Source organism: Anomaloglossus baeobatrachus, chromosome 5 (assembly GCF_048569485.1).
Source record: "Anomaloglossus baeobatrachus isolate aAnoBae1 chromosome 5, aAnoBae1.hap1, whole genome shotgun sequence".
In the NCBI taxonomy this organism is placed as follows: domain Eukaryota; kingdom Metazoa; phylum Chordata; class Amphibia; order Anura; family Aromobatidae; genus Anomaloglossus; species Anomaloglossus baeobatrachus.
In genome coordinates this window covers 29,673,017-29,744,333 of record NC_134357.1, presented here as the reverse complement: position 1 = coordinate 29,744,333, position 71,317 = coordinate 29,673,017, and the positions used below count along the sequence as shown (strand labels likewise).

The following is a 71,317-nucleotide window of genomic DNA, read 5'->3' as shown; positions in this document are numbered from 1 at the left end:
ATCCTTCTCCCTTGGGACAAGGCGATCGCTCTTCAACGGGCGGTACGCTGCCTTCTACGTCCTCCGTCTCGCTCCATTCGATTCAGCATGAAAGTGCTCGGCAGGATGGTGGCAGCTATGGAAGCAGTACCCTTTCCTCAACTGCACCTCCGCCAACTGCAGCTAGCCCTTCTAGCAGCCTGGGACAAGAGTTCCTTCTCCCTGGACAGACATCTTCACCTAACGCCTTCAGTCAGGTACGCACTCCGCTGGTGGCTTCGGTCATCATCCCTATCGAAGGGGAGATCTTTTCTCCCAGTGAACTGGCTGGTCTTGACCACGGACACCAACCTCTTAGGCTGGGGAGCAGTGTACCGGCACCACAATGCTCAAGGAAGTTGGACGCCCCAGGAGTCTTTCCTACCCATAAACATCCTGGAAATCCGAGCGATCTTCCTCGCGCTCAGAGCGTTCTGCCCTCTGCTAGCGGGTCATCAGATTCGAGTCCAATCGGACAATGCGACAGCTGTAGCCTATATCAATCGGCAGGGGGGCACCCGCAGCAAAGCGGCTTATCTCGAGGCCCACAAGATCCTCAGCTGGGTCGAATCGTCGGGATCAGTGATATCAGCGGTACACATACCGGGGGTAGAGAACTGGGCAGCAGACTTTCTAAGTCGCCAAGGCCTGGCCGCTGGAGAATGGTCTCCACCCAGATGTGTTTCTACACATCTGCACTCGCTGGGGCATACCAGACGTGGACCTAATGGCCTCAAGGTTGAATGCAAAGGTACCCGCGTTCATAGCCAGGTCACGCGACCCGCAGTCCATCGACGCGGATGCTCTAGTCTGCTCCTGGCACCACTTCCGCCTGCCTTACATATTTCCACCTCTACCCCTGCTGCCGCGGGTAATCAGGAAGATCAAGGGAGAGGGAGTCCTGGTGATACTGATAGCACCGGACTGGCCCAGGTGCGCCTGGTACGCCGAATTAGTACAAATGCTCACAGACGCACCGTGGCGCCTTCCAGACATCCCAGACTTGCTGACCCAAGGGCCCATTTCCCATCAGAACTCCAGAGCCCTAAAGCTGACGCCATGGCCATTGAGACCTGGGTATTAACAAGAGCGGGATTCTCCCCCGTGGTTATTTCCACCATGATCAGCGCCCAAAAGCCTGCTTCATCCCGCATTTACCACCGTACGTGGAAAATCTTCCTTTCATGGTGCAGGGAAACTAATGTCCAACCTATGCCTTTGGCCATCCCCAGAATTCTCGACTTTCTACAGTCTGGCTTGCAAGCGGGGTTGGCTCTCAGTTCCATTAAAGGGCAGGTCTCAGCACTCTCAATCTTCTACCAATGCCACCTGGCTCAAAAAACGCAAGTCAAGACCTTCCTCCAGGGCGTTTCCCATCTAGTTCCCCCGTACAAATGGCCGCTGGAACCATGGGACCTCAACCTCGTTCTGGACGGTCTCCAGAGGTCTCCCTTTGAACCCCTCAAGGAATCCTCCCTTGCTCTTCTGTCCTGGAAGGTAACATTCCTGGTGGCAATTACGTCCATCAGACGGGTTTCGGAGATAGCAGCACTCTCTTGCCGCGAGCCTTTTCTGATCTTTTACCAGGACAAGGTGGTTCTGCGCCCCCTTCCGGATTTCCTTCCAAAAGGTCCTTACCCCGTTTCATTTGAACGAGGACATTGTTCTGCCTTCCTTTTGTCCACACCCGGTTCATAGGGTGGAAAGGTCTCTGCATTCGTTAGACCTCGTCAGAGCTCTCAGATACTACATATCCAAGACAGCCCCCTTTAGGAAAACGGATTCTTTGTTCGTCGTTCCTGAGGGGCCTAAGAAGGGACAGGCAACTTCAAAGGCGACTCTGGCTCGCTGGATTCGCTCTGCGACCCAGGAAGTCTACCGCTTGCAACTCAAGCCCATTCCTAGTGGGCTGCGGGCTCATTCCACACGAGCAGTTGGCGCTTTGTGGGCCATTCGGCATCAGGCTTCAGTGGAACAGGTGTGTAAGGCTGCGACCTGGTCTAGCCTACATACATTTTCAAAGCATTATAGAGTCCATACCCAGATTTCAACTGAGGCAAATCTGGGTAGGAAAATTCTGTCTGCAAACTGCAGTAGAGCACCTCTCTCAGTAGGTGCTCCAGGCTGTCTGGGATTGGTTCCTAGTCCTTGGGTTGTGTTGTCTTCTTTTATTTTTCCCACCCATGGACTGCTTTAGGACGTCCCATGGTCCTGTGTCCCCCAATGAGGCGTCAGAGAAAAACGGACTTTTGTGTACTCACCGTAAAATCGTTTTCTCTTAGCCATCATTGGGGGACACAGCACCCACCCTGTTGCCCTGTTGGGCCTTGGTTCTCTCAGTACCTTATTTGGTTATGACTCTTCTTTTCTCATGGTCCTCTGTTGAGAAGTTTTTACTGTTTGTTTTTTTTCTCCTACTGCTTGTGTACTAAAACTGAGGTTGCCTGGCCCGGCCAGGGGGTGTATACTGCAGAGGAGGAGCTATGCTTTTGCATCTGCTTAGTGTCCTCCTCTGGATAGGCAGCATAACACCCATGGTCCTGTGTCCCCCAATGATGGCTAAGAGAAAACGATTTTACGGTGAGTACAGAAAAATTTGTTTTTTCAAGGCCAAACGGGGAAAAATTATGGAATCATGAAAAACAAGCAAACAAAAGAACCCACCTCTGGCTTTTATAACAGCTTGCAGTCTCTGAGGCATGGACTCTTCAGTACTCATCATCAGTCTGGCTCCAACTTTCTCTGATTGCTGTTGACAGATCAGCTTTGCAGGTTGGAGCCTTGTCATGGACCATTTTCTTCAACTTCCACCAAAGATTTTCAATTGGATTGCGATCTGGACTATTTGCAGGCCATGTCATTGACCTTATGTGTCGTCCTTCAAGGAACGTTTTCACAGTTTTTGCTCTATGGCAGGATGCATTATCATCTTGAGAAATGATTTCATCATCAACAAACATCCTTTCAATTGATGGGATAAGAAAAGTGTCCAAAATTTCAATGTAAACTTGGGCATTTATTCAAGATGTAATGACAGCCATCTCCCCAGTGCCTTTACCTGACATGCAGCCCCATATCATCAATGACTGGAAATTTACATATTCTCTTCAGGCAGTCATCTTTTTATTGTTTAGCTTTTCTGTATGTAAATCCCATTTCCTTTAGGCGGTTTCTTACAGTTCGGTCACAGACATTAACTCCAGTTTCCTCCCATTCGTTCCTCATTTGTTTTGTTGTGCATTTCCTGTTTTGGAGACATATTGCTTTAAGTTTCCTGTTATTGACGTTTTGATGTCTTGCTTGGTCTACCAGTGTTCTGTCCCCACTTAAAGGCGATGGAAGGTGCGTAGTTGTGAGAGGTTGTGAGAATCTTACCTTCGTTTTTCCTATAGGTGGGGCAGACAGGACCAGAGCACTCCAGAGTGAAACATGCACATGCTGAGATGAAACAATGGTGGGTTTTTTTCTCCAAAGGTTAGGACATGCAGAGTGCAGTAATCCAAGTACTTGGCATTGTAATTCTCCAGTGATGCTTGCCTCTGAAGCTACTACATGGTCAGAAGACTTTGCTCCTAGTAGCTCCAATAAGGGATGTTGTTCTCACAAACTCTGGTTTGGAATGCATATACCAGGATGTGATGCAAGAGGGTCATCAGACACTCCCATGGGCTGGACAAAAGAAACAGAGGAGCCAAAAGGTCTGACCAGTAGATGGCAGCAGAGACCAGCATGAAAAACATTAAATAACAGTTTTAACTAAGACAAATAGAAACCGCACACTCCCCGTCTGAAATTCACTTTGGGGATTTCACTATTGAGTCCATAATACAACCTGAAACGAAAGGCATGTTAAATGCAAAAACAAGATCAATTGAGTCCAAACAAGAAGGATGGCTCAAAGTTCAGGTCCGGTAGCGTTCATCCTGTAGGGACGCTCTCTATGGGCAAAAGCAGAACAAGTTCATGGATTGGCCTTGCAAAGGTCTTCGTCTCACCTTTCCTGATGACCTTTAGCTCCACCTTCCGAACATTGCCGTCCTGGCTAGGCAGTATCCTAGTAATCAGTCCCATAGGCCAGTCAGTCCTTTCTGTGGTCTGATCTTTCAGGAGGACTAGGTCTCCTTCTTTGAGGTTTGGCTTGGGATGTCGCCACTTCTTTCTTCCTTTGAAGAATGGTGAGGTATTCCTTACTCCATCGGTTCCAGAAGTAGTCAGCCAAGTATTGAACCCGTTTCCAGTGTTTTTGATAAGTGTTCGCGTGGGTGAACTCTCCGCTGGGCATTACCGCATTGTCAGTTTTTTGGGTAATAAGAATAGTAGGAGTCAATATGGTTGGTGTTTCTGGATCCATGGTCACCGGCACAAGGGGTCTTGAATTGATAATGGCTGAGACTTCAGCTAAAAGAGTGACTAGAGTCTCATGTGTGAGTCTTGAGAAATTGACGTCCATTAGCATGCAGTTCAAGATGTTGCGTGAAATCCCGATCATCCTCTCCCAGGAGCCTTCCATGTGAGAACTGTGAGGGGGATTGAAGATCCAGGTGCAACCTTTCTCTGCCAGCTGATCTTGGATAGGTTTGGTGTCGATGTTCAGTTCTCTACATGCACCGACGAAGTTGCTTCCACAGTCAGACCTCAGCTGTTTCACTGGTCCTCTGATGGCAAGGAACCTTCTCAAGGCGTTGATTAGGCTGGAGGTATCCATGGACTCTAACACCTCAATGTGAACGGCTCGAACACTCATGCAGGTGAATAACACAGCCCACCGCTTGCTGTTTGCTTGGCCTCCGCGAGTTCTGCGTGTGGACACCATCCATGGTCCGAAAACGTCTAGGCCCACGTAGGTGAAAGATGGCTCTGTAGAAAGTCTGTCTGTAGGCAAGTCAGCCATTTGCTGGTGCAGTTGTTTTCCTCTCGCTTTACGACAGTGCACACAATCGTGTAGTATTTGTGCTACACGTCTCTTCATTCCAATAATCCAGAGGCCTGCAGACCGTAAAGCACCTTCTGTAATTTGCCTGCCTTGGTGTTCAGTCTTTTCATGGTGGTGTCGGATCAGCAAGACTGTAACATGGTGTTTGTTGGGAATGATGAGAGGATTTTGTTCTGCAACTCCAAGATGAGCCTGGTTCAAATGACCGCCAACTTCCAGTAAGCCGAAACTGTCGATGACTGGGTTTAAATTGGCGAGAGGACTTCTTAATGGAATCTGCTGTTTGTTGTATAAACACTTCCATTCTATGGCGAATTCAGTCTGTTGGAGGTGGCGTATTATGAGGGACTCGCTATGGGATATGTCCTCAGCAGAAAGGGGTTTGTGGCAGACATGCCAGTGATGACAGTCTTTGTTTTTAAGGTCCGTATGATAGCATCTGGCGATGTGCACTAACCTAGCGACAGTCCTGACGAGCCTCATCCAGCTGGAGAAACGTTCAAAACGTTGGCAACCGAGGTTGGAAGTTTTTTCTGCACTGGTGGCCAGGGTATTGACTTCAGCTCGGACATCTGGATCGTTGTCCGGATCTAGGATGCTGAAGGCTTCCTGGACACCTTCTTCTGACTGTCTCAGCAGGAACTCTGGACCTGTAAGCCAAGAATAGTTAGCAAAAGAACTTATAAACATAGGTCTAGTTGTGTGATCTGCTGGATTCAGTTCAGTTGGTACAGGTTCTGCTAGGTTGTTGCAGACTTCTTTGTCTATAAAGGCGACGCTGTGTTCTCTCATTTCAGGCTTGCTGTTCATGGAACGCTGAAGAGAGTTAAATCTGGTCTGCGCTTGATCTCGGTTGTTTGGGAGTCTTACCCTGGTAGATCGGAAGGGTAATGGAGAGACCCAGTGGTTGGTTTTGTCTTTAGAAAACTCACAGTCCATTATTCCGATGAAGTCTCTGTCCTCTACTGACAAGGCTACTTTATCGTCGTCCTTGGTTGTGAGAGAGACTGATCTTCCCAAGTTGTCGATATGCAGAGAAGAAGCGATGTCAGGTAGCTGTATTGTGTCTGGAGACTTCTCTTTCACTCCATAGTGATGAGGACATGGCTTTAAGCAGGTTGTGCGCCCATCTCCATGCACATAAGTCTTGAAGGAGTCCATTTCTGATCGATCAACGCACGCATTTCCTATGACTACCCATCCCAAGTCCAGTCTCTGGGCGTATGGTGAATAGTCAGGCCCATTACACTGTTGTCGCAGCTTGTGTACCCTTAGATTGTCTCTGCCGAGCAGGAGTAGAATCTCTGCATTATTGTCCATAGGTGGGATAACACTAGCGAGGTGTCTTAGGTGTGGTTGATGAAATGCAGCTTCTGGGGTAGGAATTTCATTCCTGTGGCTGGGTATTTGGTCACATTCAACGAGCGTTGGTAGAGGTATTTCAGTCTTCCCATTGATAGGAGAAGCAATGAATCCCTGGGCTCTTCTGCCGCTAGTCTCTATGCGACCTGAGCAGGTGTTCAAGGTGTAGGGTTCTGATGGTCCATTAAATCCAAAGGCTTCAAAGAATTTGGTTCCTGCCAGGGACCGGTTGCTTTGGTCGTCTATGATGGCATACACCTTCATTGCCTTTTCTGGATGTCCCTCGGGATAAACCTTGATGAGGCATATTTGGGCACAACATTTCTGTGTTTGGCCCTCTCCACATACCTCTGAGCATAAGCAGGAGAGGGCTGTGGTGGTTTCAGTCTGATTCTTGGGCTCCCCGCCATGACTTGGAGTGGGAGTGGTGGTGACTGCAGCCGGTGTGTCTCTAGCTAGCTGGGTTGGGTGCATGGCTGAAACGTGTTTTTCATTATGACACTCCTCACACTTGACGATGGATTTACAGTCCTTGGCCATGTGCTCAAGTGATGCGCAGCATTTGAAACAGATCCCAAGCTCTGTGAGGACTTTCTTGCGCTTCTGTAGGGTTTTGGATCTAAACCCCCTGCACTTGTTCAGTGAGTGCGTTTTTTCATGGATGGGACATTCTTGATTGAAAGACTTATCTCGTGATGAGATGGTGTACTGTTTATCTGTGCGTGCTGCAGGTGGTGGTAGCTCAGTCTTCCTGACACTCACAGTGTTCTTAATGTCTCTGCGTTTGTGTATGACGCCTTCATACCTTGATGATGAGGATGATGTTGCAGCTGCCGAAGTGTTGAACTCTAGGAAGTCGAGGCTGGGGTCGTTCCTCATCTGGGCCTGCTCGTCGATGAACTTTCAGAACTGAATAAATGGGGGAAAAGTGACGTCATGCACTCTTTTGTACCTTGAGACTGACGTTGCCCATTTCTCCTGCAGACAGTATGGCAGCTTCACAATGATTGGGTTCACTCCATGGGCTGTATCCAGGTAGCACAGCCCAGACAGACGAGGATCTCTTTTGGCGAGCTCCAGCTCCATGAGCAGATCACATAGGTCTTGAAGCTTGTGGACTTCTTTAAGGTTGATCTTTGGGATGTCCTGCAGTCTCTTGAATAGGGCTTTCTCTATTGCTTCTGCGCTGCCAAAGGTGCGTTCCAGTCTCTGCCATGCAGCAGCGAGACCTGCTTCTGCTTGTCCCACATAGACGATTCTGAGGCTCTTGATACGGTTTGTAGAGCCTGGCCCAACCACTTGATCAGGAGGTCGAGCTCCTGTTCTGCAGTGAAGTTGAGATTGGCGATGGCTGCCTTGAAAGTTGCTTTCCAGGCCCTGTAGCTCTCTGCACGATCATCAAATTTCGTGAGACTAGTGTTGATTAGCTCTCTGCTCACTATGAACCTGGCAAACTCAGACATATCTGATTTCTCACCACTTGTTGCCACGACGACTCGTGATGCCCCTGGGGCGTATGGGCTGCCTGGCGTGAATGGATGAGATGTTCCCGGGTAAAATGACGTTGCTGCAGGGTTGAGCTGTGGTTTAGCCTCTGTAGATTCTGATGACCGCTGCTTGAGCTGTGGAAGTGGGTCAGGAAACACTTGGTTGCCATCTTGCCGTGGTGACTGTGTTTGAGAGGGTACCTCTTGGTGACTGTTATTAATTTGCTCGGGTGCTTTAGGTGGCAGTGGCACTGGTAGAGGTAAGTTGGAGGTTTCGGTGTTGTCGGCTTGGACGGTACTGCAAACCGGGGTTGCTACAGGTAACTGATTCAGTACATAGTCTCTTGTGCGATCAACTGGATTGTCTGCTTCCAGTGGTGGCGAGTGAGCTGGATCAGGACCTTGGATCAATGCTTGCTCAAGTAGTCTCACTTTAGCTAGCGCAACTTCCTCTTCCATCTATGACCGAAAAATCTTTATCCGAGCCTCCGCTTCTGCCCTTTTGGCTTCCGCTTTAGCATCTTCTGCTTTTGCAAGGGCTTCTGCTTCTGCCCTTTTGGCTTCCGCTTTAGCAGCTTCTGCTTTTGCAAGGGCTTCTGCTTTAGCGACTTCTGCTTTAGCGGCTTCTGCTTTTGCAAAGGCTTCTGCTTCTGTCCTTTTGGCTTCTGCTTCTGCCCTTTTGGCTTCTTCCTCTACTTCTCTTTCTGTGAAGGAACATCTCACCTTGGATTCTTCCGCTCTTATGCGGGCCTCTAGTATCCTGTCGCTCAGGGCTGAGCTTCTTGAGGATGATGACCCGGATGACCGAGAGGAACGTCTAGATGAGGTTGATCGGTGTGATCTAGTTTCTTGCTGGTGAGAGATACGGTGTTCGGCCTTGTCTATGGCATCTTGCACCTTGGCATCTCTTTCCTTGTAGCCTCTGTAGATTCTGATGACCGCTGCTTGAGCTGTGGAAGTGGGTCAGGAAACACTTGGTTGCCATCTTGCCGTGGTGACTGTGTTTGAGAGGGTACCTCTTGGTGACTGTTATTAATTTGCTCGGGTGCTTTAGGTGGCAGTGGCACTGGTAGAGGTAAGTTGGAGGTTTCGGTGTTGTCGGCTTGGACGGTACTGCAAACCGGGGTTGCTACAGGTAACTGATTCAGTACATAGTCTCTTGTGCGATCAACTGGATTGTCTGCTTCCAGTGGTGGCGAGTGAGCTGGATCAGGACCTTGGATCAATGCTTGCTCAAGTAGTCTCACTTTAGCTAGCGCAACTTCCTCTTCCATCTATGACCGAAGAATCTTTATCCGAGCCTCCGCTTCTGCCCTTTTGGCTTCCGCTTTAGCATCTTCTGCTTTTGCAAGGGCTTCTGCTTCTGCCCTTTTGGCTTCCGCTTTAGCAGCTTCTGCTTTTGCAAGGGCTTCTGCTTTAGCGACTTCTGCTTTAGCGGCTTCTGCTTTTGCAAGGGCTTCTGCTTCTGTCCTTTTGGCTTCTGCTTCTGCCCTTTTGGCTTCTTCCTCTACTTCTCTTTCTGTGAAGGAACGTCTCACCTTGGATTCTTCCGCTCTTATGCGGGCCTCTAGTATCCTGTCGCTCAGGGCTGAGCTTCTTGAGGATGATGACCTGGATGACCGAGAGGAACGTCTAGATGAGGTTGATCGGTGTGATCTAGTTTCTTGCTGGTGAGAGATACGGTGTTCGGCCTTGTCTATGGCATCTTGCACCTTGGCATCTCTTTCCTTGTTTACCTCTTCTGCCTTGCTCAGGTCTGAAAGAGCTTCATCAATTTTAGAGTCTTTTAGAAAGGTAATGCACCTTGTTGACAGTCTCTTGTATCTTTCATGAGCTGTGTTCAGCCGTTCCATAGCGGCTTGTAAGCATGCGGCATCACCTGATGAGGATTCAAGTCTTGACATGTAATAGGTGACTCGTTCCCACTGTTCCTCCAGGTGTTTATATAGCTCATCTTTCATAGTGTGATAGTTTTCAGTGGCCTTTATCGTGGGTTTGGAAGAGCGCTTCGGTCAGACAACTTGGTCTGCTGGAAGCGTGGGATCTGCCTCCTGGGCTTCATAATGGACAGTATCAGATTGTATTTGCTCTGTTTCAGCAGTGGGGAACTGTCCAAGGTCTTTTTCGGCCATTTTGATTTAAGGTGTACTGTCTCTTTAAGAAACTTGACTTTTGAATAGGGGTCCGAAAATCGTTGTGCAGCTCTGCAAGGACTCCCTGATGAGATTCCCAAGGTGTCTTTAGCAAAACTTGGGGTTCGCAGTCCAGCAATGTGCAGTAATGAGGTATAATGTACTGCAAGTCTATAGAAGGAGTATAGCAAGAGAGAAACAGCAGGTGCATAAACTGTCCCTTTACAATGCAAGCAGAGGTGACACAGGACGTGGCAGATGGGAGAGCTTCCCCTTAGGCTTGTCCAGGCATGCACTGTGCAGGCAGACTAGTGCACAAGGCTTGTTGCTAGGCAGATTACATGGGAAGTTACAGGACTCTTAGGGATCTGTAGCCAGGGTATTGAGCTCTTAAGCAGTCTTCTGACTGTTCTGTCCCCACTTAAAGGCGATGGAAGGTGCGTAGTTGTGAGAGGTTGTGAGAATCTTACCTTCGTTTTTCCTATAGGTGGAGCAGACAGGACCAGAGCACTCCAGAGTGAAACATGCACATGCTGAGATGAAACAATGGTGGTTTATTTTCTCCAAAGGTTAGGACATGCAGAGTGCAGTAATCCAAGTACCTGGCATTGAAATCTTCCAGTGATGCTTGCCTCTGTAGCTACTACGTGGTCAGAAGACTTTGCTTCTAGTAGCTCCAATAAGGGATGTTGTTCTCACAAACTCTGGTTTGGAATGCACACACCAGGATGTGATGCAAGAGGGTCATCAGACACTCCCATGGGCTGGACAAAAGAAACAGAGGAGCCGAAAGGTCTGACCAGTAGCTGGCAGCAGAGACAAGCATGAAAAACATTAAATAACAGTTTTAACTAAGACAAATAGAAACAGCACAACCAGTATGTTTGCCTTTAACAACCTTCCCATGTTGTTTGTATTTGGTCCAGATTTTAGACACAGCTGACTGAACAACCAACATCTTTTGTAACATTGCGTGATGATTTACCCCCTTTTAAGAGTTTGATAATCCTCTCCTTTGTTTCAATAAACATCTTGTGTTGGAGCCATAATTCATGTCAGTCCATTTGGTGCAACAGCTCTCCAAGGTGTGATCACTCTTTATTAGATGCAGACTAACGAGCAGATCTTATTTGATGCTGGTGTTAGTTTTGGGAATGAAAATTTACAGGGTGATTCCATCATTTCTACCTCATTAGTGATTCCATAATTTTCCCCTGTTTTGTCTTGAAAAGTAACCGTTACTGGCTGCACATTATGTTTTCATGATTTTTTTTAGTGTTTCTTAAAGCCAGAAAGTTTCCATCTGAAATTACTTCAGTTTTGTGCCATGTCTGTGATCTGCTTTTTTAAAACAAAAGTAAACAACTGAATGAACATCCTCAGAGCCAGGGGAGGCCAGAATTTTTGCCAGGGGTTGTATTCTCTAGCTCACATAACAAAGTTAGAGCAACCAGAGGAGAAAAAAAAAAATGGTGACAGGATGAAAGTACTGGCCAGAAATAGTGTTATCATTATAGAACGTCACCAGAAATTCCATGATTGCTTTAGGGTTCTTAAACAGGTGATCAGCTCTTTTGATATACCGTACTTTTCGTTTTATAAGACAAACTGGATTATTAGACACACGTCAAATTAAGAGGGGAAAAAAAAAAATATGGGGTCAGTCTCCTAATCCTGTGCTGTCTTACCGGAGGAGAGGGCGACAGCGGTAGCGGTGTGGAGTGGGGTCACAGGAGGCAGGCGCGGTCTTGGAACATATGATCACAGGAGGCAGGCGCGGTGGTGGAGTAGGGTGATGCTGCGGGCGGTGCGGTGGGTGTCCCAGACGCTCGCTGGCGGGCACTGTAAGGCAGGAGGAGTATCCAGAAGTTGTTGATGGTGCGGGCTTCAAAGTAATGGTGCCCGGAGGCGACGTGTGCACAGGTTGAGCTCGCGGCTCAATGACAAACCAAGATCTCATCTATGCACGCGCCACCTCCGGGCGCCATTTTCCTTGAGTCTGCTGCAGGGAATCAATGGGCCAGAGCAGATGCATGTAGAGATGAGATCTTGAGAAGAGAGCTCCATCTGCGCACGCGCCGACTCTAGGTGCCATTATTTGAAGCCGGCACCTCCGACAGTGGCCCCTGCCTCACCACCTGCAGCAAAGCCTGCTGCCCGTAGCACAGCGCCCGTAGCAAAGCCTGATGCCTGCAGCACAGTGCCCGCAGCAAAGCCTGCCGCCCCCAGCACAGCGCCCGCAGCATCTCCCTTACCTCCTGTGACCCTTCACCAACCCCCGAAAGCTACATTCGAATTACAACATGCACCCCTCATTTTCCTATCAAGTTTTTGGGAGGAAGAGTGCGCCTTATATTCCGAAAAATACGATAAATCTGCACCCAGTCTCTATGACTGAACTCCAGAATCCTTGCAGTGCGCGCCTCAGTGTCAGGTTTCTCTAGTATTGACAGCAGGATCGGGCGGTCATGTGACCGCAAGTATTTGATTTGCATACATCTGACCACATTTCAACCAAACGTGGTCCTCGAGCAATAGAAGTGAAGCGAGACCACGCACTGTATACTTGCATTTACTGCATCACATAGAGTGACTGCAGACTTTTATCAGAAGACATAATGTCCCCTTCCATGCAGAGAACTCCTACCTGAGACATTCCTAGTAAGGCCGTGTGATCTCCAAAGCCTCAAGAATGGGGGTGCATGGTCCCCAAGGTCATCTGTGTAGAAATGGTTTGCAAAGTTTGGGGTTATAAAAGCCTTTTAGCTGTGCAGCCTATCTGATAGAACTTAAATACTAAGCAGAAAGTGAAATTGGATTTCCTATGGTCAACTCAATATTGATGAAAGAGCTCAAAAACTCCATGTCAGGATCAGCTGACTAATGCATAGGGGTGGGGGAAAGAAGGGGGGAACATTTTGGTATTTAGTATGCCTAATCCCATGTTCTATAAGAGCTGAGCCTCCTTCATTGGTGTCAGACTCCATTAAGGGATTCTTAGCACGGAATGACTGTTCAAACCAAGCACAAGCGCTCTGTGCGTTAGGGAGGGGGCCACACATTTAAGTGCACCTTCCGACCTGCTTGTTTACCATCTATAACTACCCTTCATTGGCTCTATTAAGCCAGAGCTGTCAGTCAAAGAAGAGCCAGAGGGTGGAGATGGAGGGGAAAACCAGCTGCACTTAAACGTTTGGCCGCTCCATGATGTATCGAGTGCCTGTACTTGGTTTGAACAGTCATCCTGTGATGACAATCTGTTTAAAAACTCAGGCATGTTTTTTTGTGACTCAAGTCTATAGGGGAGTGAGTAGGGAGAGTTGTCCGTTGTACAAACATGCATCTGACTGTTAATATGTATGACCATCCTAAAAGAATGACTACTACTGAAATTCGTTATTTTCTCAATTAATAAAAAATACTGTATATACTCGAGTATAAGCTGAGTTTTTCAACCAATTTTTAAATGCTGAAAACGCCCCCCTCGGCTTATATCCCACAAAAAATGTTCACCTGTCCTCCGTTCCCGCGGTGTCCTCTTGCTTCTTGCGGAGTGCAGGCACATACACCCCTCGGTGATTGCGGCCGGTGCAGGGGCCGCCGCTGTTTATCAGTGCTATATTTACTTCACTTGAATGATTTGCAGCGCTACAAAGCATTCAACTGAAGTAAAGCATTGACAACAACTGCGGCAGCCCCTGCATCGGCCGTGGTCATAGAATGGGTCTGTGTGCCTGCGCTTCACAAGAAGCAGGTAAGAGGACACTGCGGGAACGAAGGACAGGTTAGAATAAATGTGTGTGTATATATGAACCACGGCATAATAGGGTGCTGGAATGAGGACATTACTAAAGGATGGGGCACATTACTACAGGGCACATTACTACCTGCTGCTGCATTTCCCACCCTAGGCTTATACTCGAGTCAATAAGCCATCCTATTTTTGTGTGGTAAAATTTCGGTGCCTCGGCGTATACTTGGGTATATAAGTATTTTTTTTTCAATATTGTTCGTTATAGTAGAACCTGTAACTCGAGTATGTAGCCACACATTACTCCTGGCCATTTTGGGCCCGATTCATCACATATTATATATATATATATATATATATATATATATATATATATATATATATATTTATATTTATTATATATATTATACAGTTAGGTCCAGAAATATTTGGACAGTGACACAAGTTTTGTTATTTTAGCTGTTTACAAAAACATGTTCAGAAATACAATTATATTTATAATATGGGCTGAAAGTGCACACTCCCAGCTGCAATATGAGAGTTTTCACATCCAAATCGGAGAAAGGGTTTAGGAATCATAGCTCTGTAATGCATAGCCTCCTCTTTTTCAAGGGACCAAAAGTAATTGGACAAGGGACTCTAAGGGCTGCAATTAACTCTGAAGGCGTCTCCCTCGTTAACCTCTAATCAATGAAGTAGTTAAAAGGTCTGGGGTTGATTACAGGTGTGTGGTTTTGCATTTGGAAGCTGTTGCTGTGACCAGACAACATGCGGTCTAAGGAAATCTCAATTGAGGTGAAGCATCCTGAGGCTGAAAAAAAAGAAAAAATCCATCAGAGAGATAGCAGACATGCTTGGAGTAGCAAAATCAACAGTCGGGTACATTCTGAGAAAAAAGGAATTGACTGGTGAGCTTTGGAACTCAAAAAGGCCTGGGCGTCCACGGATGACAACAGTGGTGGATGATCGCCGCATACTTTCTTTGGTGAAGAAGAACCCGTTCACAACATCAACTGAAGTCCAGAACACTCTCAGTGAAGTAGGTGTATCTGTCTCTAAGTCAACAGTAAAGAGAAGACTCCATGAAAGTAAATACAAAGGGTTCACATCTAGATGCAAACCATTCATCAATTCCAAAAATAGACAGGCCAGAGTTAAATTTGCTGAAAAACACCTCATGAAGCCAGCTCAGTTCTGGAAAAGTATTCTATGGACAGATGAGACAAAGATCAACCTGTACCAGAATGATGGGAAGAAAAAAGTTTGGAGAAGAAAGGGAACGGCACATGATCCAAGGTACACCACATCCTCTGTAAAACATGGTGGAGGCAACGTGATGGCATGGGCATGCATGGCTTTCAATGGCACTGGGTCACTTGTGTTTATTGATGACATAACAGCAGATAAGTGTAGCCGGATGAATTCTGAAGTGTACCGGGATATACTTTCAGCCCAGATTCAGCCAAATGCCGCAAAGTTGATCGGACGGCGCTTCATAGTACAGATGGACAATGACCCCAAGCATACAGCCAAAGCTACCCAGGAGTTCATGAGTGCAAAAAAGTGGAACATTCTGCAATGGCCAAGTCAATCACCAGATCTTAACCCAATTGAGCATGCATTTCATTTGCTCAAATCCAGACTTAAGACGGAAAGACCCACAAACAAGCAAGATCTGAAGGCTGAGGCTGTAAAGGCCTGGCAAAGCATTAAGAAGGAGGAAACCCAGCGTTTGGTGATGTCCATGGGTTCCAGACTTAAGGCAGTGATTGCCTCCAAAGGATTCGCAACAAAATATTGAAAATAAAAATATTTTGTTTGGGTTTGGTTTATTTGTCCAATTACTTTTGACCTCCTAAAATGTGGAGTGTTTGTAAAGAAATGTGTACAATTCCTACAATTTCTATCAGATATTTTTGTTCAAACCTTCAAATTAAACGTTACAATCTGCACTTGAATTCTGTTGTAGAGGTTTCATTTCAAATCCAATGTGGTGGCATGCAGAGCCCAACTCGCGAAAATTGTGTCACTGTCCAAATATTTCTGGACCTAACTGTATATATATATATATATATATATATATATATATATATATACACACACACACACATACACACTGTGTGCAGAATTATTAGGCAAATGAGTATTTCTTCAGCGCTCTATTGGGAGACCCAGACGATTGGGGTATAGCTACTGCCCTCCGGAGGCCACACAAAGCACTACACTAAAAAGTGCAAGGCCCCTCCCCTTCTGGCTATACCCCCCCGTGGTATCACGGGTACTCCAGTTTTCAAGCTTTGTGCGAAGGAGGTCAGACATTCCATGCATAGCTCCACAGATTTTAGTCAGCAGTAGCTGCTGACTATTTCGGATGGAAGAAAAGAGGGCCCATATAGGGCTCCCAGCATGCTCCCTTCTCACCCCTGGATGGTGTTGTAAGGTTGAGGTACCTATTGCTGGTACAGAGGCTGGAGCCCCACATGCTGTTTTCCTTCCACATCCCCTTGTAGGGCTCTGTGGAAGTGGGATCCTGCCGGCCTCAAAGCTCTGACGCCGGGCTCGGGCTCCATCCACAGACCCATAGCACCTGGTGGATGCCGAGCAGGAGTACCATCAGGGACAAGGCCCTGCATCATACAGGTACTCTGTGTCCCCGGCAGGCACAGACACACTCCGGGCTGGCTGGGTGTTGTAGTGCGCCGGGGACCGTAACGCTAGAGCTAGTGTTCCTACAGTTTAACTGGGGGACTTTTTTCTGTGTTGTGGGAACGCAGCGCCGACCCCCGCTGGACCGGCGGCGCTGCTGTAACTTTTAGTTCGCCGGGGACACGCCGACCGCGCTTTTACGGCGGCGGCGTTTATAAATCCAGTCCCCGGCTTTTGCGGCCTAGCTCCGCTTCGTTCCCGCCCCCACCCTGTCAATCAGGGTAGGGGAGAGACGCTGTTTCACAGCAGCGACGAGGGCTGGAGCCTGATTTACATGCTCCAGCCCTCTCACTAGGCACAGAGGGAAGCAGGCTTCCCGCTCTTAGCCAGGAACGCCCAGGGCCCGCCCCCCCTCCTCTCTCAGGACGCCGGCAGCCATTACATGCATGTCTGGCTGGAGGAAGGACGCAAGGCTCTGGGAGACCTGGACTAGGGGGCTTTGGGAGACCACACACCCGCTCTTAAGCGGGCGGTAAGCGGCTTTTCAGCTGGCCCCTCTAGTGCCTCAGTGTGTATTAGTGTACTTTGTCACTGGATATATATATATATATTTCCTTATTTCTTGCACTGTGAGGTCGCTTCCTGGCTGTATACCCAGATCGCTCTGAGGAGGCAGCAACATGTCATCCACAAAACGCAAGGCTGCCAAGGCTAGGGCTGTGTACACTGCGTGTGCTGCATGTGGGGCTGCTCTACCAGCAGGCTCCAAGGACCCCCATTGTGTGCAATGCTCAGATCCGGTGCTGCTTCGCCAGCCGGAGTCAGGAGAGATAGTGACCCAGGCTGAGACGCCTGTAAGTCCTGCCCCGGTGTCAGGGACAGACTTTGCAGTTTTTGCTGATAATATGTCTGTGACTATGGCAAAAATCCTTGAAACTTTGCAATCCATGCCTGGGGCTCAGTCTATGGACACGGCGAGGTCTATGTCCTCTAATCCCCCTCAGTTGGAACTTATCCAGACTGTAAGGGGGTCCCCGGCTTCACAGGCTGAGTATTATGACTCAGATGATAGCCCCAGCCACCCTAAGCGAGCTCGCTGGGAAAGACCCTCAACGTCATCACACTGCTCAGGGTCTCAGCGCAATCAGTCTCCCTGTGATGCGTCTGAAGAGAGTGATCAGGAGTTTTCTCCTGGAACCCCTCTCAATCTGGATACCCCGGATGGGGACGCCATGGTTAACGATCTTATCTCAGCCATCAATAGTCTGTTAGATATTTCTCCCCCAGCCCCTTCAGCAGAAGAGGCAGCGGCTGAGCAGGAGAAGTTTCGTTTCCTCTACCCTAAGCGCAAATTGAGTGCCTTGTTGGATCACTCTGACTTCAGAGAATCAATCCAGAAACACGACGCTCATCCAGAAAGGCGTTTCTCTAAACGTTCTAGGGATACACGTTATCCTTTTCCCCCTGATGTGGTCAAGCGCTGGACACAGTGTCCAAAAGTAGACCCCCCGATTTCCAAACTTGCAGCTAGATCCATAGTTGCAGTGGAGGATGGCGCTTCACTTAAGGATGCCAATGACAGACAGATGGACCTTTGGTTAAAATCTGTCTATGAAGCTATCGGCGCGTCGTTTGCTCCAGCATTCGCAGCCGTATGGGCACTCCAAGCTATTTCAGCTGGTTTAGCAAAAGTGGATGCGATCATACATCCAGCGGTGCCGCAAGTGGCGTCCCTTACCTCACAGATGTCTGCATTTGCGTCTTACGCTATCAATGCGGTCCTAGAATCTACCAGCCGCACCTCAATGGCGTCCGCCAATTCGGTAGTTTTGCGCAGAGCCTTGTGGTTAAAGGACTGGAAAGCAGATGCTGGTTCCAAAAAATGTTTAACCAACTTGCCTTTATCTAGAGATAGACTGTTTGGCGAGCCATTGGCTGACATCATTAAGCAGTCCAAGGGTAAAGACTCTTCCTTACCCCAGCCCAGACCAAGCAAACCTCAGCAAAAAAAGTGGCAGCAGAGGTTTCAGTCCTTTCGAGGTTCGAGCAAGGCACAATTCTCCTCGTCCAAAGGGACTCAGAGGACGCAAAGAAACTCAGATTCCTGGCATGCTCACTCACGCCCCAAGAAAACAGCCGGAGGAACCGCTTCCAAAGCGGCTACCTCATGACTTTCGGCCTCCTCCCTCCGCATCTCCGGTCGGGGGCAGGCTCTCCCGCTTTTGCGACATTTGGCTGTCACAGGTCAAGGACCGGTGGGTGACAGACATTTTGTCTCGCGGGTACAGAATCGAGTTCAGTTCTCGTCCTCCAGCTCGGTTCTTCAGAACCTCCCCACATCCAGACCGAGCAGATGCCCTGCGGCAGGCTGTGGATTCCCTAAGAGCGGAAGGGGTAGTGGTTCCCGTACCGCCTCAGGAACAAGGGCGAGGGTTTTACTCCAACCTCTTTGTGGTTCCAAAAAAGGACGGCTCGTTCCGTCCTGTTCTGGACCTAAAACTGCTCAACAGACATGTGCACGCCAGGCGGTTCCGGATGGAAACCCTCCGCTCTGTCATTGCCTCAATGTCTCAAGGAGACTTCCTTGCATCCATAGACATCAAAGATGCTTATCTCCACGTGCCAATTGCTACAGAACATCAACGTTTTCTACGTTTTGTGATAGGAAACGACCATCTTCAGTTCGTAGCTCTGCCATTCGGTCTGGCGACAGCCCCACGGGTCTTCACCAAGGTCATGGCGGCGGTGGTAGCAGTCTTGCACTCTCAGGGACACTCGGTGATCCCTTACCTAGACGATCTACTTGTCAAGGCACCCTCTCAAGAGGCATGCCAACTCAGTCTCCATGCTACGCTGGAGACTCTACAGACTTTCGGATGGATCATCAACTTTCCAAAGTCCACTCTGTCACCGACACAGTCACTAACGTATCTTGGCATGGAGTTCCATACTCAAGCAGCGAGAGTGAAGCTTCCGCTGAACAAGCAGCGGTCACTACAGACTGGGGTGCAGGCTCTCCTTCAGGGACAGTCGCACCCCTTACGGCGCCTCATGCACTTCCTCGGGAAGATGGTGGCAGCCATGGAAGCAGTTCCCTTTGCGCAGTTTCATCTGCGTCCACTTCAATGGGACATTCTCCGCCAATGGGACGGGAAGTCAACGTCCCTGGACAGGAAAGTCTCCCTTTCCCAGACGGCCAAGGACTCTCTGCAATGGTGGCTCCTCCCCACCTCATTGTCTCAAGGAAGATCCTTTCTGCCCCCATCTTGGGCAGTGGTCACGACAGATGCGAGTCTGTCAGGGTGGGGAGCAGTGTTTCTCCACCACAGGGCTCAGGGGACGTGGACTCCGCAGGAGTCCACCCTTCAGATCAATGTTCTGGAAATCAGGGCAGTGTATCTTGCCCTACTAGCCTTCCGACAGTGGCTGGAAGGAAAGCAGATCCGAATCCAGTCGGACAACTCCACAGCGGTGGCATACATCAACCACCAAGGAGGGACGCGCAGTCGGCAAGCCTTCCAGGAAGTCCGGCGCATTCTGAAGTGGGTGGAGGACACAGCATCCACCATCTCCGCGGTTCACATCCCAGGCGTAGAAAACTGGGAAGCAGACTTCCTCAGTCGCCAGGGTATGGACGCAGGGGAGTGGTCCCTTCACCCGGACGTGTTTCAGGAAATATGTCGCCGCTGGGGAGTGCCGGACGTCGACCTAATGGCGTCTCGGCACAACAACAAGGTCCCGGCATTCATGGCGCGGTCGCGCGATCAAAGAGCTCTGGCGGCAGACGCCTTAGTGCAAGATTGGTCGCAGTTCCGGCTCCCGTATGTATTCCCGCCTCTGGCACTCTTGCCCAGAGTACTTCGCAAGATCAGATCCGATTGCAGCCGCGTCATACTCGTCGCCCCGGATTGGCCGAGGAGATCGTGGTATCCGGATCTGTGGCATCTCACGGTCGGCCGACCGTGGTCTCTTCCAGACCGTCCAGACTTACTGTCTCAAGGGCCGTTTTTCCATCAGAATTCTGCGGCCCTGAACCTGACTGTGTGGCCATTGAGTCCTGGATCCTAGCGTCCACAGGATTATCCCAAGGAGTTGTAGCCACAATGAGACAAGCTAGAAAGTCGACTTCGGCTAAGATCTACCACAGAACGTGGAAGATTTTCCTAGCATGGTGCTCTGCTCAGGGAGTGTCTCCCTGGCCATTTGCATTGCCCACTGTTCTCTCTTTCCTGCAATCGGGGTTAGAAAAGGGCTTGTCGCTCAGCTCCCTTAAAGGACAAGTCTCGGCACTATCCGTGTTTTTTCAGAAGCGTCTAGCACGTCTTCCTAAGGTGCGCACGTTCCTGCAGGGGGTCTGTCATATTGTGCCCCCGTACAAGCGGCCGTTAGATCCATGGGATCTGAACAGGGTACTAGTTACTCTCCAGAAGCCGCCCTTCGAGCCTCTGAAGGAAGTTTCCTTTTCTCGCCTGTCACAGAAAGTGGCGTTTCTTGTCGCGATCACATCGCTTCGGCGAGTGTCTGAGCTGGCAGCTTTGTCATCCAAGGCTCCTTTCCTGGTGTTCCACCAGGACAAGGTAGTGCTGCGCCCCATTCCGGAGTTTCTCCCTAAGGTCGTATCCTCGTTTCATCTTAATCAGGATATATCCTTGCCTTCCTTTTACCCTCATCCGGTTCACCGGTGTGAAAAGGACTTACGTTTGCTAGATCTGGTGAGAGCACTCAGAATCTACATTTCACGCACGGCGCCCATGCGCCGTTCCGATGCACTTTTTGTCCTTGTCGCTGGTCCGCGCAAGGGATTGCAGGCTTCTAGAGCCACCCTGGCTCGATGGATCAAAGAACCAATTCTAGAGGCCTACCGCTCTGCGGGGCTTCCGGTTCCTTCAGGGCTAAAAGCCCACTCAACCAGAGCCGTGGGTGCGTCCTGGGCATTACGACACCAGGCTTCGGCTCAACAGGTGTGCCAGGCAGCAACCTGGTCCAGTCTGCACACTTTCACCAAGCATTATCAGGTGCATACCTATGCTTCGGCGGATGCCAGCTTAGGTAGAAGAGTCCTGCAGGCAGCAGTGACACCCCCGTAGGGGAGGGCTGTTTTTGCAGCTCTAACATGAGGTATTTCTTTACCCACCCAGGGACAGCTTTTGGACGTCCCAATCGTCTGGGTCTCCCAATAGAGCGCTGAAGAAGAAGGGAATTTTGTTACTTACCGTAAATTCCTTTTCTTCTAGCTCTTATTGGGAGACCCAGCACCCGCCCTGTTGTCCTTCGGGATTTTTTTTGTTGTTTGCGGGTACACATGTTGTTCATGTTGAACGGTTTTTCGGTTCTCCGATGTTTCTCGGAGTTAATTTGCTTAAACCAGTTATTGGCTTCCTCCTTCTTGCTTTGGCACTAAAACTGGAGTACCCGTGATACCACGGGGGGGTATAGCCAGAAGGGGAGGGGCCTTGCACTTTTTAGTGTAGTGCTTTGTGTGGCCTCCGGAGGGCAGTAGCTATACCCCAATCGTCTGGGTCTCCCAATAAGAGCTAGAAGAAAAGGAATTTACGGTAAGTAACAAAATTCCCTTCTTTGATCACATGATACTTTTTATACATGTTGTCCTACTCCAGGCTGTATAGGCTGAGAGCCAACTACCAATTAAGTAAATCAGGTGATGTGCGTCTCTGTAATGAGGAGGGGTGTGGTGTAATGACATCAACATCCTATATAAGGGGTGCAGAAGAGAGATTTGACGGGCTCTGAAAAGTCCAAAATTGTGAGATGTCTTGCAGAGGGATTATTATTACAGTGCCATCAATTCCATGGCGCTTTACATGTTAAAGGGGTATACATAATAGGGACAAGTACAATAATCATAAGCACAACACATAAATACAAGAGACAGACAGGTCCAGGAGGAGAGAGGTCCCTGCCTGCGAGGGCTCACAGTCTACAAGGGACAGGTGAGGATACAGTAGGTGAGGGTAGAGCTGATTGTGCGGCGCTGTATCAGACTGAGGGTTACGGCAGGTCGTAGGCTTGTTGGAAGAGGAGGGTCTTCAGGTTCCTTTTGAAGCTTGTCAAGGTAGGTGAGAATCTGATATGCTGAGGCAGAGCATTCCAGAGTACGGGGGAGGTGCGGGAGAAATCTTGGATGTGATGGTGGGAAGAGGAGATGAGAGGGGAGCAGAGAAGATCTTGTGAGGATCAAAGGTTACGTGCAGGTAAGTACCGGGAGACTAGGTCAGAGATGTAGGGAGGAGACAGGTTGTAGATGGCTTTGTATGTCATGGTTAGGGTTTTGAACTGGAGTCGTTGGGCAATGGGAAGCCAGTGAAGGGATTGGCAGAGAGGAGAGGTCGGGGAGTAGCGGGGGGGATAAGTGGATTGCAGCAAACTTGAAATTGCCAAACTTTTGAAGCGTGATCACCGAACAATCAAACGTTTCATGGCAAATAGCCAACAGGGTCGCAAGAAGCGTGTTGGGGGGAAAAAAGGTGCAAAATAACTGCCCATGAATTGAGGAAAATCAAGCGTGAAGCTGCCAAGATGCCATTTGCCACCAGTTTGGCCATATTTCAGAGCTGCAACGTTACTGGAGTATCAAAAAGCATAAGGTGTGCCATACTCAGGGACATGGCCAAGGTAAGGAAGGCTGAAAAACCACCACCTCTGAACAAGAAACAGAAGATAAAACGTCAAGACTGGGCCAAGAAATATCTGAAGACTGATTTTTCACAGGTTTTATGGACTGATGAAATGAGAGTGAGTCTTGATGGGTCAGATGGATGGGCCAGAGGCTGGATCAGTAAAGGGCAGAGAGCTCCACTCCGACTCAGACGCCAGAAAGGTGGAGGTGGGGACTGGTATGGGCTGGTATCATCAAAGATGAACTTGTGGGACCTTTTCGGGTTGAGGATGGAGCGAAGCTCAACTCCCAGACCTACTGCCAGTTTCTGGAAGACAACTTCTTCCAGCAGTGGTAAAGGAAGAAGTCGGTATCGTTCAAGAAAAACATGATTTTCATGCAGGACAATGCTCCATCACATGCATCCAACTACTCCACAGCGTGGCTGGCCAGTAAAGGTCTAAAAGATGAAAAAATAATGACATGGTCCCCTTGTTCCCCTGATCTGAACCCCATAGAGAACCTGTGGTCCCTCATAAAATGTCACATCTACAGGGAGGGAAAAAAGTACAGCTCTCGGAACAGTGTCTGGAGGCCGTGGTGGCTGCTGCACGCAATGTTGATCGTAAACAGATCAAGCAACTGACAGAATCTATGGATGGTAGGCTGTTGAGGGTCATCATAAAGAAAGGTGGCTATATTGGTCACTAATTTTTTGGGGGGGGTTGTTTTTGCATGTCAGAAATGTTTATTTCTTTATCGTTCCTTTGGGAGACCCAGACATTGGGTGTATAGCTTCTGCCTCCGGAGGACACACAAAGTACTACACTCAAAAGTGTAGCTCCTCCCTCTGAGCTTATACACCCCCTGGAGATCCAGATCTAACCAGTTTATCGCTTTGTGTTCAGGATGTCACATCCACACATGCATTCTCATCTGATTTTTCATTTTTGGAAAGAGTTTGAAGAAAAGCGGGTCCAAGCCTGGACCCCCGGCATGTCCCTTCTCACCCCACTGTGTCGGCTGTGCTGTTAAGGTTGATTCCCAGGCTGGAGCCTTACATGCCGTGCTCCTTCACCATCCCTCCGGGGCTCTGGCTTGAAGTGGGAGCCAGCACGGTTCTCCATGCTTGGCAGGAGACCGGTCTCCATCCACAGCCCTTCAGGACCCTGCTGGACCGGAGCACTCATCCCTCAGGGACTTGGAACCCTGCGTCTCAGCAAGCTAAGAACCTGAGACGGTTATATATGCGGGTCCCTTGTACTTTATTGTGGTGGGAGAGTGTGCTGAGTGATTGTTCTGACATTTCCGACGGGTTCTCTGGCTGTCGCCTGAGAACCGCGCCGATGGTGCCTGCGCGTCGGCCACATCGCTCAAATTTAGGCCTTCGCCGGAGGCCTACTTTCGGTTTCACTGCCCTCGCATGTCATTCATGCAGAGGGACAGCGTGGCTCCGCCCAGCGGCCGTTCCACAAAGGAGAGAGACACTCCTCACTGAGTACATGTCTCCTCCCCTGTGAATCTCTTTGGCCCTCCAGATCCCGCTCTCAGAGTGAGTCCCGCCCCCTCTCTTCACTCCGGTAGCCATTTTCTCAGAGTTTTTCCCTGCGATCACCACTGGTCTGTAGCATCCCTGCTGAGGTGCTTGGGAGTCCGGGCTTCGGGATCTGGAGGGCACACAAACCGCTCCAGCGGTCTGGTAAGCCACAACCTCTGGTTGTGGACCTTCTGTATATACTCTCTGGGGGTCACTCTGGCAGAGCCCTCACTCCAGCAGCATGTCACACACGAGGAGCAAGGCTCCAAAGCTGTTTTCAGTATGCACTGCATGTAGGCTCCTACTGCCGGAACCGAGCACCTATCCACATTGTGATGCCTGCTCTAACCTGACGTTGCCTCAGCCTGAAATCGCACCCCCAGGGGTCTCTCAGGCTGCTCCGGCTCCTGTGACTGAACCCCCGGCTTGGGTAGAATCCTTAACCAGGTCTATCTCCCAGTCTTTTGCTGACTCCATGGGACATCTGTCCAGGACTTTGCTGAGCATGCATCAGCCCCCTTCACAGGGTGCCTCTGCTGCTAGGTCTCTCTCAGGACCGGAGCTCACAGAGGATTCATCATCTGGTCCCAGGCCCCGTCCTTCTAAAAAGAGACGCAGGGCTCCCTCTCCTTCGTCCTGCGGCTCGGTTTCAGAAGCTGACTCGCAGGATGAGGAGGATGCCTTTACTGGGGGCTCGGAGACTGCCTCCATGTGCCCCATTGGTCTGTCCGAAAGTGACTCAGATGTTAGTGATTTGATTGCGTCCATTAATTCTGTACTGGATCTCAATCCGCCAGTATCAGAGGAGCAACCCTCTCTGGCAGAAAAGCACCAGTTTACCTCGCCTAAGAGGACAAAGAGTGTGTTCTTTAACCACTCCAGTTTTCAGGCCGCTGTGACCAAGCCCAGGGCCTGCCCTGACAAACGCTTCCCTAAGTGTGGTTCTGATGACCGTTTTCCCTTTCCACCTGAGGTGGTCAAGGAGTGGGCTCATTCGCCAAAGGTAGACCCCCCGGTGTCTAGACTCTCAGCCCGGACTGTTGTATCAGTGGCTGATGGCACCTCGCTTAAGGATTCCACTGACTGCCAGGTTGACCTTCTGGCCAAATCCGTATATGAGGCGGCAGGGGCCTCGTTCGCCCCGACTTTTGCAGCAGTGTGGGCTCTCAAAGCCATCTCTGCTTCCCTAGAGGAGATGCATTCCCTCACTAAGGAATCTATGCCTGAGATGGTTGCCTTAACTTCCCAAGCTTCGGCTTTTTCATCCTATGCCATATCTGCTATGCTGGAGGCTTCTCACCGCACTGCGGTAGCTTCGGCTAATTCCCTCGCTATCCGCAGGATCTTGTGGCTTCGAGAGTGGAAGGCAGATGCTTCTTCTAAGAAGTACCTTGCGGGGCTCCCTTTTGCTGGGTCCCGGCTGTTCGGAGAACAGCTGGATGAAATTATTAAGGAAGCTACTGGCGGGAAGAGTACTTCCATGCCACAAACCAAAACCAAGAAACCTGTCCAGGGTAGGAATCAGTCGAGGTTTCGTTCCTTTCGTTCCTCCAACTGGTCGTCCTCTAAGCCCTCGGCCTCGTCCACTAACTCTGCCAAGGACCAAAAATCCAGCTGGCGCACAAAAGCGCGTCCACAGAAGACCGCAGGTGCTGCTGCCACTAAGGCAGCCTCCTCTTGACTGTCTGTCTGCGCCAGCAACGTCCTTAGTCGGTGGCAGGCTCTCCCACTTTGGCGACGTGTGGTTTCAACACGTCTCCGATCAGTGGGTGCGGGATATCATCTCCCACGGCTACAGGATAGAATTCTCTTCCAGCCCGCCAAACAGATTTTTTCTGTCAACTCCCCCCTGCTCCAAGGCTGCCGCCTTCTCTCAGGCCGTGGCATCCTTGCAGGCCAACGGAGTAATTGTACCGGTTCCCGCACGGGAACGGTTTAGAGGTTTCTACTCAAATCTCTTCCTAGTCCCCAAAAAGGACGGTTCCTTCCAGCCCATCCTGGATCTCAAGCTTCTCAACAAGCATGTTCAGGTGCGGCATTTTCGCATGGAGTCTCTGCGGTCAGTCATTGCAGCAATGACGCAAGGGGATTTCCTGGCATCCATCAACATCAGAGATGCCTATTTGCATGTGCCAATTGCAGTTTCACACCAGCGTTGGCTACGTTTTGCAATCAGAGAGGAACATTTCCAATTCGTGGCTCTCCCCTTCGGGTTAGCCACGGCCCCTCGAGTATTCACCAAGGTCATGGCAGCAGTGGTTGCGGTTCTGTACCTACAGGGGTTGGTAGTGATTCCTTACCTGGACGACCTTCTAATCAAGGCTTCATCCAGCGCAGACTGTCAGCGGAGTGTCTTGCTCACTCATGCCACTCTAGCCCAATTCGGGTGGATTGTCAATCTTCCCAAATCCACTCTGACTCCGACCCAGAGTCTCACGTACCTAGGGATGCAGTTCGAGACTCTGCCGGCACTTGTGAAGTTGCCATTAGTCAAACAGCAGTCCCTCCAACTGGCGGTCCGCGCTCTGCTGAGGCCCCGCCGTTATTCCATCAGGCACCTGATGCAGGTGCTGGGTCAGATGGTGGCGTCAATAGAGGCTGTTCCCTTTGCCCAGTTCCATCTGCGGTCACTGCAGCTGGACATTTTCCGCTGTTGGGACAAGCGGCCTTCCTCCTTGCACAGGTTAGTGGCTCTGTCGCCACAGACCAGGAGCTCTCTTCAGTGGTGGCTTCGGCCCCTCTCTCTGTCTCAGGGGCGCTCCTTCCTGACCCCGTCCTGGGTGATTCTCACCACGGATGCCAGTCTGTCCGGCTGGGGAGCGGTATGTCTCCACCACCAAGCGCAGGGCACTTGGACTCCGTTCGAGTCAGCCCTCTCGATCAATGTGCTGGAAACCAGAGCTGTGCTTCTAGCTCTCCTAGCCTTTCACCACCTGTTGGCGGGCAAGCACATCCGAGTCCAGTCAGACAACGCGACAGCAGTTGCCTACATCAATCACCAAGGCGGGACACGCAGCCGCCTGGCAATGTTGGAGGTACAACGCATCCTTCAATGGACGGAGGACTCCAAGTCCACCATGTCCGCAGTCCACATCCCAGGCGTGGAAAACTGGGAAGCAGATTATCTCAGCCGTCGAACTGTAGACAGCGGCGAGTGGTCCCTGCATCCGGCAGTGTTTCAGTCAATCTGCCGCAAATGGGGCACTCCGGACGTGGACCTAATGGCATCCCGTCACAACAACAAGGTTCCGGTTTACGTGGCTCGCTCCCACGATCCTCAGGCCTTCGCCGCGGACGCTCTGGTTCAAGACTGGTCCCAGTTTCGTCTGTCCTACGTGTTTCCCCCTCTAGCTCTCTTGCCCAGAGTTCTGCGCCAGATCAGAATGGAGGGCCGTCGACTCATTCTCATTGCTCCGGACTGGCCCAGGCGAGCTTGGTACCCAGACCTGCTCCATCTGTCCGTAGAGGTGCCGTGGCATCTTCCGGACCGTCCAGACCTTCTCTCACAAGGTCCGTTTTTCCGCCAGAATTCTGCGGCTCTCAGATTGACGGTGTGGCTCTTGAGTCCTGGATCTTGACGGCTTCTGGCATCCCTCCTGAAGTCATCTCCACTATGACTCGGGCCCGTAAGTCTTCCTCCGCCAAGATCTATCACAGGACTTGGAAGATTTTCCTGTCCTGGTGTCGCTCTTCCGGCCATTCTCCTTGGCCTTTTTCCTTGCCGACCCTTCTGTCTTTTCTACAGTCCGGTCTGCAGCTGGGATTGTCCCTCAACTCTCTCAAGGGACAAGTCTCGGCTCTGTCAGTGCTGTTCCAGCGGCGTATCGCCCGGCTGGCTCAGGTCCGCACCTTCATGCAAGGTGCGTCTCACATCATTCCGCCTTACCGGCGGCCCTTGGTTCCCTGGGACCTCAATTTGGTTCTCACGGCTTTGCAGAAACCCCCCTTTGAACCTCTCAGGGAGGTTTCTTTGTTTCGTCTTTCACAGAAAGTGGTCTTTCTAGTGGCCATAACTTCCCTCAGGAGAGTCTCTGATTTAGCTGTGCTCTCTTCGGAGTCACCTTTTTTGGTTTTTCATCAAGACAAGGTGGTTCTCCGTCCGACTCCGGACTTTCTCCCTAAGGTGGTTTCTCCTTTCCACCTTAACCAGGACATTACCCTTCCTTCCTTTTGTCCGGCTCCTGTTCATCGCTTTGAAAAAGCGTTGCATACTCTGGATCTGGTGCGGGCGCTCCGGATTTATGTGTCTCGCACCGCTGCTATTAGGCGGTGCACCTCTCTTTTTGTGCTAACCACAGGTCGGCGTAAGGGCCTCTCTGCTTCTAAGCCGACCTTAGCCCGTTGGATCAGGTCCACCATTTCGGAGGCCTACCTGGGTTCTCAGGTGCCTCCCCCGCCGGGGATCAAGGCACACTCGACCAGAGCTGTCGGTGCCTCTTGGGCTTTCAGGCACCAGGCTACGGCTCAGCAAGTCTGTCAGGCTGCCACTTGGACTAGCCTGCATACCTTTTCAAAGCACTACCAAGTGCATGCTCATGCTTCGGCAGATGCGAGCTTGGGCAGACGCATCCTTCAGGTGGCTGTCGCCCACTTGTGAAGTTAGGCTCCGCCTACTTCTCAGTTTTTCTGTTTATTCCCACCCATGGACTGCTTTGAGACGTCCCAATGTTTGGGTCTCCCATAGGAATGATAAAGAAAAAGAGAATTTTGTTTACTTACCGTAAATTCTTTTTCTTATAGTTCCGTATTGGGAGACCCAGCACCCTCCCTTTTGCCTGTTGGCAGTTTCTTGTTCCGCGTGTTATCACCGGCTGTTGTCGTAGAGAGAGACTCCGGTTGTTCCGGTTCTTGCTCTGTTTTTACTTGTGGGTGGCTATTCTCCTTCAGCTTTTGCACTAAACTGGTTAGATCTGGATCTCCAGGGGGTGTATAAGGTCAGAGGGAGGAGCTACACTTTTGAGTGTAGTACTTTGTGTGTCCTCCGGAGGCAGAAGCTATACACCCAATGTCTGGGTCTCCCAATACGGAACTATAAGAAAAAGAATTTACGGTAAGTAAACAAAATTCTCTTTTTCTAAATTTTGTGCAGTTATATTGGTTTACCTGGTGAAAATAAACAAGTGAGAACATAGTTGTTGATCAATAATAAAAAAGAATCCTCTAAAATACAACTTGCCTAATAATTCTGCACAAAGTGTATATGTGTAATATATATATATATATATATATATATATATATATATATAAAAACATCTCTAGTTGTTTTCTCGAGGTATTTGTTTGGGTTTTTTTTAAGCTATATTCTTCAAAATTCCGCAACGTGGATGATAAATTTTACGCTAAATTAAACCTCTCCTATTTTTGTCATTAATAAGTCACTTGGTGATTAAAGTACATTTTGTGCAAATGTTATTTAAAAAGAAAACAAAAAAACAAACAAACTTGAAATTCATTCCAAAAACAGCCGGAAAATAAAAAGCACGTCCACAAGGGTGAGCATAAAATAAACAGGCGAATGTACATAAACTAGACTTAAAAAAGCGGAAATGAACAAACAAATGAAAAACATGTTTTTTAGGTCACTTTTTGGACTTCACTCCTTATTGCATTGGTACCCTTTCTTTAAGTTTTTTGGGTGCTCTTAAATTGCACCTCTTTATTAGTATGTGTTTGTCTTTTCTTATTTCGAATGCTCTTCGTTGTCGGTGGGCTTCTGTATTTATGGATGCTTTTGGCTGATTTATCAGTTGCAACTTTATAAAAAGTCATATCTTTTACACATGCACTTTACCTGCGGAGTGAATTTATGTAGGTCTCAAATTTTTGCACAACATTTTGTGACATTTTATCAGAACCTTTGACATTTTTGCACCAAAATGTCACAAAACTGTGCTAAAACGTTTGTCCAAGTCATCCTGTAACTTATGAATATCCTCCTTAGCTTGGTGTCATCTTTACCACTATCAACCCCCGTCTTCTACAAAAGAATACCGTAAATAAGTTAATAGCAGACCCAGACCTGAACCTTGGGGGGGTCACCACTTCTAACTAGAGATGTACTGTATTTTTCGTTTAATAAGACACACCCCAAATCTGAAGGAGGAAGATAGGAAAAAAAAAATGTTATTGTTAAAATGAGGGTCTGTTTTATAATTCCAGTGCCTCTTATATTACTCACCAGGGAGGAGCGGCGGGGGTGGAGCGGCTCAGGAAGGTAGGCAATGCTGCGGGCTCAGAGGAGGGGTGTCACAGCTCAGGAGGGTCGGCAATACTGCAGGCACAGAGGAGGGGGTGTCGCTGCTTAGGAGGGTCAGTGTGCGGAGGGTCGCCGATACTGCGGGCACGGAGGAGGGAGTGTCACTACTCAGGAGGGTGGTCAGTGTGCGGATGGTTGGCAACACTGCGGGCACGGAGGAGGGAGTGTTGCTGCTCAGGAGGGTCAGTGTGCGGAGGGTCGGCAATTCTACGGACACGGAGGAGAGGGTGTCGCTGCTCAGTATGGTCAGTGTGCGGAGGGATGGCAATACTGCGGGTACAGAGGAGGGAGTGTCGCTGCTCAGGAGGGTCTGTGTGCAGAGGGTCGGCAATACTGCGGGCTCGGAGGAACGGGTGTCACTGCTCAGGAGGGTCAGTGTGCGGAGGGTCGGCGATACTGCGGGCACAGTGGAGGGAGTGTCGCTGCTCAGGAGGGTCAGTGTGCGGAGGGACGGCAATACTGCGGGCACGGAGGAGGGAGTGTCGCTGCTCAGGAGGGTCAGTGTGCGGAGGGTCAAGAATACTGCGAGCACAGAGGAGGGTGTGTCGCTGCTCAGGAGGGTCAGTGTGCAGAGGGTCGGCGATACTACGGGCACAGAGGAGGGAGTGTCGCTGCTCAGGAGGGTCAGTGTGCAGAGGGTCGGCAATACTGCGGGCACGGAGGAGGGAGTGTCGCTGCTCAGGAGGGTCAGTATGCGGAGGGTCAGCAATACTTCGGGCACAGAGGAGGGAGTGTCGCTGCTCAGGAGGGTCAGTGTGCGGAGGGTCAGCAATACTTCGGGCACAGAGGAGGGAGTGTCGCTGCTCAGGAGGGTCAGTGTGCGGAGGGTCAGCAATACTTCGGGCACAGAGGAGGGAGTGTCGCTGCTCAGGAGGGTCAGTGTGCGGAGGGTCAGCAATACTGCGGGCACAGAGGAGGGTGTGTTGCTGCTCAGTATGGTCAGTGTGCAGAGGGTCAGCAATACTTCGGGCACAGAGGAGGGAGTGTTGCTGCTCAGGAGGGTCAGTGTGCGGAGGGTCGGTAATACTGTGGGCACGGAGGAGGGAGTGTTGCTGCTCAGTATGGTTAGTGTGCGGAAGGTCAGCAATACTGCGGGCACGGAGGAGGGGGTGTCGCTGCTCAGTATGGTCAGTGTGCGGAGGGTCGGCGATACTACAGGCACAGAGGAGGGGGTGTCACTGCTCAGGAGGGTCAGTGTGCGGAGGGTCGGCAATACTGCGGGCACGGAGGAGGGAGTGTCTTTGCTCAGGAGAGTTAGTGTGCGGAGGGTCGGCAATACTGCGGGCACGGAGGAGGGAGTGTCTTTGCTCAGGAGAGTTAGTGTGCGGAGGGTCGGCAATACTGCGGGCTCGGAGGAGGGGGTGTCGCTGCTCAGGAGAGTTAGTGTGCGTAGGGTAGGCGATACTGCAGGTTCGTGGGGTGTCACAGCGGCAGGTGCCATTGATCTGTGGGCTGCCTTGAATCGCTGGCGGTTGATGTGATGGAGTTCAAGAAAATGACAGCGGAAACTGTCTACTAAATAAAATCTCTCCATTGGGGACCTGGAGTAAATGTGTGCAAAAAACTTGTGGAAACCCCCAAACCTCCTGCCCATGGGTGACCAGAAAGAAAACAGGTGAAAGCACACAAGAAATAGACTTGTGGAAAGGCGCAAATATAAAGAAGAATACGGCGCAAATGAAAAAACGCCAAAAACGAGGGGAAAAAGCTCAGATCGCTGCTGTTTAACCATTTACATGCCGCAGTCAACCACTAACAGCGGCATTTAGAGGCCTTATGTGCACCGACCCCCATCAGCCCCCAGTGCGTCTCAGGACCCCGATGGACTGAACCCCCCTTTATCAGTAATAAAAATAATAAATGTACATATTTGGTATTGCTGCGAGAACCCACCATGGGGAGGAAAAAAGGGAAACAAAAGTGTAAATATGGAAAGGGGCATTGTGTTCTGAAAACCTGTAGATTTATAGGGTTAGGTTTTATATTGTGGTGTAGTGACGTCACACAATTGTCTCTTCTCATGCACAGGTGACGTGACAAGGTGTCAGGTGTGTGTAGTGACGTCACACAATTGCTCTTCTCCTGCACAGCTGACGTCACTCCACCAGTCCCAGGGAAAAGGTCAAGGAGGCTAGTGAATGAAATGATACAGCGACGTCACGCCGCTAACTCCGCCCCTTTTTTGTAACGTTGCGTAGACAGCGCGCTGACGTCACACAGCTAGCACCTACTTTCGCTTCTGGACGCTGGCTCCTCCCTTTCCGGTTATGTACAGGAAGTGCGCTGTGACCCACGTGTGTGACCGCTCTCAGGATCCAGCATGACTTCGTTCTTGTCTGTAATGCAGGAGGCCAAGATGAGCTCCGTCATGGAGAGCTACCTATTCGGTACGGGGGAGGGGGACTACAACTCCCAGCATTGTGCACCTGACCTCCTGCACTTATCACTGTGAGGAGTGAGCTCGTGTTCAGGGCACTACAGGTCCCAGCATGCCGTAGGCTGTGCTCCGGCTCTCCTATGTATCCTATCCTATGTATGCGATTAGTTCGGAGAAATACACACGTGACCATCACAAATCATTATTTTTTATTTTTTTTTTGGGGTGAGGGGGAAGAGGATGACATGAAATAAATAAATATATAATTTTTTTTTTTTTTTGTAACATTTTCTTGAAGGTGATATTAGATCATTGCACCCTCAAAGTAAAAAGAAAAAAATATATCTTAAAAAAATGGATATATATATATATATATATATATATATATATATATATATATATATATATATATATATATAAATTTTTATATATATATTTTATATATAATCTTTCTACTTTCTTGAGGGTGAAATTACAGTAGATTATATCCCTTAAGAAAGTGAGAAAAAAATATTTTTTATATGAACAGACATTTTTATTTTTTTTATTAAAAAAAAAACCTTTGAGGGTGATATGATCTAATGTCGCCATCAACAAAATGAAAAAAATATAGATGTTTTTTTTTCTCTCCATGTCACCCTCTTCTCAAAAAAATAAGCTAAAACCAGGCATATACATTTTTACTTTTAGTTTACATTTTTTTTTTTTATTACTACCCCCCCTTCTTCTGTGATCACTTGTGTGATGCACTGTAATGCTGCATTGTAAAAAAAAAAACTGATCTATCTATGAAGCCTGGTCGCAGATGTGCCAACATGGCTTCAGCATTTTGCAATCATGTTGCTGGGGAAGCTAATATGGATCACAAGAGACACCTTCCCCCATTTTCAACTTCTTAAAGTGAACCTGTCGGGTACAATATGCACCCAGGACCACGAGCAGTTCTGGGTGTATATTCCTTCTCCCTGCCTATCTGTCCCTGTATACAGTAGCATCGATAAAGGGATCTGTAGAAAACGTATTTCTAAAGATCTTTTACCGTATGTTAATGAGTGCAGGGACTAGTCCCCTGTTCGATAGTTCCCCGGCTAGCTGCCCTTATTAGCATATTAGTACGCTCCTGTGGGTGTGCCATCATGCTAATGAATACGCAGCGTCAGAGGATGATGTCACTCACCTCTCCGCTGCCATTGCCGCTCAACACTGGATTTTGGTTCAGTGCACATGACCCCGGAGTTTGGGTCATACACACTATGAAGCTGGGTGTACGCATCCTGGCTTCAAACTGAAGTAGTGCGCATGACCCAAACTCCAGGATCATGCGCACTGAGTCGAAATTCAGCATCAGGAGGCGATGGCAGCGGAGAGGTGAGTGTGACCATCCTCTGACGCTGCACATTCATTATCATGATAGCACACCCACAGGGGTGTACTAACATGCTAATGGGGGCGACTAGCCAGGGGAACTAACGCCCAGGGGACTAGTCCTCTCGCTCATTATCATATCATAAAGGTTCTTTAGAAATACTTTTCTTTGTCGCTTCATTGGGAGACCCAGACAATTGGGTGTATAGCTTCTGCCTCCGGAGGCCACACAAAGTATTACACTTAAAAGTGTAAAGCCCCTCCCCTTCTGCCTATACACCCCCCGTGCATCACGGGTTCCTCTGTTTTCATGCTTTGTGCGAAGGAGGCAGACATCCACGCATAGCTCCACAGCTTAGTCAGCAGCAGCTGCTGACTATGTCGGATGGAAGAAAAGAGGGCCCATAACAGGGCCCCCAGCATGCTCCCTTCTCACCCCACTCTTGTCGGCGGTGTTGTTAAGGTTGAGGTATCCATTGCGGGTACGGAGGCTGGAGCCCACATGCTGTTTTCCTTCCCCATCCCTTTAGGGCTCTGGGTGAAGTGGGATCCTAATCGGTCTCCAGGCACTGAGACCGTGCTCCATCCACAGCCCCTGGGGACTCTGCTGGACAAGGAGCCGAGTATCGTCAGGGACAAGGCCCTGCTACTTTGAGGTACTCTGTGTCCCCGTGGGGACCGCGCACAGAAACACTCCAGCATTGCTGGGTGTGTTAGTGCGCCGGGGACCGCAGCGCTGACCGCGCTTGTGCCATCACACACTGCAGCGTGGCTGGGTGTGTTAGTTTACTGGGGACTACCGCGCTGACAGCGCGCTGCCATTCCACACTGCAGCGCGGCTGGGAATGTTAGTACGCCGGGGACTACCGCGCCGACCGCGCTTATACGCCGGCCGCGCTTATAACTTTAGTCCCCGGCTTTTGCGGCCTAGTCTCACTCTTTTCCCGCCCCCAGGCCTGCCAGTCAGGGGAAGGGCGGGACGCTGTACGGACGTCAGCACTGAGGGCTGGAACATGCTTGGCATACTCCACCCCCCTCACTGTGCACAGTGGGGCACCAGATTCCCGCACTTTTTAGGGCACGCCCACGGCCCCCTCCTCTCCTCAGGACGCCGGCAGCCATTCCTGTCAGCTCTTCTGACGCTGGAGAGGGGAGACAAGCTCTGGGAGACCCAGGCAGGGATTCTGGTGACCACACAACCGCTTTGAGCGGGCGGTAAGCAGCACCTGAGGTGCTGGCCCCACTAGTGCAGAAGTGTACATATAGATTATATGATTATAGGCTATACTTTACACTGTATGGTGTACGGTTGATTTTTGGCTATATACCCTCCTGGATTGCTCAGAGGAGACAACAGCATGTCGTCCGCAAAAAGCAAGGGTGCCAAAGCACAGGCTTACTATGCTGCCTGTGCAGCATGTACGGCTATACTGCCGGCAGGTTCCACTGACCCTCATTGTGTGCAATGCTCGGCCCCTGTGGCACTTACTCAGCCGGAGCCTCTGCTAAGGGTGGCCCAGGGTGAACCACCTGCTAACACTGTCCAGGTGACGGGGACGGAGTTTGCAGTTTTTACTGATAGACTTTCTGAGACTATGGCTAAGATACTAGAAGCCTTGCAGTCCAGACCGGTATCTCAGACCATGGGCACTGTGGAATCATTGCACCCTGGTCCCCCTCAGTTGGAACAACAATGTCCTCCCGGGGTGTCTCATAGATCCCAGGGTGAGGTCTCTGACACGGACCGCAGCCCCAGACCGCCTAAGCGAGCTCGCTGGGAAATTCCCTCGACATCATCACATTGTTCAGGGTCTCAGCGGGAGGACTCTCTGTATGATGAAGCGGAGGTAGCTGATCAGGATTCTGATCCTGAGGCCGCTCTCAACCTTGATACTCCTGATGGGGACGCCATAGTGAATGATCTTATCGCGTCCATCAATCAAATGTTGGATATTTCTCCCTCAGCTCCTCCGGTGGAGGAGTCAGCTTCTCAGCAGGAGAAATTCCGTTTCAGGTTTCCCAAGCGTACAACGAGTATGTTTCTGGACCACTCTGATTTCAGAGAGGCAGTCCAGAAACACCGAGCTTGTCCAGATAAGCGTTTTTCCAAGCGCCTTAAGGATACACGTTATCCCTTCCCCCCCTGACGTGGTCAAGGGCTGGACTCAGTGTCCCAAGGTGGATCCTCCAGTCTCCAGACTGGCGGCTAGATCCATAGTTGCAGTGGAAGATGGGGCTTCACTCAAAGATGCCACTGACAGACAGATGGAGCTCTGGTTGAAATCCATCTATAAAAGCTATCGGCGCGTCTTTTGCTCCAGCATTCGCAGCCGTATGGGCACTCCAAGCTATCTCAGCGGGTCAAGCGCAAATTGACGCAGTCACACGTACGTCTGCGCCGCAAGTGGCGTCCATAACCTCTCAAACGTCGGCATTTGCGTCCTACGCTATTAATGCTGTCCTGGACTCTGCGAGCCGTACGGCGGTTGCAGCCGACAATTCGGTGGCAATACGCAGGGCCTTGTGGCTACGGGAATGGAAGGCAGATTCGGCTTCCAAAAAGTGCTTAACCAGTTTGCCATTTTCTGGCGACCGTTTGTTTGGTGAGCGATTGGATGAAATCATCAAACAATCCAAGGGAAAGGATACATCCTTACCCCAGGCCAAACCAAACATACCCCAACAGAGGAGGGGACAGTCGAGGTTTCGGTCCTTTCGGGGCGCGGGCAGGTCCCAATTCTCCTCGTCCAAAAGGCCTCAGAAGGATCAGAGGAACTCCGATTCATGGCGGTCTAAGTCACGTCCTAAAAAGACCGCCGGAGGTGCCGCTACCAAGGCGGCTTCCTCATGACTTACGGCCTCCTCACACCGCATCCTCGGTCGGTGGCAGGCTCTCCCGCTTTTGCGACACCTGGCTGCCACAGGTAAAAGACCGTTGGGTGAGAGACATTCTGTCTCACGGTTACAGGATAGAGTTCAGCTCTCGTCCTCCGACTCGATTCTTCAGAACATCTCCGCCTCCCGAGCGAGCCGATGCTCTTCTGCAGGCGGTGGGCACTCTGAAGGCAGAAGGAGTGGTGGTCCCGGTTCCTCTTCAGCAACAGGGTCACGGTTTTTACTCCAACCTGTTTGTGGTTCCAAAGAAGGACGGGTCTTTCCGTCCTGTCCTGGACCTAAAACTGCTCAACAAACACGTAAAGACCAGGCGGTTCCGGATGGAATCCCTCTCCGTCATCGCCTCAATGTCCCAAGGAGATTTCCTTGCATCTATCGATATCAAAGATGCTTATCTCCACGTACCGATTGCTCCAGAGCATCAGCGCTTCCTGCGCTTCGCCATAGGAGACGAACACCTCCAGTTCGCGGCACTGCCGTTCGGCCTGGCGACAGCCCCACGGGTTTTCACCAAGGTCATGGCTACAGTAGTTGCGGTCCTCCACTCTCAGGGTCACTCGGTGATCCCTTACTTAGACGATCTGCTGGTCAAGGCACCCTCTCAAGAGGCATGCCAACACAGCCTCAACGCTACTCTGGAGACTCTCCAGAGTTTCGGGTGGATCATCAATTTTCCAAAGTCAAATCTGACACCGGCCCAATCGCTGACATATCTTGGCATGGAGTTTCATACCCTCTCAGCAATGGTGATGCTCCCGCTGAACAAACAGCGGTCACTGCAGACAGGGTTGCAATCTCTCCTTCAAGGTCAGTCACACCCCTTGAGGCGCCTCATGCACTTCCTAGGGAAGATGGTGGCAGCAATGGAGGCAGTCCCTTTCGCGCAGTTTCACCTGCGTCCTCTTCAATGGGACATCCTACGCAAATGGGACAGGAAGTCGACGTCCCTCGACAGGAACGTCTCCCTCTCTCAGGCAGCCAAAGCTTCCCTTCGGTGGTGGCTTCTTCCCACTTCATTGTCGAAGGGGAAATCCTTCCTACCTCCATCCTGGGCGGTGGTCACGACGGACGCGAGTCTGTCAGGGTGGGGAGCAGTCTTTCTCCACCACAGGGCTCAGGGTACGTGGACTCAGCAAGAGTCCTCCCTTCAGATCAATGTTCTGGAGATCAGGGCAGTGTATCTTGCCCTAAAAGCGTTCCAGCAGTGGCTGGAAGGCAAGCAGATCCGAATTCAGTCGGACAACTCCACAGCGGTGGCTTACATCAACCACCAAGGCGGAACACGCAGTCGGCAAGCCTTCCAGGAAGTCCGGCGGATTTTGATGTGGGTGGAAGCCACGGCCTCCACCATATCCGCAGTTCACATCCCGGGCGTAGAAAACTGGGAAGCAGACTTTCTCAGTCGCCAGGGCATGGACGCAGGGGAATGGTCCCTTCACCCGGACGTGTTTCAGGAGATCTGTTGCCGCTGGGGGATGCCGGACGTCGACCTAATGGTGTCCCGGTACAACAACAAGGTCACGGCATTCATGGCAAGATCTCACGATCACAGAGCTCTGGCGGCAGACGCCTTAGTTCAGGATTGGTCGCAGTTTCAACTCCCTTATGTGTTTCCACCTCTGGCACTGTTGCCCAGAGTGTTATGCAAGATCAGGGCCGACTGCCGCCGCGCCATCCTCGTCGCTCCAGACTGGCCGAGGAGGTCGTGGTACCCGGATCTGTGGCATCTCACGGTGGGCCAACCGTGGGCACTACCAGACCGTCCAGACTTGCTGTCTCAAGGGCCGTTTTTCCATCTGAATTCTGCGGCCCTCAACCTGACTGTGTGGCCATTGAGTCCTGGATCCTAGCGTCTTCAGGGTTATCTCAAGAGGTCATTGCCACTATGAGACAGGCCAGGAAACCAACGTCTGCCAAGATCTACCACAGGACGTGGAAGATATTCCTATCTTGGTGCTCTGATCAGGGATTTTCTCCCTGGCACTTTGCCTTGCCCACTTTTCTTTCCTTTCTTCAATCAGGATTGGAAAAAGGTTTGTCGCTCGGCTCCCTTAAGGGACAAGTCTCAGCGCTCTCTGTGTTCTTTCAGAAGCGTCTTGCCAGGCTTTCTCAGGTACGCACGTTCCTGCAGGGGGTTTGTCACATTGTCCCTCCTTACAGGCGGCCTTAGAACCCTGGGATCTGAACAGGGTTTTGATGGCCCTTCAGAAGGCACCTTTTGAGCCTTTGAAGGATATTTCTCTTTCTCGCCTTTCGCAGAAAGTGGTCTTCCTAGTAGCAGTCACATCACTTCGGAGAGTGTCTGAGCTAGCAGCGTTGTCATGCAAGGCTCCTTTCCTGGTGTTTCACCAGGACAAGGTGGTGCTGCGCCCGGTTCCAGAATTCCTTCCTAAGGTGATATCCACCTTTCATCTCAATCAGGATATCTCCTTACCTTCTTTTTGTCCTCATCCAGTTCATCAATGTGAAAGGGATTTGCATTTGTTAGATCTGGTGAGAGCGCTCAGAATCTACATTTCCCGTACGGCGCCGCTCGGAGGCACTCTTTGTCCTTGTCGCTGGTCAGCGTAAGGGGTCACAGGCTTCCAAATCCACCCTGGCTCGGTGGATCAAGGAACCAATTCTCGAAGCCTACCGTTCTTCTGGACTTCCGGTTCCCTCAGGGCTAAAGGCCCATTCTACCAGAGCCGTGGGTGCGTCCTGGGCTTTACGGCACCAGGCTACGGCTCAGCAGGTGTGCCAGGCGGCTACCTGGTCGAGCCTGCACACTTTCACCAAACACTATCAGGTGCATACCTATGCTTCGGCGGATGCCAGCCTAGGTAGACGAGTCCTTCAGGCGGCGGTTGCCCACCTGTAGGAACGGGCCGTTTTACGGCTCTGTTATGAGGTATTATTTTACCCACCCAGGGACAGCTTTTGGACATCCCAATTGTCTGGGTCTCCCAATGGAGCGACAAAGAAGAAGGGAATTTTGTTTACTTACCGTAAATTCCTTTTCTTCTAGCTCCAATTGGGAGACCCAGCACCCGCCCTGTTCCCTTCGGGCTGTTGTTTTTTCGTGTACACATGTTCATGTTGTATGGTTTCAGTTCTCCGAAATTTCTTCGGATTGAAGTTACTTTAAACCAATTTATTTGCTTTCCTCCTTCTTGCTTTTGCACCAAACCTGAGGAACCCGTGATGCATGGGGGGTGTATAGGCAGAAGGGGAGGGGCTTTACACTTTTAAGTGTAATGCTTTGTGTGGCCTCCGGAGGCAGAAGCTATACACCCAATTGTCTGGGTCTCCCAATTGGAGCTAGAAGAAAAGGAATTTACGGTAAGTAAACAAAATTCCCTTCTTTCCAAAGATCTCTTTATCTATGCTAGTGTATACAGGGACAGTTAGGCAGGGATTAGCTATATGCACCCAGAACTGCTCGTGGTCCCGGGTGCATATTGCACCTGACAGGTTCACTAAATGCTGCTATCATGACTAGAGATGAGCGAACCTTTGGAGGATCGGTTCTCAGGGCACATTCACACTCTAGATAAGGTTCGGTTTGTGGCCCTGATTTGAACTGAACTTCAATAGAAGTCAGTAATTGGGCAGTTCGTGTCTCCGCCCACATGCAGCCAGCCATAAGCAGATCACTTTCGGTGGTGCATGGGCTGACTTTTTCACATTTTTATTTTTTTTGTATGTGTCCGCACTACATTTGATCACGCTGATTTTACCACCAGTGTGAGCCGTTCAGATAATGCACGCGGCTTGCACAAAGCTGAGCATCAATCATACCCATGCCCAGCGCGGCTCGCTTGAGTGGTTTGCACATGTAAGGCTGCTTTCACACTACGTTTTTTTAACATGCGTCATGAACGTTTTTTGCTGTAAAAGTGGATCCTGTTTTTACAAAGAAAAACGCAAACGCATGTGTTATTTTGCAGGATTCTGTCACTTGAAGTTTATGGGCGGGCATTGGAGTCATGTGATCGGGAGTGAGGGGAACTGAATGTGATAGACTGGGAGCTGGTATCTGACGCTGGTAGCCAAGGTAAACATCGGGTAACTAAGCGAAGCGCTTTGCTTGGTTACCCGATATTTACCTTGGTTACGAGCGTCCGCCGCTCTCAGGCGGGGGAGAGAGAGAGGGGGGAGAGAGGGGGAGAGAGAGACTAATCACGCCAGGCTGGTTTCTGGGCATGCTCAGTAGAGCAAGCAGGATCCTGTCTATCAGCATGCCAGCGTTCACATACGGTTGCGTGCAGTATAGTCAGGATCCAGTGAAAAACTGTATTTGGAAGCCCAGAAATGGGCAGCACGGTGGCTCAGTGGTTAGCACTGCAGTCTTGTGGTATCTCAGTGGTTAGCACTGCAGTCTTGTGGTGGCTCAGTGGTTAGCACTGCAGTCTTGTGGTGGCTCAGTGGTTAGCACTGCAGTCTTGTGGTATCTCATTGGTTAGCACTGCAGTCTTGTGGTATCTCAGTGGTTAGCACTGCAGTCTTGTGGTGGCTCAGTGGTTAGCACTGCAGTCTTGTGGTGGCTCAGTGGTTAGCACTGCAGTCTTGCAGCGCTGGGGTCCTGGGTTCAAATCCCACCAAGGACACCATATGCAAGGAATTTGTATGTTCTCCCTGTGTTTGCATGGGTTTCCTCCGGGGTCTCCGGTTTCCTCCCACACTCCAAAGACATACAGATAGGGTCTCTAGATTGTGAGCCCCAATGGGTACAGTGTTGCCAAGGTATGTAAAGCGCTGCGGAATTAATAGCGCTATATAAATGAATAAATATTCTTATATTACTATTATGTATGCAGCAGGGTGGGACTATGTGGGTTGCGTCCTCATTGTCAATTCCTTCTCCTGTATGGCATGCCCCCTTTTCTTTATTTAAATATCATGCCACCATTGCTGTTGTTGGCGGCACTTGCGCATTACTACTAATAATGTCTTCAGTAAAATGGCGCCAGAGTCTAAATATGCATGTACCGTGATCTCTGGCGCTATTTCATTGAAGATACTGTAGAGGAGATTGAGCGGCATCAGTGCATGTGCAGATTTTTTTTTTTCAGCTGTGCACGCACCAATGCCGCTCATAGTCTTCTACACAGCATCTTTAGTATAACGGCGCCGGAGATCGCAGTGCGCGCATGTGCTAACTCCGGCGCCATTTTATTGAAGACATCATTACTGTAGCAATGCACACGCACCGCTAACAGCAGCAATGGCGGCGCAGCACGATATTAATGAAATGGCGGCACGCCATAGAGGACACAGGAGGAGGAGTTTACAGCAACGGCCCGGCCCGCTGCACACATCAATCACAAGATGCACAAATTTGTGAACTTTTATTAACTTTTTTTTTTTCTCCCCACAACCCTTACAGATTCAATATGAAAAATGAAGGTATGGTTTTATTTACCATGTTAGTGCCAATATAGCACTGCCTTCACTATATATGTGGAAAATCCTACTGGTTGGTTCCCTTTTAACTACTGGGATCTGAGTTTGCTCTGATCACAGCAGTTACTTGGGTGCTGTCTGTATAGCGCAGGTCCTGAGCCCGCTCCCTACATGTAGAACACGCACGGTAGATAAGGCACTGTGGGCCCCAGGTGCCGGGGACCCCAGCACTTGCACAGGTTCTCTAGCTGCTGGCCCAGGTTGTGAATAGTAATTGGCCAGTGAATGTACTGCTGGCCTCACCTGTTCCCATATCTCCTCTGTATCCCACAGGCTGTGAGCTGTCATCCAAGACCTCATACTACACCTTCAAGGTGAATGAAGACGACTTCAAGCCCCACCTGTCCCTGAGCACTGTAAGTCCTCCATGTAACCTCCACCAGTAGGGGGCAGGCTGAGATCGTATCGTGCTCCAGGCAAGGATTTAGCATTACTGTCTGCAGGTTGTTGTGTGCAATTGCAAATCACCCTTACTACTTTCTATGGCGCGGAGCTGCAATACCAGACTTGGCCCATAGATGGGGGAGGCGCTGATTCTAAAGGAAAGCAGCCACTCTTTTCTACTCCCTGCTTCATAAACTATTAGGCCCTGTGCCCACGCTGCGGATTTTGATGCGGATTTTCAGAAATCTGCAGCAAGATGTGCATGTCCATTGTGAAGCCAGCAAAGTCTGAGAATTCAGATGTGCTGTGCCCACGTTGAGTATTTTTCCCTTGTGTATTTGGTGCAGATTTCTTTTTTTCTGCACCAAATCCGCAATGGAATAATAAGCAACATGGGCACAGCACTTCTGAATTCTCATAGACTTTGCTGGCTTCACAATGGACATGCAGATTTTGCTGCAGATTTCTGAAAATCCGCATCAAAACTGCACAGCGTGGGCCCTGGGACTTGAGGGACGACTCATTATTGCATTTTTTTTTGTTGAGTGTTTTTCATGAACATCTGAATTTTTTTTACACATTATTGCTGTATTTAGTTGAACTGGACTTTTTGCTTTAAAAAAAATAAATAAAAAAAAAGCAAAAAACGTTTGTAGATAAAAAATAAACTTCATCCATTTGCCAAAGAGCAAGTCGAGTATATTTCGTATTTACCATAAGCATGAGGCTGGTTTCATACACATTACTGACCAAAAGAAGTGTTGTCACAAGATATTGGCTGCACATCAGTAGGAAAAAAAAAAATAAACGCTCGTCAAGCAATTTTTTCTCCAAACACTGTTATGTAAAATGGCTATAATATCACATTCTTGCCTTAAAGGGAACCTGTCACCAGTTTTATGGCCTATAAGCTGCGGCCACCACCAGTCGTCTCTTATATACAGCATTCTAACATGCCGTATATAAGAGCGCAGGCCGCTGTGACAACATAAAAAACCCTCTATAATACTCACCTAAAACGGTCGCTGCGGTGCTTGTTGGTCCCGTGGGCGGCGCTGTTCTCCGGAACCGGCACCTCCTCTTTCGGCCATCTTGCTCCTCCGTCTTCTGAAGCCGGTGTGCATGACGCGTCTACATCATACACACTCGCCGGCACTGAGGTCCTGCGCAGGCGAACTTTAATCTGCCCTGTTCAGGACAGATCAAAGTATTGTAGTGCGCCTGCGCAGGACCTCAGTGCCGTCGAGTGTGTATGACGAAGACGCGTCATGCACATAGGCTTCAGAAGACGGAGGAGCAAAATGGCTGAGAGAGGAGGCGCCGGTCCCGGAGAACAGCGCCGCCCATGGGGCCAACGAGCACCGCAGCGACCGTTTTAGGTGAGTATTATAAAGTGTTTTTTATGTTCTCACAGCAGCCTGGGCTCTTTTATATACAGCATGTTAGAATGCTGTATATAAGAGCCCACTAGTGCTGGCCGCAGCTTATAGGCCATAAAACTGGTGACAGGTTCCCTTTAAACTTGTCCTCTTTGTTTCCTGTAACAACCAATCAGAGATCGGCTTTCAATTCTTACACTACTCTGGAGAAATGAAAGCGGAGCTGTGATTGGTTGCTATGGGCCTCCTACAGTTTCTCTTTTAGACAATATGACCTGCCATGGCAACCAGTCAGAGGACAGCTTTCATTTTACCACTATAGTGTAAGAAATGAAAGGTAATTTGCAAATGGTTGCTATGGGACACATTATCTTTTAGACAATATTGCCTGTCCATGGGAACCAATCAGAGCTCAGCTTTCATTTTACCAGAATAGTGTAAGAAATGAAAGCTGAGCTTTGGTTGCTACGGGCCTCCTTCAGTTTCTTTCTAGAGATTATTGCCTGCTAATGGCAACCAATCAGAGCACAGCTTTTATTTCTTTGTCGCTCCATTGGGAGACCCAGACAATTGGGTGTATAGCTTCTGCCTCCGGAGGCCACACAAAGTATTACACTTTAAAAAGTGTAACCCCTCCCCTCTGCCTATACACCCCCCCGTGCATCACGGGCTCCTCAGTTTTTATGCTTTGTGTTGAAGGAGGCACACATTCACTCGAGCTCCCATTTTAGTCAGCAGCAGCTGCTGATTGTATCGGATGGAAGAAAACAGGGCCCCCACAGGGCCCCCGGCATGCTCCCTTCTCACCCCACTGAGTCGGCGGTGCTGTTAAGGTTGAGGTACCCATTGCGGGTACAAAGGCTGGAGCCACATGCCGTTTTCCTTCCCCATCCCTTAGAGGCTCTGGGGAAGTGGGATCCTAACCGGTCATCCAGGCACTGGGACCGGGCTCCCTCCGCAGCCCCTGTGGGAATCTGACGGACAGGAGACTTGGTATCATCAGGGACAGGGCCCTGCATCTAAAGGTACTCTGTGTCCCCTTGGGGACGGCGCATGGAGCGCTTGGTCTCAGACGCTGCAGCGGCTGCTGTATTTTTATGACGACCGGGACTACCGCGCCGACCGCGCCTGTTTGCCGGCCGCGGTATTAAATTTAGTCCCCGGCTTTATGCGGCCTAGTGCCATGAATCCCGCCCCCGGCCCTGCCAGTCAGGGGTAAGGGTGGGACGGTCGACCTGACGTCGACAGTGAGGGCTGGAGCACACTTTAGGTGTCCTCCTCCCCCCTCACTAATCACTGTGGGGCACCAGATTCCCGCACTTTATTAGTCGCCGCCCACAGCTCCCTCCTCCCCTGAGAACGCCGGCAGCCATGTTTTAAACACATTCTGCCGGTGGAGGACTTCTGGCTGCAGCTCTGGGAGACCCAAGGCAGGGAATCTGGTGGACACACACCGCTTTGGGCGGTCGGTAAGCCACACCGGTCACCCGGTGCTGGTCCCCCTAGGGTGCCGAAATGTATATATATATATATACATATTTGTATACATTTTCTCTGTTCGGCCGCATTGTTTTGCTTTTGGCTATATACCCTCAGTGATCACTCTCCTAGGAGACAACAGCATGTCGTTCACAAGGATCAAGGGTGCCAAGACACAGGGTTATTTTGCAACCTGTACCTCTTGTGCGGCTATGCTACCTGCAGGTTCCACCTACCCTCACTGTGAGCAATGCTCGGGCCCTGTGGCACTCGCTCAGCCGGAGCCTCGGGCACTGGTGGGACCCTCGGCTCAGGCAGACCCTCCTGCTTCCCCTGTCCAGGTGGCAGGGACAGAGTTTGCAGTTTTAGCTGAGAAACTCTCTGAGTCACTATCACAATCCATGGCTCAGTCTATGGACAAATGGTCTGCTAAGATACTAGAAGCCTTGCAGTCCAGACCGGCCCTTACACAGGCCCCGGGCACTGCGGGGTCATCGTCCCCAGGCCCCTCTCGGTCTGCGCCGCAGCGTGCTCCCGGGGTGGCCCCTAGGTATCACGTGGAGGACTCCGGCACGGACCGCAGTCCCAGACCGGCTAAGCGGGCTCGCTGGGAATCTTCCCCGACTTCATCACGCTGTTCGGGGTCTCAGCTTGAGGACTCTCTGGAGGATGAAGCGGAGGTCGCAGCCCAGGGCTCTGACCCTGACGTTGCTCTCAATCTTGATACACCTGAAGGGGACGCCATAGTAAATGACCTTATAGCGTCCATCAACCAGGTGCTAGATCTTTCTCCCCTAACTCCACCTGTAGAGGAGTCGGCTTCACAGCAGGAGAAACACCAGTTTAGGTTTCCCAAACGTACACGGAGTGCTTTTTTCGATCACTCTAACTTCAGAGATGCTGTCCAGAAGCACAGAGCTTTTCCGGACAAGCGCTTTACTAAGTGCCTTAATGACACACGTTACCCCTTCCCCTCTGACGTAGTTAAGGGTTGGGCTCAATGTCCCAAGGTGGATCCTCCAGTCTCTAGACTGGCGGCTAGATCCGTAGTACCAGTGGCTGACGGTTCATCGCTCAAGGATGCCACTGACAGGCAGATAGAGCTCCTAATGAAATCCATCTATGAAGCCACAGGCGCGTCTTTTGCCCCGGCCTTTGCAGCCGTGTGGGCACTCCAAGCTATCTCAGCTTGTCTGTCTGAGATTAATGCGGTCACACGTACCTCTGCTCCGCAGGTTGCGTCTTTGACTTCTCAGGCGTCGGTATTTTCATCCTACGCCATGAATGCCGTCCTGGACTCTGCTAGCCGTACAGCGGTAGCATCCGCCAATTCGGTGGCAGTCCGCAGGGCCATGTGGCTACGCGAATGGAAGGCAGACTCTGCTTCCAAGAAGTTCTTAACCGGTTTACCATTTTCTGGCAACCGATTGTTTGGCGAGCGATTGGATGAAATTATTAAGCAATCCAAGGGAAAGGACTCGTCCTTACCCCAGTCCAAACCAAACGGACCTCAGCAACGGAAAATTCAAGCGAGGTTTCGGTCCTTTCGGCCCTCAGCCAGATCCCAATCCTCCTCGTCCAACAGGCCACAGAAGGGCCAGAGGAACTCTCATGCATGGCGGTCTAAATCACGTCCTCCAAAGACCGCCAGAGGCACAGTCTCCAAGGCGGCCTCCTCATGACTTTCGGCCTCCCCAAACCGCATCCTCGGTCGGTGGCAGGCTCTCCCGCTTTGGCGACGCCTGGTGGCCACATGTCCAAGACCGATGGGTGAGAGACATTCTGTCTCACGGTTACAGGATAGAGTTCAGCTCTCGTCCTCCGACTCGTTTCTTCAGAACATCTCCGCCCCCCGAGCGAACCGATGCACTTTTTCAGGCGGTGAACACTCTGAAGACAGAAGGAGTTGTGATCCCCGTTCCCCCTTCAGGAACGTGGTCGCGGTTTTTACTCCAACTTGTTCGTGGTGCCAAAAAAGGACGGATCATTCCGTCCCGTTTTGGACCTCAAATTGCTCAACAGACACGTGAGAACCAGACGGTTTCGCATGGAATCTCTCCGCTCTGTCATCGCTTCGATGTCCCAAGGAGACTTCCTAGCATCGATCGACATCAAAGATGCTTATCTCCACGTGCCGATCGCACCCGAGCATCAACGCTTCCTGCTTTTCGCCATCGGGGACGAACACCTTCAGTTTGTTGCACTGCCTTTCGGCCTGGCGACAGCCCCACGGGTCTTCACCAAGGTCATGGCATCTGTTGTGGCAGTCCTACACTCTCAGGGCCACTCGGTGATCCCTTACTTAGACGATCTCCTAGTCAAGGCACCCTCCCGGGTGGCATGTCAACACAGCCTGACCGTTGCTCTGGAGACTCTCCAGAGGTTCGGGTAGATCATCAATTTCCCAAAGTCAAAATTGACTCCGACGCAATCACTGACTTACCTCGGGATGGAGTTTCATCATCTCTCAGCGATAGTCAAGCTACCGCTGGACAAACAGCGTTCGCTGCAGACAGGGGTGCACTCTCTTCTTCGGGCACAGTCACACCCTTTGAGGCGCCTTATGCACTTCCTGGGGAAGATGGTGGCAGCAATGGAGGCAGTCCCCTTTGCGCAGTTTCATCTGCGTCCACTCCAATGGGACATTCTCCGCAAATGGGACAGGAGGTCGACGTCCCTAGACAGGAACGTTTCTCTTTCTCTGGCAGCCAAAACCTCTCTTCAGTGGTGGCTTCTTCCCACTTCTCTGTCGAAGGGAAAATCCTTACTGCCCCCATCCTGGGCTGTGGTCACGACGGACGCGAGTCTGTCAGGGTGGGGAGCGGTTTTTCTCCACCACAGGGCTCAGGGAACCTGGACTCTGACAGAGTCCTCCCTTCAGATCAATGTTCTGGAGATAAGGGCAGTGTATCTAGCCCTAAAGGCGTTCCATCGGTGGCTGGAGGGCAGGCAGATCCGCATACAGTCGGACAACGCCACGGCGGTCGCGTACATCAACCACCAGGGCGGCACGCGCAGCCGTCAAGCCTTCCAAGAAGTTCGGCGGATTCTGGTGTGGGCGGAGACCACAGCCTCCACCATCTCCGCAGTTCACATCCCGGGCGTAGAAAACTGGGAAGCAGACTTTCTCAGTCGCCAGGGCATGGACGCAGGGGAATGGTCTCTTCACCCGGACGTGTTTCAAGAGATCTGTTGCCGCTGGGGTACGCCGGACGTCGATCTCATGGCGTCTCGGCACAACAACAAAGTCCCGGCATTCATGGCACGGTCTCAGGATCACAGAGCTCTGGCGGCAGACGCATTAGTTCAGGATTGGTCGCAGTTTCGACTGCCTTATGTATTTCCTCCTCTGGCAATGCTGCCCAGAGTGTTACGCAAGATCAGGTCCGACTGCCGCCGCGCCATCCTCGTCGCTCCAGACTGGCCGAGGAGGTCGTGGTACCCGGATCTGTGGCACCTCACGGTGGGTCAACCGTGGGCACTACCAGACCGACCAGACTTGCTGTCTCAAGGGCCATTTTTCCATCTGAATTCTGCGGCCCTCAACCTGACTGTGTGGCCATTGAGTCCTGGCTCCTAGCGTCCTCAGGGTTATCTAAAGATGTCATTGCCACTATGAGACAGGCCAGGAAACCAACGTCCGCCAAGATCTATCACAGGGCTTGGAGGATCTTCTTATCCTGGTGCTCTGATAAGGGTTTTACCCCCTGGCCGTTTGCCTTACCCACTTTTCTTTCCTTCCTTCAATCTGGAATGGACAAGGGTTTGTCTCTCGGCTCTCTCAAGGGACAAGTATCGGCGCTTTCCGTGTTTTTTCAAAAACGTCTAGCCAGGCTTCCGCAGGTCCGCACGTTCCTGCAGGGAGTTTGCCACATAGTCCCACCTTACAAGCGGCCGCTGGAACCCTGGGATCTTAACAGGGTTCTAAGGGCTCTTCAGAAACTACCTTTCGAGCCGCTGCGGGATGTCTCTCTATCACGTCTTTCGCAGAAGGTGGCTTTTCTAGTGGCAGTTACATCGCTCCGTAGAGTGTCGGAGCTTGCAGCGCTGTCATGCAAAGCCCCCTTCCTGGTTTTTCACCAGGATAAGGTGGTTCTGCGTCCGGTCCCGGAATTCCTTCCTAAGGTGGTATCCTCCTTTCATCTCAATCAGGATATCTCCTTACCTTCATTTTGCCCTCATCCAGTTCACCAATGTGAAAAGGATTTGCACTTGTTAGATCTAGTGAGAGCACTCCGGCTCTACGTGTCTCGCACGGCGCCACTGCGCCGTTCTGATGCGCTCTTTGTCCTTGTCGCTGGCCAGCGTAAGGGGTCGCAGGCTTCCAGGTCAACCTTGGCTCGGTGGATCAAGGAACCGATTTTTGAAGCCTACCGTTCTTCGGGGCTTCCGATTCCTTCAGGGCTGAAAGCCCATTCTACCAGAGCCGTGGGTGCGTCCTGGGCATTGCGGCACCGGGCTACGGCTCAGCAGGTGTGTCAGGCGGCTACCTGGTCGAGTCTGCACACTTTCACGAAACACTATCAGGTGCATACCTATGCTTCGGCAGATGCCAGTCTAGGTAGGCGAGTCCTTCAGGCGGCGGTTGCCCACCTGTAAGAGGGGGCCGTTTTCGGCTCTTTTTATCGGGGTATTCTTTTACCCACCCAGGGACTGCTTTTGGACGTCCCAATTGTCTGGGTCTCCCAATGGAGCGACAAAGAAGAAGGGAATTTTGTTTACTTACCGTAAATTCCTTTTCTTCTAGCTCCTATTGGGAGACCCAGCACCCGCCCCTGTTCCCTTCGGGCTGTTGTTTTTTTGTGTACACATGTTGTTCATGTTGAATTGTTCTTTTGGTTCATGGTTTTCAGTTCTCCGAACATCCTTCGGATTGCATTTACCTTAGACCAATTTATAAGTTTACCTCCTTCCTGCTTTTGCACCAAAACTGAGGGGCCCGTGATGCACGGGAGGGTGTATAGGCAGAGGGGAGGGGTTACACTTTTTAAAGTGTAATACTTTGTGTGGCCTCCGGAGGCAGAAGCTATACACCCAATTGTCTGGGTCTCCCAATAGGAGCTAGAAGAAAAGGAATTTACGGTAAGTAAACAAAATTCCCTTCTTTACCTGAATAGTGTAAGAAATTAAACCTGAGCGCTGATTGGTTGCTATGGGCGTCCTTCAGTTTCTTTCTAGACATTATTGCCTGCCAATGGCAACCAATCAGAGCACACCTTTCATTTTACCAGAATAGTGTAAGAAATGAAAGCTAAGCTCTGATTGGTTGCCATGGGCAGACAATATTATGTAAGAGATATAGTCTTTGTGAGCCATAGCAACCAATCAGAGCTCAGGTTTCATTTTACCAGAATAGTGTAAGAAATGAAAGCTAAGCTCTGATTGGTTGCTATGGGCAATAGTTTTTCTTTTTAGACAGTTTAAATAAATGAGACTAACCAAAAAATAAATAACTGCAGACAGGCCGCAAGTGATTCAGTTGTGTGCGAGCTGAGGGGTAACACCTTTTGCAGTTGGGTGCACACACTTCTTACGCCTCGTAATTTGGTACCATTTGTGTAATTTTGTAATCAGATCTCACTGAAGCCTCATATTCAGAGACCAATAAGATGTTTGATTTTTGTCTCCCATAGATCTGTCTCGGGGAAGGCGCCAAAGATGAATATAATGTGGTGGAGGTCACGGCCCGTAACCATAATGAGGAGGAGATCACGGTGCCCATTGCTACCCTCAAACTGTCCTGTCAGACCATGGTGAGTCTGAGGACAAGGCTACAGGGTGTTGTGCCTGTCTTTACTGGTGTGTTTACTTCTGCATCAGACGGGGTCTCTGTCCAGAGATGCTGTTTACTGGAAAAACCACGCTACGTATAACGTCCGTCCGTTCCACCCCCCCAAAAAAAAAAGAAAAATGAAATAGGGGAGCAGCGGGATTTAGATAGGAAGAAAACCCTTTCCCCGTCATTTTTGAAGGCCACTAGCACCAGGGCACAAAGTGTCGTTGGGTCACCATGGACCCACTGAGGGTCTCCATATCTGTCTCATTAGATCACCTATAAAGCACTGCCGGTAACCAGACCTCGCACCGCTCCACAGACTGAACAATGTACAATAGTTGTCTCAGAAAATGACAACAAAAAGCTATTTTGCTCTACAGTCTATACAAAAAGTTAAATTTGCTATTTCCGTAATCGTACCGACACAAAGATTCATTCCCCAGTAATTTTTACAATCATATGTACACTGTAAAGAATGAATTGCATTTATTTTTTTTTTTTTGAGATGTCACTGCACTTGGAATTTTTTTAACCGTTTTTAATTACATAAAGAAATGGTATCTACAACTTATTCCACTAAAAAATAAGCCCTCTTATGGCTATGGGGATGGAAAAATAATAACAGTTGTGACTAGTGATGAGCGGGCACTGCCATGCTCAGGTGCTCAGTACTCGTAACTAGTGATGAGCGGGCACTACCATGCTCGGGTGCTCAGTACTCGTAACTAGTGATGAACGGCCACTACCATGCTCAGGTGCTCAGTACTGGTAACTAGTGATGAGCGGGCACTACCATGCTCAGGTGCTCAGTACTGGTAACTAGTGATGAGCGGGCACTACCATGCTCGGGTGCTCTGTACTCGCAACTAGTGATGAGCGGGCACTACCATGCTTGGGTGCTCTGTACTCGTAACTAGTGATGAGCGGGCACTACCATGCTCGGGTGCTCAGTACTCGTAACTAGTGATGAGCGGCCACTACCTTGCTTGGGTGCTCTGTATTCGTAACTAGTGATGAGCGGGCACTACCATGCTCGGGTGCTCAGTACTCGTAACTAGTGATGAGCGGGCACTACCATGCTCAGGTGCTCAGTACTCGTAACTAGTGATGAGGGAGCACTACCATGCTCAGATGCTCAGTATTCGTAACTAGTGATGAGCGAGCACTACCATGCTCAGTACTCGTAACTAGTGATGAGCAAGCACTACAATGCTCAGTACTCGTAACTAGTGATGAGCAAGCACTACCATGCTCAGTACTCGTAACTAGTGATGAGCGAGCACTACCATGCTCAGTACTCGTAACTAGTGATGAGCGGGCACTACCATGCTCAGTACTCGTAACTAGTGATGAGCGGGCACTACCATGCTCGGGTGCTCAGTACTGGTAACTAGTGATGAGCGGGCACTACCATGCTCAGGTGCTCAGTACTCGTAACTAGTGATGAGCGGGCACTACCATGCTCAGGTGCTCAGTACTGGTAACTAGTAATGAGCGGGCACTACCATGCTCAGGTGCTCAGTACTCGTAACTGGTGATGAGTGGGCACTATCATGCTCAGGTGCTCAGTACTCGTAACTAGGGATGAGTGAGCACTACCATGCTCGGGTGCTCAGTACTCGTAATCTGAATCCGCGGCAGTCTGGCACAAGATCATCATTGCGGCATGGTGCCCGTGTGACATCACTCCATGCCAGTCAATCAACACATTTGGTAAAATCTCATCATCTTTGCTTGTACTGTAACATGCTGTAATATCTTGTGGGGTTACCCTCAGATAGAAGTACAGTGGAACCTCGGTTAACGAGTAACCTAGTTAGCGATAATTTCCCTTAACAAGCAAAGCTTGCTGTAACTTTGTAACTCTGTTTATGAGCAAGCTTTGCTGTACGAGCAAAATCCTCACCGCACACACTTCCGGTTCCGTACATCCGTTGCGCTCTAACCCGCTCTTGCAGTCCACACAAACGCACACAAGCACGCACAAACACACACAGTATTATGCTCACCTTACCTTCCGTTCCACCGCCGGCCTCATGGTTCTTGTAGTTCGGCAGTACATTGCGACGAAGGAGGAATCCTTGGGCAAACTGCAAGATCCAGGAGGCCGGCGATGGAAGGTAAGGTGAGCATAATATGTGTACCTTCCGTTCCATCGCCGGCCTCCTGGGTCTTGTAGTTTGCTGGTATAGGCTGTGTATCGGTAACCATCGCGACGAAGCAGGAATTTCCGCTGTCAGCTGCTACTCAAAGGCAGCGCGACGGCCAATCAAAGGCAAGCGTCTCCTGCTTTTGACGTCAGCGCTCTGGCAGCGGAAGTTCCTCTCTCATCGCGATGGTTACCTGATACACAGCCAGTACCGGAGAACAGCAAGTCCCAGGAGACCGGCGATGGAACGGAAGGTAAGGTGAGCATAATGTGTGTGTGCGTGTTTTGTGCGTGTATAGAATGGCCCAATAGGGGACCAGGATGGGATATTTAACAAGTTGTGGAATGAATTGTCTGCATTGCAATGATTTCCTATGGGAAATTTTGCTTTGCCTGACAAGTAACTTGGTTAACAAGCACAGTCCCAGAACAGATTGTTCTCGATATCCAAGGTTCCACTGTTCATTGTTCCTCGTGCTGCTCATTTACCATACATTTTTGTTCTTGCACAGATTAATCTGGATAACTTCATCATTCAGCCTCCAGTAACCTTTCGGCTCAAGTCCGGCTCCGGCCCTGTTCAGCTCTCCGGACAAATCATAGTTGGTAAGTGCAGCGCTATTTGCAGAAAACCAAATGAAGCAAGATGAAAGACATGAAGATACACATCAATTCAATAAGTCAAATCAATTAAAAAAAAAAGTGTACATGGTTATGCCTGAGAGCAGGGAAAAGGGAGGTAAGGGTGAAGTGTATATAAGGCTTTGTGCGCACTGGAAAATGGAATTTTGTGAAGAAAATTCTGCAGGCATTGAAAGATTACCGCACCCGTGGTAAAAAACCGCGACAAACTGCACCCGAAAAACGCATGCGGTTTACCGCGGTATTGCCGCAGTTTTGCCGCGTGCGGGTTGGTACATGTGCTTTGATGCATTCAATGCAATAAAGCATATTGAAAAAAAAGTTATTTCCTTCTTAGATAGCAGATAGATAAATAGAAGAATAGATAGATAGCTAGATAATAGATGGATAGGGAGACAGAGTCCCTGTGAGCATGGCACACGCTGCATTTCTCACGGTCGGTAGTGAGTTCACATTACCGGCCGTGGGAAATGCCCTGTGGTTACCTCTCTGCTGTCTCGCTGCAAAGCTGCATTCAGCAGTGTCAGTCGCGGCTGGATGCAGGCATCGCAGAACGTGGATTACGCCTGAGCTGTGGATTACGCCGGAGCTGTGTGTTGGGGGTGTTAATAAAGGGGTGAACCAGGAGCTTTTTTGTGTTTTAAAATGAAGGATTTTTCGGTGTGTGTTTTTTCACTTTACTTAGGGGTTGATCATGTCAGCTGTCACATAGACACTGCCATGAGCAAGCCTGGACTTAGTGGCGGCGATCCGCCGACATTAACTCCTTATTACCCTGACTGCCACCGCATCACGGCAGCAGGAAGAGCTGGGGACACTCTGGTACTGCCGCATAATGCATGCGACAGTCCCGGGGCAGCTGCGGCTGATATTCTCGGCTGCGGGAGGCGGGGGACATTAACCCTGGCCCTTGCCCTCCCCAGCCTGAGAATACCGGGCCGCCGCTGTGTGCTTACCTTGGCTGGAAGGTAAAAATACAGCGGAGCCCACGTGGTTTATTTTCTATATTTCCGTTTGCTTTCTATGTGTGTTCTATATGTCTGTGTCTGTGTGTGTCTGTGATGTGTGTGTTTACTCTCTGCTCTGCTCCGCTTCCTCTTCCTGTCATAATGACATCACTTCCCTGCAAACCGCAGGCAGCGATGTACATTACCGCAGGTAAACCGCGAAATACCGCAGGGAAATAACGCAGGAAAACGAAATGAACCGCACAGAATTTGCTGCCTGCATTATTCCCTGCGGGATTTCACGATTACATTGCAGTCAATGGAGTGAAATCCCGCAGCGACGTGCGGAAAAGAAGTGACATGCAATTGTTTTTGCTGCGGGAATCCCACAGCAAAACATGCAGCTGTCAAAATCCGCATAGTGCGCACAGCATTTTTTTTTTCCATAGGTTTTGCTGGTGATTCACTGCAGAGATGTTATGAACATTTTCTTTGTCGCTCCATTGGGAGACCCAGACAATTGGGTGTATAGCTTCTGCCTCCGGAGGCCACACAAAGTATTACACTTTAAAAAGTGTAACCCCTCCCCTCTGCCTATACACCCTCCCGTGCATCACGGGCTCCTCAGTTTTATGCTTTGTGTTGAAGGAGGCACACATTCACTCAAGCTCCCATTTTAGTCAGCAGCAGCTGCTGATTGTATCGGATGGAAGAAAAGAGGGCCTCTAACAGGGCTCCCGGCATGCTCCCTTCTCACCCCACTAAGTCGGCGGTGTTGTTAAGGTTGAGGTACCCATTGCGGGTACACAGGCCGGAGCCACATGCCGTTTTCCTTCCCCATCCCTTAGGGGCTCTGGGAGAAGTGGGATCCTATCCGGTCATCCAGGCACTGGGACCGGGCTCCATCCGCAGCCCCTGTGGGATTCTGACGGACAGGAGACTGAGTATCATCAGGGACAGGGCCCTGCATCTACAGGTACTCTGTGTCCCCTTGGGGACGGTGCATGGAGCACCTTGGCCTCAGACGCTGCAGCGACTGCGGTGTTGGTATGAGACCGGGACTACCGCGCCGACCGCGCCTGCTTGCCGGCCGCGGTTTTAACTTTAGTCCCCGGCTTTTGCGGCCTAGTGCCTTAAACTCCCGCCCCCGGGCCTGCCAGTCAGGGGGAAGGGCGGGACGGTCGGTCTGACGCCGACAGTGAGGGCTGGAGCACACTTGGCTGTCCTCCGCCCCCCTCACTAATCACTCTGGGGCACCAGATTCCCGCACTTTTGTAGTTACGCTCACGGCTCCCTCCTCCCCTGTAAACGCCGACAGCCATGTTGTAAGCACATTCTGCCGGTGGAGGACTTCTGGCAGCACCTCTGGGAGACCCGAGGCAGGGAATCTGGTGGCCACACACCGCTTGAGCGGTCGGTAAGCCAGGTGGCTTCTTCCCACCGGTGCTGGGCCCCCTAGAGTGCTGAACTGTGTATATATATATATATATATATATATATATATATATATATATATATATATATATATATATATATATTATATTTGTATACATTTTCTCGGTTCGGCTGTATTGTTAGCTTGTGGCTATATATCCCTCAGTGATCACTCTCCTGGGAGACTACAGCATGTCATTCACAGGGAGCAAGGGTGCCAAGACACAGGGTTATTTTGCAACCTGTACCTCTTGTGCGGCTATGCTACCTGCAGGTTCCACCTACCCTCACTGTGAGCAATGCTCGGGCCATGGGGCACTCGCTCAGCCGGAGCCTGGGGCACTGGTGGGACCCTCGGCCCAGGTAGAACCGCCGGCTTCCCCTGTCCAGGCGGCAGGGACAGAGTTTGCAGTTTTAGCTGAGAAACTCTGAGTCACTTTCACAATCCATGGCTCAGTCTATGGACAAATGGTCTGCTAAGATACTAGAAGCTTTGCAGTCCAGACCGGCCCTTACACAGGCCCCGGGCACTGCGGGATCGCCCCCAGGCCCCTCTCGGTCTGCGACGAAGCGTGCTCCTGGGGTGGCCTCTAGTTATTACGTGGCGGACTCCGGCACGGACCGCAGTCCCAGGCCGGCTAAGCGGGCTCGCTTAGAATCTTCCCCGACTTCATCACGCTGTTCGGGGTCTCAGCTTGAGGACTCTCTAGAGGATGAGGTGGAGGTCGCAGCCCAGGACTCTGACCCTGACGTTGCTCTCAATCTTGATACACCTGAAGGGGACGCCATAGTAAATGACCTTATAGCGTCCATCAACCAGGTGCTAGATCTTTCTGCCCCAACTCTACCTATAGAAGAGTCGGCTTCACAGCAGGAGAAGCACCAATTTAGGTTTCCCAAACGTACTCTGAGTGCTTTCTTCGATCACTCGAACTTCAGAGATGCTGTCCAGAAGCACAGGGCTTTCCCGGACAAGCGCTTTACTAAACGCCTTACTGACACACGTTACCCCTTCCCCTCTGACGTAGTTAAGGGTTGGGCTCAATGTCCCAAGGTGGATCCTCCAGTCTCTAGACTGGCGGCTAGATCCGTAGTAGCAGTGGCTGACGGTTCAACGCTCAAGGATGCCACGGACAGGCAGATAGAGCTCCTAATGAAATCCATCTATGAAGCCATAGGCGCGTCCTTTGCCCCAGCCTTTGCAGCAGTGTGGGCACTCCAGGCTATCTCAGCTTGTCTGTCTGAGATTAATGCGGTCACCCGTTCCTCTGCTCCGCAAGTAGCGTCTTTGACTTCTCAGGCGTCGGTATTTTCATCCTACGCCATGAATGCTGTCCTGGACTCGGCTAGCCGTACAGCGGTAGCATCCGCCAATTCGGTGGCAGTCCGCAGGGCCATGTGGCTACGCGAATGGAAGGCAGACTCTGCTTCCAAGAAGTTCTTGACCGGTTTGCCTTTTTCTGGCGACCGATTGTTTGGCGAACAATTGGATGAAATTATTAAGCAATCCAAGGGAAAGGACTCGTCCTTACCCCAGCCCAAACCAAAGAGACCTCAGCAACGAAAAATTCAAGCGAGGTTTCGGTCCTTTCGGCCCTCAGCCAGGTCCTAATCCTCCTCGTCCAACAGGCCACAGAAGAGCCAGAGAAACTCTTCTGCATGGCGGTCTAAGTCACGTCCTCCAAAGACCGCCGGAGGCACCGTCTCCAAGGCGGCCTCCTCATGACTTTCGGCCTGCCCAAACCGCATCCTCGGTCGGTGGCAGGCTCTCCCGCTTTTGCGACGTTCGGTGGCCACATGTCCAAGACCGATGGGTGAGGGACATTCTGTCTCACGGTTACAGGATAGAGTTCAGCTCTCGTCCTCCGACTCGTTTTTTCAGAACATCTCCGCCCCCCCGAGCGAACCGTTGCACTTTTTCAGGCGGTGGGCACTCTGAAGACAGAAGGAGTTGTGATCCCTGTTCCCCTTCAGGAACGTGGTCACGGTTTTTACTCGAACCTGTTCGTGGTACCAAAAAAGGACGGTTCATTCCGTCCCGTTTTGGACCTCAAATTGCTCAACAGACATGTGAGAACCAGGCGGTTTCGCATGGAATCCCTCCGCTCTGTCATCGCTTCGATGTCCCAAGGAGACTTCCTAGCATCAATCGACATCAGGGATGCCTATCTCCACGTGCCGATCGCTCCAGAGCATCAACGCTTCCTGCGTTTCGCCATTGGGGACGAACACCTTCAGTTTGTGGCACTGCCTTTCGGCCTGGCGACAGCCCCACGGGTCTTCACCAAGGTCATGGCATCCGTGGTGGCGGTCCTACACTCTCAGGGCCACTCGGTGATCCCTTACTTAGACGATCTCCTAGTCAAGGCACCCTCCCGGGTGGCATGTCAACACAGTCTGACCGTGGCTCTGGAGACTCTCCAGAGGTTCGGGTGGATCATCAATTTCCCAAAGTCAAAATTGACTCCGACCCAATCACTGACTTACCTCGGGATGGAGTTTCATACTCTCTCAGCGATAGTCAAGCTACCGCTGGACAAACAGCGTTCGCTGCAAACAGGGGTGCAATCTCTCCTTCGGGCCCAGTCACACCCCTTGAGACGCCTCATGCCCTTCCAAGAAGTTCGGCGGATTCTGCTGTGGGCGGAGGCCACAGCCTCCACCATCTCCGCGGTTCACATCCCAGGCGTAGAAAACTGGGAAGCAGACTTTCTCAGTCGCCAGGGCATGGACGCAGGGGAATGGTCTCTTCACCCGGACGTGTTTCAAGAGATCTGTTGCCGCTGGGGAACGCCGGACGTCGATCTCATGGCGTCTCGGCACAACAACAAAGTCCCGGCATTCATGGCACGGTCTCAGGATCACAGAGCTCTGGCGGCGGACGCCTTAGTTCAGGATTGGTCGCAGTTTCGACTGCCTTATGTATTCCCTCCTCTGGCAATGCTGCCCAGAGTGTTGCGCAAGATCAGGTCCGACTGCCGCCGCACCATCCTCGTCGCTCCAGACTGGCCGAGGAGGTCGTGGTACCCGGACCTGTGGCACCTCACGGTGGGTCAACAGTGGGCGCTCCCAGACCGACCAGACTTGCTGTCTCAAGGGCCATTTTTCCATCTGAATTCTGCGGCCCTCAACCTGACTGTGTGGCCATTGAGTCCTGGCTCCTAGCGTCCTCAGGGTTATCTCAAGAGGTCATTGCCACTATGAGACAGGCCAGGAAACCAACGTCAGCCAAGATCTATCACAGGGCTTGGAGGATCTTCTTAGCCTGGTGCTCTGATAAGGGGTTTACCCCCTGGCCGTTTGCCTTACCCACGTTTCTTTCCTTCCTCCGGAATGGACAAGGGTTTGTCTCTCGGCTCTCTCAAGGGACAAGTCTCGGCGCTTTCCGTGTTTTTTCAAAAGCGTCTAGCCAGGCTTCCGCAGGTCCGCACGTTCCCGCAGGGAGCTTGCCACATAGTTCCACCTTACAAGCGTCCGCTGGAACCCTGGGATCTCAACAGGGTTCTACGGGCTCTTCAGAAACCACCTTTTGAGCCGCTGCGGGATGTCTCTCTATCACGTCTTTCGCAGAAGGTGGCATTTCTAGTGGCAGTCACATCACTCCGAAGAGTGTCAGAGCTTGCAGCGCTGTCATGCAAAGCCCCCTTCCTGGTATTTCACCAGGATAAGGTGGTTCTGCGTCCGGTCCCGGACTTTCTCCCCAAAGTGGTGTACCCTTTTCAGGATATCTCCTTACCTTCATTTTGCCCTCATCCAATTCACCAATGTGAAAAGGATTTGCATTTGTTAGATCTAGTGAGAGCACTCCGGATCTACGTGTCTCGCACGGCGCCACTGCGCCGTTCTGATGCGCTCTTTGTCCTTGTCGCTGGCCAGCGTAAGGGGTCGCAGGCTTCCAAGTCAACCTTGGCTCGGTGGATCAAGGAACCGATTTTTGAAGCCTACCGGTCTTCTGGGCTTCCGATTCCTTCAGGGCTGAAAGCCCATTCTACCAGAGCCGTGGGTGCGTCCTGGGCATTGCGGCACCGGGCGACGGCTCAGCAGGTGTGTCAGGCAGCTACCTGGTCTACTCTGCACACTTTCACGAAACACTATCAGGTGCATACCTATGCTTCGGAGGATGCCAGTCTAGGTAAGCTAGTCCTTCAGGCGGCGGTTGCCCACCTGTAAGAGGAGGGCCGTTGTCGGCTCTTTTTATCAGGGTATTCTTTTACCCACCCAGGGACTGCTTTTGGACGTCCCAATTGTCTGGGTCTCCCAATGGAGCGACAAAGAAGAAGGGAATTTTGTTTACTTACCGTAAATTCCTTTTCTTCTAACTCCTATTGGGAGACCCAGCACCCGCCCCTGTTCCCTTCGGGCTGTTGTTCTTTTGTGTACACATGTTGTTCATGTTGAATTGTTCTTTTGGTTCATGGTTTTCAGTTCTCCGAACATCCTTCGGATTGAATTCACCTTAGACCAATTTATAAGTTTCCTCCTTCCTGCTTTTGCACCAAAACTGAGGAGCCCGTGATGCACGGGGGGGTGTATAGGCAGAGGGGAGGGGTTACACTTTTTAAAGTGTAATACTTTGTGTGGCCTCCGGAGGCAGAAGCTATACACCCAATTGTCTGGGTCTCCCAATAGGAGCTAGAAGAAAAGGAATTTACGGTAAGTAAACAAAATTCCCTTCTTCTGCAGCGAAACATGCAGCAAATCCGCAGCAAATCCGCGGGAAAAAACGGTAAGTGCGCACAGGGCCTAAATGTATAATCAACGCAACAGTATGGGCCGAAAATGTATAGAAAGTGATCTGTGGATATTGTATGAGAAATGCCAGAGATCCACCTGTTAGTTAAATCCCGCTGTCAGTCACGCAAGCGCGTCACTACCTGCTCCCATCGTCGCTGATGGGTTGTGATGACAGCGGAGGATCAGCTTATGACCCCTGTGTCTGTCATTACGATCCTCCTGTAAACACCGGCCATGAGCGACATACATTGGAGATTGTGATTTCGGCTGTACAGAGCGGTTCTGATGCCCCATTTCGTTACAGCACAAGAGATCGGACAATTACAGCTTTTAAGTCCCGTAAGGGGGCTGGTAAAAAGAATGAAAAGTTGGGGAAAAGTTTTTTAAAATATGAAAAAACCAAAACACAAGTTAAAATCGCCCCTTTTCTTTGTCGCTCCATTGGGAGACCCAGACAATTGGGTGTATAGCTTCTGCCTCCGGAGGCCACACAAAGTATTACACTTTAAAAAGTGTAACCCCTCCCCTCTGCCTATACACCCTCCCGTGGACCACGGGCTCCTCAGTTTTATGCTTTGTGTGGAAGGAGGCACACATGCACTCATGCATTCTCATAACTTAGTTGTCGGTTGGAAGAAAAGAGGACCCCCACGGGGTCCCCGGCATGTTCCCTTCTCACCCCACTATGTCGGCGGTGCTGTTAAGGTTGAGGTACCCATTGCGGGTACAAAGGCTGGAGCCACATGCCGTCTCCTTCACCATCCCTTAGCAGCTCTGGGAGAAGTGGGATCCTGAGCGGTCATCCATTTACTGGGACCATGCTCCATCCGCAGCCCCTGGTGGAACCTGCCGGACCGGAGCCTCTTCAACCCCATGGACCGGGCCCTGCTACTTAAAGGTACTCTGTGTCCCCATTGGGGACTGTACAGGGAGCGCACCTTCTTCCCGGAAGCCGCGGTAGTTTTAGAACTGAGGAGGCAGGTGGACTTCCGCGCCGACCGGGCCTGCTGGTCGGGCGCGGCCTGATATTTAGTCCCCGGCTTCACCGCGGCCTAGTCGCGAAAATCCCGCCCCCGGGCCTGCCTGTCAGGGGTAAGGGCGGGATTACCGACATGACGTCGGATGTGAGGGCTGGAACATCCTGCATGTCTTCCTCCCCCCTCACTGACCACTGTGGGGAACCCAGACTCCCGCTCTTTGCTGGCGCCGCCCTCGGCCCCACTCCTCCCCTGAGAGCTCCGGCGGCCATTTTCTGGCATTCTGCCGGTGGGTGCTTCTCAGGGGAGCTCAGGGTGAACACAGCACCCGGTGCTGGTCCCCCTAGGGTGCCGGATACACATGTATATATTATATTTCTGTTCGGACATTTACCTTCAGTGGTCACTCTCCTAGGAGACAACAGCATGTCGTCCCAAGGAGCTAAGCTACTAAGGCACAGGTTTTTCTTGAGGTCTGTACCTCTTGTGGGGCTATGTTACCTGCGGGATCCACCTACCCTCACTGTGAGCAATGCTCAACTCCTGCCTCGCTTGCTCAGCCGGAGCCTCGGGCACTGGTGGGCCCCTCGGCTCATGTAGACCCCCCTGCTCCCCCTGAGCAGGCTGCAGGGACAGAGTCACCGGTGTTGGCCCTCAGTCATTTTCATATGAACAAATGGTCTTCTAAGCTCCTTGAGGCATTGCAGTCCAGACCGGACCTTTCACAGGCCCTGGCCCTGTTAGCTTGTCTCATCCAGGCCCCGCTTGGTTAGCGCCGCAGCGCGCTCCCAGGTTGAGCCTTAGGTCTCAGGCGGAGGACTCCTGCCCGGACCGCAGTCCAAGACCGGCTAAGCGGTCTCGCTGGGACTCTTCCCCGACTTCCTTACGCTGCTAGGGATCCCAGCTTGAGGACTCTCAGGAAGACGAGGAGGACGGGGGAGCTCAGGGCTCTGGCCCTGACTTCACCCTTAACCTTGATACTCCTGAGGGGGACGCCTTAGTAAATGATCTTATCTCGTCCATCAACCAGGTGCTGGATCGCTCTCCTCCGCCTCCTCCTGTAGAGGAGTCTGCTTCTCAGCAGGAGAAACACCAGTTTCGGTTCCCCAAACGTACACTCAATACGTTTTTTGATCACTCTAACTTCAGGGATGCTGTCCAGAAACCCGAAGCGGTCCCGGACTAAGCGCTGAGTTAAACGTCACACGCGTTACCCCTTTCCATCTGAAGTCGTTAAGGGTTGGGCTCATTCTCCCAAGATGGATCCTCCAGTCTCCAAATTGGCTGCTAGGTCCGTTGTGTCTGTTGCAAATGGCTCATCCCTGAAGGATGCCACTGACAGACAGATAGAGCTCTTGTTGAAGTCCATCTATGAGGCCACGGGCGCGTCTTTCGCCCCGGCCTTTGCAGCCGTGTGGGCTCTCCAAGCAATCTCGGCTTGTCTGAAGGAGTTTAATGCTGTCACATGGAATTTTGCTCCGCATGTTCCGTCTTTGACTCTCGGGCATCAGCCTTTTCGTCCTACGCCATGAACGCCGTCCTGGACTCCACTAGCCGCACGGCTGTAGCATATGCTAACTCCGTGGCAGTTCGCAGGGCCATGTGGCTGCGCGAATAGGAACCAGACTCGGCTTCAAAAAGGTTCTTAACTGGTTTGCCCTTTTCTGGCGACAGTTTATTTGGCGAACGATTGGATGAGATTATTAAGGAATCCAAGGGAAAGGACTCCTCCTTACCCCAGTCCAAACCTAAGAGACCTCAGCAAAGAAAAATGTCCAATCGAGGTTTCGGTCCTTTCGTTCCTCCGCCAAGCCACATTCTTCTTCGTCCAACAGGCCGAAGAAAGGCCAGAGGAACTCATATGCGTGGCGGCCCACGTCACGACCCCAAAAGGCCACAGGGGGCACTGCCTCCAAAACGGCCTCCTCATGACTCTCGGCCTCCCCTAGCCGCATCCTCGGTCGGTGGCAGGCTCTCCCGCTTTGGCGGCGCCTGGTGGCCACAAGTTCAAGACCGATGGGTGAGAGACATTCTGTCTCATGGTTACAGGATAGAGTTCAGTTCTCGTCCTGCGACTCGTTTCTTCAGAACCTCTGGGCCCCTTCTCAGGTGGCGTGTCAACAAAGCCTTGCCGTCGCTCTGGCGACTCTCCAGGGACAAATAGCTTTCTCGGCAGGCGGGGGTGCAATCACTTCTTCGGAGTCAGTCACACCCCTTAAGGCGCCTCATACACTTCCTGGGGAAGATGGCTGCAGCTATGGAGGCAGTGCCGTTCGCGAACCAAGGCGGCACTCGCAGTCGTCAAGCCTTCCAGGAAGTCCGGCGGATTCTGCAGTGGGTGGAAACCACAGGCTCCACCATCTCCGCAGTTCACATCCCGGGCGTAGAAAACTGGGAAGCAGATTTTTTCAGTCGTCAGCGCATGGATGCGGGGGAATGGTCTCTGCACCCAGAAGTGCTTCGAGAGATCCATCGCCGCTGGGGAACGCAGGACGTCGATCTCTCAAGGTCCCGGCTTTCATGGCACGGTCTCAGGATCACAGACCTCTGGCAGCGGACGCTTTAGTCCAGGATTGGTCGCAGTTTCGACTGCCTTATGTGTTTCCCCCTCTGGCGATGCTGCCCAGGGTACTACGCAGGATCAGGTCCGACTGCCGTCGCGCCATTCTCGTCGCTCCAGACTGGCCGAGACGGTCGTGGTATCCGGATCTGTGGCATCTCACGGTGGGTCAACCGTGGGCACTTCCAGACCGCCCAGACTTGCTGTCACAAGGCCCGTTTTTTCCATCTGAATTCTGTGGCCCTCAACTTGACTAGGTGGCCATTGGTCCCTGACTCCTAGAGTCTTCAGGGTTATCTCAGGATGTCATTGCCACCATGAGACAAGCCAGGAAGCCAACGTCTGCCAAGATCTATTACAGGTCTTGGCAAGGCTTTCTATCCTGGTGCGCTAATAACGGCTTCATCCATGGCCGTTTGCCTTACCCACATTCCTTTCATTCCTACAATTTGGAATGGACAAGGGTTTGTCCCTCGGCTCTCTCTCTAGGGCCAAGTATCCACGCTCTTCGTGTTTTTCTTTCAAAAGCGTCTAGCCAGGCTTCCGCAGGTCCGCACGTTCCTGCAGGGGGTCTGCCACATGGTCCCACCTTACAAACGTCCGTTGGAACCCTGGGATCTTAGCAGAGTCCTGACGGCTCTCCAAAATCCGCCTTTTGAGCTGCTGCGGGAGGTCTCTCTCTCCCGTCTTTCGCAGAAGGTGGCCTTCCTGGTGGCAGTCACATCACTTCAGAGAGTGTCTGAGCTGGCAGCGCTGTCATGCAAGGCTCCCTTCCTGGTTTTCCCCCAGGATAAGGTGGTTCTTCGTCCTGTCCCGGAATTTCTCTCTAAGGTGGTATCTCCTTTTCATCTAAATCAGGATATCTCCTGGCCTTCCTGTTGCCCTAATCCAATTCACCAGTGGGAAAAGGTTTTGCACTCTTTGGATCTAGTGAGAGCACTCCGGTTCTACGTGTCTCACACGGCGCCCCTGCGCCGTTCAGATGCGCTTTTTGTCCTTGTCGCTGGCCAGCGTATGGACTCTCAGGTCTCCAAGTCAACCTTGGCTCGGTGGATCAAGGAACCGATTCTCGAGGCCTACCGTTCTTCTGGGCTTCCGCTCCCTTCTGGGCTGAAAGGCCATTCTACCAGAGCTGTAGGTGCGTCCTGGGCATTGCGGCACCGGGCAACGGTTCAGCAGGTGTGTCGGGCAGCTACGTGGTCTAGTCTGCACACTTTCACGAAGCACTATAAAGTGCATACCTATGCTTCGGCAGACGCCAGTCTAGGTAGGCGAGTCCTTCAGACGGCGGTTGTCCACCTGTAAGAAGGGGCCGTTTTCGGCTCTTTTTATTGAGGTTTTCTTTTACCCACCCAGGGACTGCTTTTGGACGTCCCAATTGTCTAGGTCTCCCAATGGAGCGACAAAGAAGGGAATTTTGTTTACTTACCGTAAATTCCTTTTCTTCTAGCTCCTATTGGGAGACCCAGCACCCGCCCCTGTTCCCTTTTGGGCTGGTTGTTCTTTTGGGTTATGGTCTTCAGTTCTCCGAACATCCTTCGGATTGAATTTACCCTAGACCAATTTATAAGTTTCCTCCTTCCTGCTTTGGCACCAAAACTGAGGAGCCCGTGGTCCACGGGAGGGTGTATAGGCAGAGGGGAGGGGTTACACTTTTTAAAGTGTAATACTTTGTGTGGCCTCCGGAGGCAGAAGCTATACAACCAATTGTCTTGGTCTCCCAATAGGAGCTAGAAGAAGAGGAATTTACGGTAAGTAAACAAAATTCCCTTCTTTTTGTCCCATTTGAAAGGGGGTGATTTAAATGTGGGATATATATATATATATATATATATATATATATATATATATATATATATATATATATATATATATATATATATATATATATATATATATATATATATATATATATATATATGATTATTTATATATATATATATAATGATTATTATTAGCAAAAATAAAAGAAAAGTGTACGCTTTGTATTGCAGAGTTCAGAAATGCACACTTATTAAAGTTATGAAATTTAATTTGATCAATAAAGGGCATAATGAAAAAAAAATAAAAACGAAATCGCCAGAATTAAAGTTTTATTTTTGGTTGCCGCAACATGGCATTAAGATGCAATAAGAGTTGATCAAAATATTGCATTTGCCCAAAATGGTATAATTAAAAATGTAAAAATGTCAGCTTGGGACACAAAAAATAAACTCTCACACAGCCCCAGATCCTGAAAAATGAGATTATGGGTCTTGGAAAATGGCTTTTTTTTTTTTTTTTTTAGCAATTTTCAGAATATTTTTTTATTCACTACTTGAAAAAACAATCAAATTACATGTTTGATATCTACGAACAATCAACACATTATTATTCAATATGATGCAATATTTGACACATTTTGCAAATATAAATCTTATGGTTTAAAAAAAATATCTGTGAACCCGTACTGACCTGGGGAATCCTAATGCTAAGTCAGTTTTACCATATAGTGAACACGGTAAATAATAATAATAATAAAAAAAAAAATTGTGGAATTTAATTTTTTTTTTTTTTTTTTTTTTGCAATTTCACCACACTTCGAATTTTTTTTCCCATTTTCCAGTACAATATGGGGCAGACTAAATGGTGTCATTCAAAAGTGCAGCTCATCCCACAAAAAACAGGCCCTCGTACTGCTATACTGGCGGGAAAACAAAAAAAGTTATGGCTCTTGGAAGAATGGAAGTAAATAATAAAAACTGCCATGGAAGGAAGGGGCTAAATCTTCATTGTATTATCATGTGATGACTCTGCTGTTCTAGCTCCAGTCTATATAGCAGAGCTGACATGTGGGTCTTCATTTTATAATGATGTGATGACTCTGCTGTTCTAGCTCCAGTCTATACAGCAGAGCTGACATGTGGGTCTTCATTTTATAATGATGTGATGACTCTGCTGTTCCAGCTCCAGTCTATACAGCAGAGCTGACATGTGAATCTTCATTCTATAGTGATGTGATGACTATGCTGTTCCAGCTCCAGTCTATACAGCAGAGCTGACATGTGGGTCTTCATTCTATAATGATGTGATGACTCTGCTGTTCCAGCTCCAGTCTATACAGCAGAGCTGAAATGTGGGTCTTCATTCTATAATGATGTGATGACTCTGCTGTTCTAGCTCCAGTCTATACAGCAGAGCTGACATGTGGGTCTTCATTCTATAATGATGTGATGACTCTGCTGTTCCAGCTCCAGTCTATACAGCAGAGCTGACATGTGAGTCTTCATTCTATAATGATGTGATTACTCTGCTGTTCCAGCTCCAGTCTATACAGCAGAGCTGATGTGTGAGCTGCAGATAGCAGAAATTGTTGGCCTAATGTGGCCACTATGAAAACTGCAATATGTAAAGATTTGTTTTTAAGACCAGTAGTCACATCAAACACAAAAAAAAGTGTTAGGTTATGTGCCCACGTTTTTTATTTGCTTCTTTTCTGCACACAAAAATTTGTTTTGGCAGGAAAATGCAGCCGAAAAAAACGTGTTTTTCATTGGGTTTTGTGTGTTTTCTCATGTGTTTTTTCCTGTTTTTTTTTTGTGTTTTTTAGTCATGACGATCGCGGTGGTTTAAGCTCTGTACCTCCCGCGATCGCTGTCAGGTCTCCGGCTGATGTTACAGCCCGGAACAGACTCTCACTGCTCGGAGCAGTGGCCGCGCTACTCTTTGTTAGTTTAACCTCCTAAATGCTGCAATCGGTGTGATCGCTTACCTCTCCCTGGTGATCTGGTCCCTGTAATGTGATCACAGGGATCTGATCGCTGCCATAGTAACCCTGGGTCATGACAATGACGACCCCGGGTTACTGACCTATGGAGAGCCTCACACACCATGCTGAGGCAAAGTGCTGCAATATAATCCTCTGTCGTGATAAAGCATTGCAGGGGACTATAGAAACGCAGAAACAATTGACACGCTGCTTCTATTTTCAGCAACAAAATCTGCAAGGAAAAAGCAGCAACGTGTGCACAGCAAGTCACAATTCTCAGACTTTGCTGCGATGGTTTTTCCTTGCTTTTATTGATTAAAAAAAAAAGCAAGGAAAAACACACAAAAAAACCCCACAAATCGGCTGTTTCCCCTTGTAAATATTAATTTACACTTATTTGCTTTGCAGCAACCATTGACTTAGATGATGATGATGATGAAGAGGATGAGGATGATGAAGAAGACGATGACGACGACGACGAAGATGATGAGGAAGAATTGGCTCCTATTAAACCTGTAAACAAAAAAATGAGAAACTGATCAAACTTTTCCAGCTCCTTGGAGGTTCTGCGTGGTCTGTTATGGAGCGGTGTCATACATATGGTGTAGTGTGACCAGGGAGGATGGAGACCTCCAGGAGCAGACTTGATTTTAGGTTTTGCCCATCCAGTTTCTGAAGTTTATCCAGTCTGGGTTAGGAGTTTTATAAATTTGCTATGTTTACGGGGTTTCTTAGGTTGTCTGTATCCTTAAAGTCACATCAGTGGAGGATCCCACCGACCCGGCCTGGTAGCCCGTGATGTCCTATTCGCTGGCTTCACCACTGATGTGGAGGGCTGTATTCGGGGTGAGTATATCTCCCTTTTGGCTGACTTAAACTATTTCTTCTGATAAGAGACACGACTGTGCTTTTTACAATCAATATGTTTTATTTTTGTATCGGAGATGTGATGTTTGGGAGTATTGTTGGTTTTTTTTGTACATTACAGGGACAGTGTTAGGGGTTGGGTAGAAATTCTAAAAAAAAACATTAAAGCTTTGTTATATTTGTTCTTGTGGGGTTATATTGTGGTGCCGTATCCTTGGGGTAGGTCATCGATATTATATTGGTGGGGGTCAGACACCCAACACCCCCCACCATAAACTGTTTTACGCTCTAAAAAAAAAACCCTACAAATTCATATAGACTTCACAGACAGAATTTATGAATAAAAAAATATATATTTGGAAACAATTTAAAATGAGCAAAAAATAAGGGATAAGCTAGGAACACGTCCTCATCGTAACATTCAATCCATAGACACGTGTGCGTCTCAGAGAATAAATCGTCACTGAAAACAATTAAAGGGGTCCTGTCACCAATTTTGGGCCCTATAAGCTGTGGCCACCACCACTGGGCTCTTATATTCAGTATGTTAGAATGCTGTATATAACAGCCCAGGCCGCTGTATATAACATAAAAAACACTTTATAATACCTAGAAGGTCGCTCCGGTGCACAACAGTCGGATGGGTGTCTCCGTTCTCCGGGACCGGTGCCTTCTCTTTCGGCCATCTTGGTCTTTCTTCTCAAGCCAGCGTGCATGATGCATCCTACGTCATACACACTCGCCAGCATTGAGGTCCTGCGCGGTCGCACTTTGATCTGCCCTGCTCATAGTATTGTAGTGCGCCTGCGCGGGACCATCTTGGTCTTCTTTCTTCTGAAGCCAGCGTGCATGACGCATCCTACATCATACACACTCGTCAGCATTGAGGTCCTGCGCGGGCGCACTTTGATCTGCCCTGCTCATAGTATTGTAGTGCGCCTGCGCAGGACCATCTTGGTCTACTTTCTTCTGAAGCCAGCGTGCATGACGCATCCTACGTCATACACTCTCGCCGGTATTGAGGTCCTGCGCAGGCGCACTACAATACTTTGCTCTGCCCTGAGCAAGGCAGATCAAAGTGCGCCTGCGCAGGACCTCAGTGCCGGCGAGTGTGTATGACGTAGGACGCGTCATGCACGCTGGCTTCAGAAGAAAGAAGGCCAAGATGGTCCTGCGCAGGCGCACTACAATACTTTGAGCAGGGCAGATCAAAGTGCTCCTGTGCAGGACCTCAATGCCGGTGAGTGTGTATGACGTAGGATGCATCATGCACGCCATCTTCAGAAGAAAGACCAAGATGGCCGAAAGAGAAGGCACCGGTCCCGGAGAATGATGCCACTCATCCGACTGTTGTGCATCGGCGCGACCTTCTAGGTGAGTATTATAAAGTGTTTTTTATGTTCTACACAACGGCCTGGTCT

At 50.3% G+C, this 71,317-nt stretch overlaps 1 protein-coding gene across 1 annotated transcript; it reads left to right on the top strand.

Moving 5' to 3' along the window:
• Positions 1-32,994: 32,994 nt before the first annotated feature.
• NPM3 (nucleophosmin/nucleoplasmin 3) lies at positions 32,995-70,199 on the top strand. Its single transcript, XM_075352226.1, has 5 exons — positions 32,995-33,125; positions 43,094-43,176; positions 51,696-51,815; positions 54,500-54,593; positions 69,438-70,199. The coding sequence occupies exons 1-5, from the start codon at positions 33,059-33,061 to the stop codon at positions 69,566-69,568; spliced, it is 495 nt and encodes a 164-aa protein (XP_075208341.1). The 5' UTR covers positions 32,995-33,058; the 3' UTR covers positions 69,569-70,199.
• The last annotated feature ends 1,118 nt before the right edge of the window (positions 70,200-71,317 follow it).

Excerpts from the sequence above, each read along its gene's own strand:
- NPM3 (XM_075352226.1), top strand. The coding sequence starts at position 33,059 with ATGACTTCGTTCTTGTCTGTAATGCAGGAGGCCAAGATGAGCTCCGTC. Across the intron at positions 33,126-43,093 it reads CATGGAGAGCTACCTATTCG|GCTGTGAGCTGTCATCCAAG; the intron begins GTACGGGGGAGG and ends TGTATCCCACAG. Across the intron at positions 54,594-69,437 it reads CTCCGGACAAATCATAGTTG|CAACCATTGACTTAGATGAT; the intron begins GTAAGTGCAGCG and ends TTTGCTTTGCAG.